This window comes from Sminthopsis crassicaudata, chromosome 3, assembly GCF_048593235.1.
Source record: "Sminthopsis crassicaudata isolate SCR6 chromosome 3, ASM4859323v1, whole genome shotgun sequence".
Lineage (NCBI taxonomy): Eukaryota > Metazoa > Chordata > Mammalia > Dasyuromorphia > Dasyuridae > Sminthopsis > Sminthopsis crassicaudata.
In genome coordinates this window covers 290,618,373-290,690,461 of record NC_133619.1, presented here as the reverse complement: position 1 = coordinate 290,690,461, position 72,089 = coordinate 290,618,373, and positions in this window count along the sequence as shown.

Genomic DNA, 72,089 nt, shown 5'->3' with positions numbered 1-72,089 from the left:
CATCTCAGTAGTCCCAGCTGCATACAATTCTATTCTCCTTAATTGCAATCCCTTTTCCCCATCAGGTTGCTTCTTGGCTGATTGATCATGTTGGAGTGCTGAATTTTTAGACTCTCTGGGGGTAATAGCAATTGACATCATGCCCAAGTGTTTTTTGGCCTGGGGCCTGCTTCCCATTTCCCTCAGGCAATCTACATTCTGATGGCCAATGGAAGCCTTTGTTACATTTTGGAAATGGAGTTTTGGGCAGTATTCTCCCACCTTGTTTTTTCACTTTATTTTTTGCTAACACTGAACTTTCAAATGCCCTACTTTACCACATTGAAAGCACTTCTCTTTGTAAGTCCCTTGCCAAAAGGGACCCTGTCTTCCAATGGTCAGATCTTGAAAAGTCTGCATCGTAGCCTAGGCATAAAACATAATTGTGCCTGCTGTGGCATAACGTCTTATGATCTGCTCTAAAGGAGAATCCTTTTGTAGTCCTAGTATAATTCTTCTAAAATCGTCATTAGCATTTTCTCTAGAAAGTTGTGATATCATAATTTCTGTTACTGCATTTTCTCCAATAGTTTGCATGACAGCTGTCTGCAGACATCCCACAAAATCAGCAAAGGGTTCATGTGGACCTTGCACTATTTTTGTGGAAGGCTCTCCCTCTATCATGTCTTCCTGGGAGAGTGTTTCATGCTTTAAAGCAACACAAGAAATTTTCTCATATACTGCTATAGAGTAAACAATTTGCACTAAAGTGTCTGCATAAGGACCTATACCTGCTAGTTGATCAAAGGTGACTGGTATATTAACTCCACCTTGCCTATTTCATTGTCTTGTATTCTACAGAGTTCACTATACTCAGAAATCCACCACAAATTTTGTCCAGGTTCTGAACTTGTCTTTGCTATAGATTTTGCAATCACTAGGGTTTAAAATTTCATAAGCCAAATTCTCTAATACCATTTTAACATAAGACGATATAGCCCCATAAGAGTGCAAGTCTTTTTCAGATTTTTGATAATTTCCAGATTAAAAGCAATGTATCTTCTCTTGGCTTGACCTCAAGAGTCACACTCTTCAATTACAGAGTATGGTTCTATTCTCAAGTCAGATGTATCCTGTCCTTCCTCTTTAGCTTTAATTAATACATTTTGTAATTATGTCATAGGGGGTGGACACAAATGAGTGGTGCTGATGGTGTCACTGAGTTCCCCACTCCTCCTCTTCCTTCTACCCACAAAGGCAAAATTGAGGGAGGGAAGTCAGGAGATAAAGAATGCCCTAAGGGCACCTGCTTGGGTGAAGTTAGAAGTGAAACTGAGCTGTGAAAGTGAGAAGCATCACATTCAGTAAACTCCTCAGAATAATTGCCTTAAGTATTTAAATCCTTTCTTGTCCAATTCTCCATGTCTTTCAGCTGTTTGCCAACCATCCCCCTTCTGCTCTTTCTTCACTAATTTTTTTCCTTTTTTTAGAATGTATGGGCTTCTTTAAAGCCAATTGTATTATATTGTACATAAGGAATTTTTCCTCAGGAATTGAATCAGGAACCATAGCTTTGGATTATTCAGTTTTCCCACTATTTTCCACATATCTGGCTCTAATTTCTTTACTTAGAAAGCCAAGGAGATGTGCACTTTAATACATTTAAGAGTCCAGTTATCTGCTTCCAAGTTACCAGCAAACATTGCTTCTTTATTAACCTAACTATGCATGCTACACACACCCCTCTTGGTGTGGGAGGCTCTTTTCTTAATATTTGCCCAATTTCAACTGAAAAACGAAAGTGACTAGTTTAGCTCTTACCAAAATTTCCCGATTCTTTATTTTTGTACTTACCCTATTTGTGGGTCACAGGGACTTCTCCACTGAGTTTACAATCACATCAGTTGAACTGCTGAGTGTAGGTCCTTATGTCTAGAGCCTCACATCTAAGGCCCCACATTTAGTTCCCCACATTGGGCACCAGAATGTAATGTCCTCTGGAGGAACCCTGTTCAGGTGCCAAAATGTTATGTTTGGACTAGCTCTCTGGAAGATCTCTGGATGAGCCTTGGTCTTAGGGAGAAGAGTGATAAGAGCAGGAGAGCCACCAGGAGGATCGCTATTTCTATTTCCATCTTCTGTGTCTCCTCTGTGTCTGAGTCTGAGTCTGAGATCTCATCTCTAGTCCTCTCAGCCCTTAACTACCTCAGTATGATTACATCATTACATAACACTAAGTATATGCCAACTAGAGTGATTACATATTACACTTAGTATGTGTGAACTAGAGAACTATTATTTCATCAATCACACTGAGTAGGCACCCTACTGTTAAGTACCCTTGTTTCAAGTAGAACATATGTGGTCACACCCTCCCTGACTTCTGGGGGGGGAGGTAGGTGAGAAATTCCAAAGGGGAACTAGGGAGCCAAATCAGATATTTTTTATCAGGTTTCCTCTGGGCTGAAGGGATGCCTCACTCAGATTTCCTCCATTCTCTTTGGCTCTTTACATCTATGCCTTAATAAAAAGTTAATTTTTGTATTGTTTTGATGTACTACCAAGGAAAAATGCATTCCTTTATGTCTACAATTTTCTCCAAAGATCCATTATATCTAACTTTTCTAGAATTCTAATTACCTCCTTAACTTCTTCCTTCCTTCCTTCCTTCCTTCCTTCCTTCCTTCCTTCCTTCCTTCCTTCCTTCCTTCCTTCCTTTCTTTCTTTCTTTCTTTTTTTTTTTCTTTCTTTCTTTCTTTCTTTCTTTCTTTCTTTCTTTCTTTCTTTCTTTCTTTCTTTCTTTCTTTCTTTCTTTCTTTCTTTCTTTCTTTCTTTCTTTCTTTCTTTTTCTTTTTCTTTCTTTCTTCCTTCTTCTTCTTCTTCTTCTTCTTCTTCTTCTTCTTCTTCTTCTTCTTCTTCTTCTTCTTCTTCTTCTTCTTCTTCTTCTTCTTCTTCTTCTTCTTCTTCTTCTTCTTCTTCTTCTTCTTCTTCTTCTTCTTCTTCTTCTTCTTCTTCTTCTGGTTTCATTTATTTCATTCTGAGAGAGCAAGATTGAGATCTCCCATTATTACAGTTTTGCTGTCTAATTCTTCTTGCAGCTCTCTTAACTTCTCCTTTAGGAATGTAGATACTATATCACTATCACTTAGTACATATATGTTTAGTATTGATATTACTTCATTATCTATGGTCTTTTAAAGTAAGATTTAGTTTCCTTCCTTATCTCTTTTTATTTGATCTGTTTTTGTTTGTTTGTTTGTTTGTTTTGTTTTTTGCTTTTTCTTGATCTGAGATCAGGATTGCTACCCCTGCTTTTTTACTTCATCTGAGGCAGAATAGACTCTGATGCAACCTCTTACCTTAACTCTATATGTATCACACTGCTTTAAATGTGTTTTATATAAACAACATAGTGTAGAATTCTGGCATTAATCCAGTCTCCTATCCACTTACATTTTATGGAGGAGTTTATCCCATTTACATTTAAATAAAAGTGCTAACTCTGTATTTTCTTGTATCTTGTTTATCCCTCCCAGTTATACTTTTTTCTTTCCTTTCACCCTTTCTCTCTTCCCAAGTATTTTATCACTGATCACCCTCTCCCTCAGTTTTCCCCTTTTGCTGTCCCTCCCTCTTTCTTTTTCGTTTTCCCTTCTGCTTTTCCATTCTCCTTTCTATTAACCTCCCTCTTCCTTTCCCTCTTCCCATTCTCCTTCCCTGTAGGGTGAGACAAGCTTCTTTGTGAAACTAAATATCTCTTTGAGCCAAATCTGATCACAGTGACATTCACAAATTGTTCATTCCTCTCTCCTCTTTCCCTCAATTGTAATAGGTCTTCTTTGCCTCCTCATGAGATGTAGTTTACCTCATTTAAACTCCATTTTGCTCTTTTTCAATTAGAATCCCCTTTCCTCCTGTAGTTTCTTTGTCATGTCATCACAATAAAATCAAATCATACCTGCATCTTCAAAGTATATTAAGAGAAGAGATACAAATCTTGAGTTAAACATATAATCTCCCCATATTGTGATATAAACATTTAACTTTCAAGAGAAATTATTTTTTCCCATTTACTTTTTTATGCTTCTTTTAAGGTCTGCATATAAAGATTAAATTTTCTATACAGCTCTGGTCTTTTCATAAAAAAAAAAATGGAATTCATCTGTTTCTTTGAATGTCCAACTTTCTTCCTAATTGATGATGTTCAATTTTGCTGGATAGTTGATTCTTGGCTGAAATCCAAGTTTCTTTACCTTTCAGATTATCAGATCTCATGCCCTTTGATTTTTTAAAGTGGAAGCTTCTAGTCCTGGGTATTCCTGATTATGGCTCCTCCATGCTTGGATTTTTTTTTTCTCCCTGTCTGCTTGCATTATTTTCTACTTGATTTGGTAGCTTTGAAGTTTAGCTACAATGTTCCTTGGAGTTTTCATTTTGGGGTCTTTGTCACGATGTGATTGGTGAATTATTTCAATGGTTATTTTACTCTCTGATTGTACAATATCTGGGCAGTTTTCTTTGATGATTTCCTGAAAGATGTCTAGGCTCTTATTTTCATCATGATTTCAGGAAGGCCAATAATTCTGAGATTGTCTCTCCTTCACAATTTTTCAGGTCAGTTGTTTTTGCAATGAGGTATTTTACATTTTCTTTTTTTTTTCATTTTTTGGGGGGTTGTTTGACTGATTCTTGAAGTTTCATTGAGTCATTACTTACATTAATTAAATTCTAATTTTTAGAATTATTTTCTTCATTTAGCTTTTTGCATTTGACTATTTGAACTTTTAAATGAGATGTTTTGCTCATTACATTTTTTTCCATTTCATAGATTCATTTAAATGAATTGGTTTCTTTTTCATATCTATTTTTAAAAGTTATATGCCTTTTCCATTTCATCAAATCTATTTTTTAAAGAATTATATGCTTTTCCCTTTTCATCAAATCTATTTTTAAGGAGTTTATTTTTAGATAAGTTCTGCTTTTCCTTTTCCAAACTCTCTTGCCCAGTTCTCATTCCTTTTCCCCATTTTTCTTCTAACTCTGTTTTAAGATCATTTTTTGGTTGTTCCAAGATAGCTTTGGGAAATGGAGACCAACTCATATCATCCTTTGGGGTTTCATCAGTTGATGATTTGTCTTCAGGATCCTCAGAGTTTGAGGTTTGTTCTTATCTTTTCCATAAAATGTGTATATGGTCAGTTTTTTTGTTCATTTTCTAAATTTTGAGTTCTGCTCCCAAGGCAATAGGGCAACAGCCACTTTAGTTTGCCCTAAGGCCGGTGCTGCTGGTTAGGCATGGCCAGGTTCTATGTTTTTCAGGGGTTGAGAGGCTCACTATTTGCTTTTTCTATTTGATTTGGGTGTCTCACATCAACTCTTCTGAACCACTGGCTTGTAAATTGGACAGAGTAGGCTAAAATCCTTTCAGTAGATTTCTTGATTCATGGACACTACAACACCCTGGCTTACTACCATGACTTCCTGCCTTGGGTCCTTGTGCTGTGTCTGGGCTCAGCAGCACTGCTCACTGACCATTTGAAACAGACCTTTTCTGAAGTTCTTCCAAAGTATCTTTTGGAAATGTGTTTTACTCCAAATAGTTGGTGGGGTCTGTCATCACTCCAAAACCAATTTAGAAGCTTGATCTGGTGTTGATCTGAAAGATACTAGGAGGATCCTAGATAGATCTTCTGGTTCAGGATATTAGAATAGTTTTCCTTGATGATTTTTTAAAAGGTTGTGCCCTGGTCCTTTCTTTTTTTTTTTTTTTTTTTATCATGGCTTTTCAATACTTCTTACATTGTCTTACATATATATATATATATATATATATATATATATATATATATATATATATATATTCTCCAGATCACTTGTTTTAGTCATTTTACATTCTCTGTTTTTTGGGTGATTCATTCTTGATATCTTATTGAGTCATTTACTTCCACTTTTCCAATTGTAATTTTTAATAAAGCATATTTTTAGTTAGCTTTTTACCTTCTTTTCAATTTGGTCAATTTTACTTTAAAACAGTTTTTTTTAATTGGATTTTTTTCTCATTTCACCATTTCTAGTTTTTAAGAATTTATATTCTTCAGTGGATTTCTCCCCATTTTGCCAAAGCTTTTTTTTTTTTTTTTTTAGCAGTTGTTCTTTTTTTTTCACTCAATTTTTCTGCTTTGCTTTCCAAGCTGTTGACTTCATAATTCCCCTATATAACTCATTTCTTTTCTCAATTTTTCTTCTGTCTCCTACTTAATTTTTAATTTTTAAAATTCTCATCTAAGAGAACCTTTTGAATTTGAGAGCAATTCATATTCCTCTTAGAAGCTTCATATATAGACATTCTGTCATTGCTGTCCTCTTATGAGTTTGTGTTTTGTACTTCCCTGTCACCATAGTAGCTCTCTGTGGTCAGGGCTATATTTGATTTTTTGCTCATTTTCAAAAGTTAAACCTATTCATGGGACACAGGAAATACTGTCTCACCCTTTGTTGTTGTTGTTATTGGGGATAATGATCTCAGCTTTCCCTGTTGAAGCAGGTGCTTCTGGCATCTTTCTCACTGTGATGAATTTCTGTGGTCCACTCCCACATACTGTGTTGCAGAATAAAAATTTGTCTTTTGTACTGGGTCTAGCAATCTCATAGCTATACTCTTGAGTCAGTGAGTCAGCACAAGTTAGCACTTGAGATCACCAGGGTCTCACATGGTAATATATGATGTTTAAAGTGTCTTTCTAGATTGATTGCAATATTCTTGAGCTGTGCTGCTCTTCCCTTTTACCCACACCTTTACAGAAGTCCCTCTAGGTTAACTTAAGGTGGAAAATTGCTTCTCTCCAACTTTTTGTGAGTTTTATCACTTATATTCTTTTAAATGTATTGTTTTAGCATTGTTTAGGAGAAAAACTTGGGAGATCTCAGGCAGCCTCCTTGTTATATTGGCTCTGCCCTCTTAACTTTTCTTTAAGACTATGTTTGCAATATCATTTGGTGGATATATGCTTAATATTGATATTACCTTATTGTCTATGATGCTTTTTAGCAAGATGTAATTTCATTCCTTATCTCTTGTAATGAGAGATATTTTTGCTTTGCTTTGAATGAGATCAAAATTGTTACCCTTGTGGGTTTTTTTTTGGGGGGGGTTACTTTCTTTTTTATTTGGAGGGGTTGTGATATTTTTCTTTGTGTTTGTGTTTTTTAACCTCCACTGAAGCACAATAGATTTTGATCTAACCCCTTACCTTTACTCTATGTGTGTCTCTCTGTTTCAAGTGTCTTTTTTATTTAAAAAAAATAATAATAATAATTAAAACATTATAGGAGTCTAATTTTTGTATACTTTGTTATCTGCTTTCTTTTCATGGGAAAATTAATGTCATTTACATTCACATGATTATATACTTTCACATGTACAATTTTACCTTTGTATTTTCCTCCACCCTATTTTTCATTCTGTTTGTTCTCTTTTCCTCATTCTTTTCCTCCTCAACAATATTTTGTTTCTACCACTATCTCCAATCTACACTTCTTTTTATCAATCTCCACCCCTTTGCTTTATTTTCTCCATTCTTAATTCCCTGTCAGTTAAGAGAGCTTTTTTATATTCAAATTATGTTGCCTGTTTTTTCTTCATTGAAGAAAGTAAGGTTCAGGTGATAGCCATTGCCTATCCTCCCATCTTTAATATGTTTTTCATATAACTTCATATGAAATAATTTACTCGATTTTACCTCTCCCTTCCTTGTTTACCAAGTGAACTCCTAGTTCTCATCCCTTACTTATTTTTTGTTATTTCCTCAGGTTCACCTTATAACCATGTCCTCTGTCTACATATATTCCTTCTAGTTATACCATTAGTAGTAATTTTAAAATAATACCTTTTTATTTTCAAAATATATGCAAAAATAATTTTCAATATTTACCCTTGCAAAGCCTTGTGTTCTAATATTTCTCCCTCCCTTCACCCTGCCTTCTCTTGTCTCCCCACTCCCTTCCCTGGACAGCAAGTAATGCAAAATATGTTAAACATGTGCAATTCTTCTATACATGTTTCCATATTTATCATATTAAAGAAGAAAAATCAGATGAAAAAGGGAAAAGCTGACAAAGAAAATAAAAAGTAAGCAAACAGCAAAAGGTAAAAATACTATGCTTTGATCCTCAGTTTCCACAGTATTCTTTTTGGATGCTACTGGCTCTTTGTATAACAAGTCTGTTGATCATGTTATGAAATAATAATATTCCACGGCATGCATATACCATAGCTTATTTAGTTATTCTCCAATAGATGGGCATCCACTGAGTTTCCACTTCCTTTTAGCTGTAATTTTTTTTTTTTTTTGTTTTATAAATTACAAGTCCATCATATTCCAATGTAGTGATGTAAACAATCCAGCTTCATTGAATCCCTTGTGATTTATTTTCCCTCTTTACCTCTTCATGCTGCTATTATGTCTTAATAGATAATAGAGACAGACATGTTATTGCCCTAGTCTCTTCCTCATTGATGACTGAAACCCTTCTATTTCTTTGAATAATCATGTTCTTCATGGACATTAGCGCATTGCTGGTAGAGTTGTGAGGTGACCCAACCATTCTGAAGAACAATTTGAAACTATTACCAAAAGGTTATACAGCTATTCATACCCATGGATCCAATAGTATTTCTACTGAATCTCTATCCCAAAAAGATCATAAAAGAGGGAAAAGGACTCCCATGTGGAAAAATGTCTGTAGGAGCTGTTTTTGAACTAGCAAAAAACCTATAAATTAAGTAGATGCCTATTTCTAATTTTACCAAACAGAAAAGGAGTTGTTACAAACTAAAATATATATATATATATATATATATATATATATATATATATATATATATATATATATATATGTGTGTGTGTGTGTGTGTGTGTGTGTGTGTGTGTGTATAATATACATATACATATATATATATATGTGTGTGTGTGTATGTGTGTATAAATAAATATAAATAGATAGATATGTAATTACAATAGTCACTGAGTATTGTGTCTTATTAACCAAATATATTACACTAATATTATATTTCTTAGCCAGTACAAATGGTTTTGATTATCACTGCTTTATAATATAACCTTAAGTCTGGCACAGCTAGGCCACCTTGCTTTGTATTTTTTTTTTTCATTAATTCCCTTGAAATTCTTGACCTTTTGTTTGAGATAAATTTTGTTATTTTTTTTTCTACCTCTTTAAAGTAACTTGTTTTTGGCAGATTGATTCTATGGCACTGAACAAGTGGACTACTTTAGATGGCAGCGTTTTTTTTTTTTTTTTTTTTTTTTTTTTTTGTTTGTTTGTTTTTGTTTTTGTTTTTTTTATGTTAGATCTGCCTTCCCATGAATTCTTGATATTTTTCCATTGTTTAGATGAAACTTTATTTGTTTGGAAAGTGTTTTATAATTGTGTTCATGTAGTTCCTGGTTTTGTCTTGGCAGGTAGACACCCAATATTTTTATATTTTCTACTTATTTTAAATGGTATTTCTCTGTATGTTGGTAATACATAGAAATGCCAATGATTTATGTGTATTTATTCTATATTTTGCAACTTTTTGAAAGTTATTCTTTCTAATAGTTATTTTTTTTTAGTTCATGTTCTAGGATGCTTTAAATGCACCATCATATACTCTTCAAGGAATTATATTTTTGTTTCCTCATTACTTACTCTAATTCTTTCAATTTATTTTTCTTCTTTTATTGCTAAAGCTAACATTTCTAGTACAATACTGAATGATAGCAAAGATGATGTGTATTTTTTTTTACCCCTGATCTTATTGGGAATACTTGTTGCTTATTCCCCTTACATAAAATGCTTGCTGATAGTTTTACATATATGCTACCTATAATTTTATGGAGAACTCCATAAAATTTTCATTTAGTAATGAAAAGCAGCCAAGTTCTTTTTAATGCTGACATCATAATTTTTACAAATGGAGATGCATTTTGAGAATATTGCAAAAAAAAGATTAATATTTTCCCATAATACTTTTGGGATAGATTTTCACCAATACTGAATAGATCTAGAGAGATTAAATGGTACTGAGCAACACAAGTTCACATCCAAAAACCAGCATTAGTATTAAATGTTTCTTTGTCTCAGTTACCCCTGCCTCAGTCTCAAGTTACTTTTGAGTCACTCCTATCTCCTCAGTCCTAAATTACCCAGCTTGTTTTTGACATCCACTCTACTGGAAATTAGCTTCCCTGATCTTTGGAGACTAATAAGGATCTTCAGAGACTAGAAAGGAAGGACATTGATTGAAACATGGAAAATGACTGGGAAGAAATAGTAAGTCCTTACAGAGCAGACTTTTTTTTTTTTATCAGAATCAAACCAAGAGTAGAGATCTACAAAGAGAAAGGAGTCAAATATTATGGCTAAGTATTTCTCTCATATGGAGAGTAGCATCAAAGTGTGTGTGTGTGTGTGTATGTGTGTGTGTGTGTGTTACATTTCCTCCCATTTGAAAAAAAAAAACAAAAAGCAAAAACCAAAATGTGCCAACTTCAACATAATCTATGAACCTAGTACAGAAAAGTTATATTAGGATTCATAAATATTTCCCTGTCATTTCCCCCTCTCCCATCTGTGCTATATTAAAAAGAATCTTAGATCATTGTGGCTCAAACATAAGCTATCATGATATCTCTCACATAATTAAAAATAAGAAATGTTTCCAAACATATAGCTATATAATTTTAACCCTTCCCCCCATTAAAGAGAACAATTAAAATGGTTTAAAAAAGAGTATTTTTGTTTAGTGCTCAACAAGGCCTACTTGGTGCTCAACAAGGCCTACTTGGTGCTCAAAATAGGTTTTCTCAGCTCAAGGGTAATAAGGAAAAAGTAAAAAAAAATACACATCATCATCACCAGTTGTGAAGAGTCTCTACTTTCTTTTTAAAGCTATAATTGCTAGAATTAAACTTCATTATTTTTTTCTATGCAAGGAATTTGTGAGGATATGTCAGAGGTAAATTCCCCAGACTACACCTACTTCATTTTTATTAAGAAATTACACTAAGTACTTATAGATTCCCATAAAACCTAAACACATTACATGTATCATATTTTACTTCTGTTTATTTGTATTACTAAAGAATATACCAAGGCTCTACTTTTTAATACAAAAAAAAAAGCTTTCTGGAACTGTTTCCTTCTGATTTGTGAATTTTTCCCCTGCTAGTTACTCTTTTTTGGTCACTTTTTTTTTTCAGCTTTGGTTATTATTACTCTCTCCTTTTTCAGTTCCCTTTGGTTTCCTTTGAGGTTTGCTCTTCAGTTGCTACCATTTACTAAGGTCCACTATTTTAGGAGACAGTCTTATTCTTAGGAGACATTGCTTATTCTTAAGTGGACTGCAATTCAGTCTACAAAGATCTATTTAACTACCAAGTACAGGATCATTTACTTACTAATAATGATGTTGTTCATTTAATATTATTACATTTCATTCTTTTTTCTTCATTAATTGATGTTTTAATAAAATAGAACAAAAAATAATGAAATGTTTCTGAAGTTCTCATAAGATTCTCCTTTAATAGCATATGAAAAAAATCCTTTTTTTCATTATTGTGACTTTAGAACTTAGAGTTTCTTCCATGTTGATGACTGTGATAATGATAGTGATGATGATATATAATTCCTCTTCCTGCAGAAGTGAAACTATAATGAAATTTTAAAACCTGGATGTTTTATACATGTTTAAACTATGTAAGACTCACAGTATTTTTCCATCTTCCTCTTCCCTTCTTTTTTACTGGCATTGGAAAGAGACCATGTAGTAGTAACTAAATGCTGAAATAGCTCAACAATTCTAGCAGAAATGTAGTTAAAAATCATTTAGTCAAAAAAAAGAATCATTTAGTCAGGAAATGTTTCAATGACTGACAGGTAGTAAACTTTATTATTTTTATTTTTTTATTATTTATAATTTTTCCACAGTATATATGCATGAGTAAATTTTTTTATAATAGTATCCCTTGTATTCATTTTTCCAAATTATCCCCTCCCTCCCTCTACTCCCTCCCCTTGATGACAGGAAATCCCATACATTTTACATATGTTACAATAACCTAGATACAATATATGTGTGTAAATACCATTTTCTTGTTGCACATTAAGTATTAGATTCTGAAGGTATAAGTAACCTGGGTAGATAGACAGTAGTGCTAACAATTTACTTCCACTTCTCAGTGTTCCTTCTCTGGGTGTAGTTATTTCTGTCCATCATTGATCAACTGGAAGTGAGTTGGATCTTCTTTATGTTGAAGATATCCACTTCCATCAGAATACATCTTCATACAACATTGAAGTGTACAGCGATCTTCTGGTTCTATTAATTTCACTCAGCATCAGTTGATGTAAGTCTCTCCAAGCCTCTCTGTATTCCTCCTTCTGCTCATTTCTTACAGAGCAATAATATTACATAACCTTCATATACCATAATTTACCCAACCATTCTCCAATTGATGGACATCCATTCATCTTCCAGTTTCTAGCTACTACAAAAAGAGCTGCCACAAACATTTTGGCACATATAGGTCCCTTTCCGCTCTTTAGTATTTCTTTGGGATATAAGCCCAATAGCAGCAATGCTGGATCAAAGGGTATGCACAGTTTGATAACTTTTTGGGCATAGTTCCAGATTGATCTTCAGAATGGCTGGATTATTTCACAATTCCACCAACAATGTATTAGTGTCCCAGTTTTCCCACATCCCCTCCAACATTCATCATTTTTTGTTCCTGTCATCTTAACAAATCTGACAGGTGTGTAGTGGTATCTCAGAGTTGTCTTAATTTGCATTTCTCTGATCAGTAGTGATTTGGAACACTCTTTCATATGAGTGAAAATAGTTTCAATTTCATCATCTGAGAATTGTCTGACAGGTAGTAAACTTTAGCAAAAACATGAACATTTTATTTCTCATTCATTTAGTCATACTTCATTAAATGATATAAAGTGCTTTGTGGAATGAAAAATACATAAAAAAATATCTGTTTTATTTTGTTTTGTTTTATAAAATAACCAACCATCTTCTGAACATCAGAAAGAGGAAAAAAGTACCCATACTAAGGTGTACCTGAAAAAAAGGAGCTTTGAAAGTTAGAAATTGAGGGTGTTGACCAATATAGCAGAGAGAAGACATAACTTTATCTGAGCTCTCCCAGTTGTTCCTCAATTTAACAGCTAATCAAGTCTATGAACTGGTTTTTGAAGTGGCAGAACCCACAAATATTTGGAGTGCAACATATTTCCAACAGAAAACATATTGGAAGAACTTCAGCAATGGTCTGTTTCAATCGAATATGGCAGGAGAGGCTGAGATCAGGAAGTACAGAAATCCCCAGAAGTATAGGCTCCATGTGCTGGAGAATCTACTATGAGGATTCTACATGAGTGTTAGCTACTCTGTCCTGGTTGTAAGCCAGTAGATCAGCACGTTAGCTGTAAGATATCCAACACAAATGCAAACAGCAAATCCCAGAACATCACAAGACCTGGCCACACCCACCCAGCACCAGAAGTTGGTCAGCACCAACCCAGTAACAGCCACTGTTGCCTATAAAGAAATCTTGTGAATCTCCCCTTTTCCCTAAAAGCAGACCTCAACCTTTTAAAAATGAGTGAAAAAGCAAAAAGAACTCTGGCCAAGACAGTTTTTATGGAAAAAGAGAAGAACAGATTTCAAACCCTAAAAACAATAAAAGCAGATTGCTTCCCAATGAAGCCTCAAAGAGTGATATGAATTGATATCTATCTTATAAGGCTCTCTTGGAGAAATTCAAAAAGTATCTTAAAAGAAAAATAGGGAAAGAAAATGAGAATATTGCAATAGGGTTTGGGAAAAAAAAAACCCAGAAATTATCTGAAGAAAACTCCTTACAAAATAGTTTTAGTGAAATGGAAAGTTAGGAACTGAAAGGAGTAAGAAATGATAATGGCTAGCATGGATACTCTTTAAATGGTGGTTTCAGGGAGTAAATCAACAGTTCAAAGTGATGGAAGTGTCTCCCTTAAGAGAACCTACTGAGGCAGAGGTGGTAAAGACTAATGCTGAGCAATAACTATCTCAAATGTAATTAAGACATTTATTTAAAAGGTGATCTATAGAATGGGCCCATTTTTAATGTAAAAATTTTGATGAATGTTCAAGCTATAATCTTTCTATTTTAGTTTGGGCCTCTAATGGCTATTTCATAAAATAATTACCACTTTTCTAAGCACTAGTCTAAGGAATCTGTCAAACACATTTCTACCAGATTTTTTTTTTTTTTTTGGTTTGTTCTTTGATGAGATTAGATGCTTTGAGCAATAGCTAGAAACAATTCAGGAAGCAGGGGAAAAGCAATAAAGAATGTATATCTTGGGAATAGTTTAAATAAGAGTAAAATGATTTGAAACAAAAGAAACATATGAACATCTTAATCTTTCGTCCACATTTTCTAGCATTAGCACTGCTGTTTCCTTGACCAATTAATATATTTGGCATTCTGAGATTGGAAGGTAATTTTGATAGAATTTAAAAATATATAGCTAAAAACAAATGGTGTTTTCAATTTTCTAAATGTTTAGATACCACCAATGTGATATTATTGTTCTTTTTGTCTATCAATGTGTCACACTGACATGGCAGTTGTATTCAGTTGCCTTAACTTAAAAAAAAAAAAAAAAAAGTAAATGCTATTTTCATCATGCACAGTAGAAAAGAAACATCTGTCACAACAACTGTTTGTTTCAAAGTGTATGTTTTTATGCATTTCCCTAGGAGTTTTCATTCTGTTATATCAAAGTTTATAAAAATTGTACACATGTATAAAATTAAAGGGTTGAGAGAAACATTTCCGATCTGAATTCTACTGTAACATTTACAATTCTATATTTTCAAGTCTGCTTTTTCTTCCTTTATCAAAGTATTAGATAAATGTTTTTATTTAAAAATAAAGACTTTAGCGGAATCTTTCTTGTTGCTTTTTTCTAGGTATAATGCACTATTTCACATTAAACTATATTAAAAATAGGGTTAAATTATCTTTATTAAAAATGTTTTATAAGTTTTGTCATATATCCATTAAAAAAAGTAAAACAAAAAAATCAACTGGTAGATAGATGTGGAGGCTTCTCTGTTTTAGATGGAGATTATAAAAGTTCTATTACTCACTTTTTATATCTAGTGCCTTAACCATGATATTTAGAAAATCTTTAATATTGAATAAATGAAACAATACTGAAAACAAAATTTTGATCATCTTAGTTATATTGATCTGGTTTCTGAATTTCCCTCTTTCTAGCAGATAATTTAGTTATTTACATTGACTCTAGCAATTCACTGTTTAATATTATTATATTTTATGAAGAATTAAAATCATCACCAGTACTTGGAACCAAAGCTTGAGGATTTTTGTATTGTGAAAATTTCAACATTTTATCATCAACAGAAGCCCACAGGACAAGTGGATTCAAAAGAATAAAATGAAGAAAATGGAGGAATTCTCTTTTGTAAAAGCTTTTTTATTTTCAAAACATGTTCACAGACAATTTTTTTTTAATACTGACCTTTGCATAGCCTTGTTTCAGATTTCCCCCTCATTCCCCTACCCCTAGATGGCAAGCAATCCAATATATGTTATTCATATTAAAACATATTAAATCTAAGATGTGTAAACATTTATACAATTCTCTTGTTGCACAAGAAAAATCAGATAAAAAATGAAAGTAAATGAATAAGAAAACAATATACAAATGAACAACAACAAAAAGAGTGAGAATGTTATGTTGTGATCCACATTCAGTTCCCACAGTCCTTTCTCTGTATGTAGATGGCTCTCTTCACAAGCTTATGGGAAATGGCAGCAGTTATCTAATTGTTGGAGTCACATTCATCAGAATTGATCATCATGAAATATAATGATCTCCTGGTTCTGCTCATTTCACTTAGCATCGGTTCATGCAAGTCTCTCCTGGCAACTCTAAAATAATCCTCCTGATCATTTCTTATAGGACAATAATATTCCATAACATTTATATACCGTAACTTATTCAGCCATTCTCCAACTGATGGATATCCACTCAGTTTCCAATTTCTTGCCACTATGAAAAGGGCTGCCACAAACATTTTTGCACATATGGCTCCCTTTAATGGAGGAATTCTCTTCAATCCTCTTTTTCCTTTTCCTTTTTTTTTTTCTTTTTACATCCCATCAACTTCCTTCCTTCCTTCCTTCCTTCCTTCCTTCCTTCCTTCCTTCCTTCCTTCCTTCCTTCCTTCCTTCCTTCCTTCCTTCCTTCCTTCCTTCCTTCTTTCCTTCATTCTTTCCTTCTTATCTGTTCTTTCTTCTACCCCTTTTTCTTTATTCTTACAAACATTTTGCAATACTACATCAATACACCATCAATGACAGAATTTTATATGTTTCAGAAGAATCATATTGAATGAAAAAAACATAGTATCTATTTACAGGGATTTATTTACTAATTACTTGTAGAAGAGTAATGAAAAACAATATTAAATATATGTCGCTATGTCAAGCTTTTGTATTTTGAAAATGAATTTCCTTTACATTTTCATTTATTCTGAATTGGTGTAAGAGTCTACATAATCAGTTATAGCATCCCTTACATTACTGAGGTAAACTTGAATACAATCATTCTTTTGTCTTTCAAATGCTCATTACTATAAATATTAATAATTGTAAATTTCTTTTAAAAGATCCGGGAATAATCTTTTATAATAAGTGATTAATTTAAAAAATTAATTTCAATTTAAGTTTAATTTTGAGAGATTGAGTTAATTTTTGGTGAATATATTAATAACATCAACATCTATATGCACAAATAATATAGCCTCTATTTAAGTTTAGCATAAATAGTTATTAAAAATTCATGAATGTAGATATAATGAACTTGATACATAAATGTAGATTTGTACAACCTGATATATTTCTTCAGTAGGTGTGAGAGAATATGATTTACAAGAGTATTAAAAGAAGAAGCAGACACTTCTGCAGTAAATGAATTGTTTTCAATGATTTATAACACTCCCACAGATATTCAATTACTTTGTTTCAAATTAACTTCATTGGTAAACTTTCTTCTTTTGGCTATCACATTAAGAGAATTCATTTTCAAGCACAAGGTATATGATATTTGGAAATTCTACACTACAAAGCATAAAGGTCTTTAAGTAAGGAAAATAATATTACAAATTAAATTTAAGAAGTTTTCAAGAGATATTTCAATCAGTAGGATGCATATGGTAGGTGTAATGATGAAATCCACCACAGCCTCTGTCCACAAAATTAGTATATTGTAATAAATGGGATATTATAACCTATATAATAAGTATGGTAATATAATATTAAGGGCAAAGGAAAGGTGCCAAAAGAAAGTATAAAAATAATTTTCACCACTGAGTGTTATGGAAATGCATTGATGAAGTGATTTCTGACTAGACCTTGAGAAGATTTGGGAGTTTTGCAACCTTTGCAAATATAGGAATGTGAGAATTCTACATATACAAATACATTAGTATATAGTAAATAAGTAATTTATTGACTTTGGATATATAGAATAATGCAGGTATATTTTTTAATAAATCTTTTTTACATATAAATAAGCCTTGAAATTTTCAGATTTTCAAATAAATCAATCTTTACCTCAAATAATTTTCTTGGAGAGGAGAAGGAAGCTAACCATTGGTTTTTCAAATTATATAATTGTATACTAATTGAGTTTTAATATGAAATATAAAAGAGAAAAAAAGTAAGAAACAACATCATATTTTCAGCCTGTTTTTAAATATATTATGATTGTAGTAGACAAGGCTAATTTAATCTGTATGGAGGAAAGCTAATAATTTTGATCTTATCACCTACAAATGGAATAAAATAAAATAAGTTCATGAAGCATTTCACTATTCAGGGCCTAGCTTTGTGACTCAGAATTCAGAATTCCACCTCATTTCTTAGTAAAATTTACATAAAAAGGATTTATAGGTGACCCTTCAATATTTTTTTACTAATAGAGAAGTATTGTATATGTGGTATAGAACAGCAGACAAATAGACACAGAGAAAGTTGTATGTCCAGAAATGAATCTTTTAACTAAGATCATCATCTCTTGATAATCCAGTAGAGACACTGCTTCTTTAATCAGAAATTTTAATGAAAGAAGAAAGGATATAACTCATAAGCTTTCAACAAAAGATAATATTTTTTCTTTCCATTGCTTCAGTTCAATTAAGAAAAAAAAGGTATTACTTTTAACACTTTGATGTGCTCTTGGCAATATATAGTGCCATAATTCTATACTATTGTATGCAAATTATCATACATTCTCAAAGATGATGCAAACTTAATAAATCTTCAAACAAACTTCTTCCAGTCTAAGGATCAGATTAGGCAATTCTGATGACTAGAGGTATGGGTATCCAGTAGATGAATGTCAACAATGACCCATATAATAAGACTAAAATTCCAAGCTGTCCTCAGAATAATAAAGCCTTCTTTGCACAAGTTTTGATGTTTATTGAGACACAAAATGTAATTAATGAGCTGATACAAAAGGAAATTAATCATTTCTATCTTTTGTTGTTATTATTACAAGGAAGAAACATTTTATTGTTACAAGAAAATGGATTTTATACTTGGAAGACATAGATTTGAATTCCAGTTCAGCTAGCCATTATCTGTGTGATATGGATTAGTTGATTTCTCACATATACAATATATACATGTTCTTTAAAGTCTATACTATATATGAAGTGTTGATTCTATTCTCTTCTAACTGGAAGAATACTTATTTTAGATTCATTCTATATGGGTTGAAATTTTGCCTTGATACTGGTTGAACCATGTAACCTCTTAGATCTCAGTTTTCTCATCTATAAAATAAACAATTTGAACTAAATGACCTCTAAGATCTATCTCAATTCTACATCTATTATCTTGGGATCATTTAGCTCAGATATGAAGAAGTGCAAAAAATTGGAAAAGAGCATTCTTCATATTTTCAGAAATGTGAAAGGTAGAATTGACAACTAGTTTCTTCTGGTACCTAAAATACTAAGAAATATAATTTAATGATATACCTAGCTTGCTAAAAATATTAGTAAATATATTACCTTGAAAATATAGCAATATATATTAAACATACAAACAAATGATTATGAGTTTAGATTTTTTTTTATCAATAGGTAGCATTTATCCACAGGAGAGGAAGACTTGTGACTCAGACACATACTCAGAAAAGCATACTTTTACAGTATTTGAAGATCTTTGCTCCTTTAAAAATTCTTTCTGTTTTATAAATATGATCCCAGTGATTCTATAAGGCTTCAAAAAATCATACATGACTCTATTATATTCTTTATTTACCTTATCTTACTTTAACATAACAGGAAGATGATAGTAAGGTATTAATAAAGAGTGCTGTGATATAAAAGTTGTTTATGGCTGTATCTTCATTTATATTCAGAAGATTAGAATTTAAATCCCAGATATGGAATTTAGTGTATTTTAGGGAGGCTACTGAAGTCCTTAGACACTGTCAACAAGTCTGAACATTTTTGTCACCTGTGCATCTGGCAGTCTTTCAGAGGCATTTTTAGAAGATACTTATTTTATTGCTGTTGTTGCTGAAGGTGAAATTCTTTCTGGCCAGGTTTTCATACTTTCTCAATTTGATCTCCTTTTCTCTCTTTCAATAATAAAGAAGCAAAGAGAAGGGATATTAAAAAGGAGGTAAAACATAATTGAGAATTTAATATTAGAAATTTTGAGTATAAATTAGTTCTGAAATATCCTGTCCACCTCTGGAAGCATAGGCTCAGTAATGGACTGAATATAAGGTGCCCTAATAAAGGCTCATTAAAATAGATTTACCCACTAAGTGATTAAATGTTTCCTAGCAAATTGAAACTTGTAGCTGGTTAAAAAATATAAACTTCTAGTACCATTAATTTTATTTGTTGGGATTATTAATCATATTTCTATTGAATTACAAAGAAGTTGATAAATTAAGGATTTGACTAGTTGAATATCAAAATTAATGAAAGAAAAAAAAACTCTAATCTTATAGGTAGTTCTCCTACAGAATAATTATGAGAAAAAAAAATTTTTGCAAAAAAAATAACAGTGCTAAGCAGTTTATAGTGTTGTGATTGAATTTATGGAGGGTGCAGCTAAGTGAAGAAATCATAGATTTTTCTAAATAAGTATTCTTTAATTAGGCAATACTGGGAATTTCCATATCACATTCAATATTTTGTCATTTGAAAAATTAATTCTTAATCAGGCTGAATTATTATCTTGTTGCTAAAATACAAGTCACTAGTGTATGTAAGCACTTAGAGGATAAAAAGGACATATTAACTATTAATGTAATGTGCAGGCAATATTTGACACCCTACTTAGCATGACCATTATGTACTACCGCCTACAAAATTATTCTTCATGCTCCTACTGCATAGCTCCAGTGCCATATGGCCATGCTTGTTTTTCTCCAAATAATTTTTACATAAACAGCTGGTGAACTGTTTTTATTGCAGCACTGCACATATTTTTTGAGACAGTTAGGAAGGATTGATGTAATTCTAGTCATTGCCTGTTTTTCATGTCAGTGTTGAAAAGAAATACACATTTATAATTCAAAGATGTGAAGCTCTTTCCATTCCTTCCAGTTTGGCTGAAGTATAGGATATTCTCAGTAGTTTGTTCAATATTGCAAAGTTAATAGACATTTTCAAAGAAAGAGATCATCATTAAGAATCTTTAGCTAAAATTACACTAGCTTTATTTTTGCTTCTTAAAATGATGCTTTTAATAAGCAAGGCAAGTTTTATTTGAATATTTTACTAGTAGATATATTTGATTGAGAACTGTACTCTTAAATTAAAAATGAAAAAAGGGGTTATTATTATACCAGTTTATAAATTTTTCATTTAATCAGGACTCATTCCTAGAAATAGACTCATATTTCTGTATTCTCTGCAGTTGTGTCTTTGTGTGTGTGTGTGTGTGTGTGTGTGTGTGTGTGTGTGTGTGTAAAATAGACTGTATAAATAGACTATATTAATAGACTGCAAGTGTGAAACCTATGGTAGGATATTTTTTAATGAATTACATGAACTACAATGATTTGAAAGTAAAAACAATTCTATTGAAATAAAATGTATCAAAATATGTTTAATTCAGGGAAATCAGGTTACAAACCAGTGATATAGAAGGCAAGACATTAGATGAGTCTTTAATTTAATCTTGAGAAAGATTTTTTGCTCTCTCTTACTTTGTGATGAATTTTTTTTCACTTTTAGAGTCAGAAATGGACTGGGAAGGTTATGTAAAATAGGATAAAACTCAAAAAATGACCATCACTAAAAGGTGACTATTAAAATGTTGACAACCAAATCTTTGGGAGACTATAAAGGATAATTCTACATTCACTAAATTGGTGTGGGGGAAAGAATAAAATATTTCTGGGAATTTTACAATAGAAGAAACATTTAAACTCTGTGATTGGAGGCAAATAAGTAGAAGAAGAAGAAGGAGGAGGAGGAGAAGAAGAAGAAGAAGAAGAAGAAGAAGAAGAAGAAGAAGAAGAAGAAGAAGAAGAAGAAGAAGAAGAAGAAGAAGAAGAAGAAGAAGAAGAAGAAGAAGAAGAAGAAGAAGGAGAAGAAGAAGGAGAAGAAGAAGGAGAAGAAGAAGGAGAAGAAGAAGAAGAAGAAGAAGAAGAAGAAGAAGAAGAAGAAGAAGAAGAAGAAGAAGAAGAAGAAGAAGAAGAAGGAAAAGGAAGAGGAGGAGGAGGAGGAGGAGGAGGAGGAGGAGGAGGAGGAGGAGGAAAGAAGACAAGTAGGAACAAAAGGAGGAAAAGAGAAAACAATAAAAGGAAGAAAGAATGGAGGAATAGATAGAAGGAGATAGGAGGAAGGCAGCAAAAAAATGAAGAAAGGAAAGAAACAAGAAAATAAACAAAAGCTTCAAATGATAATATATATTTTGGGTTAATAGAATGCCAGACTTGAAGTAATTGAAATTGAGGCATAGGTCAATGTGAAAAACAATTATACTGAGCTATAAGCCTATACTTTAAAGAGATCAAAGCAATTGAAAAACTATATATCCAAGAGGCTAATATGGAACTTCTCCTAACTGTGGAGTTCCTTCTGATGATGGTTTTCAAGATCAATTTCATCCCTTAGAGGAAAAAAGATGTATATTTCTGATTCAGAATTGATGCCTTGGTAATTATGGAAGTGAAAAAAATTGTCTATTTTAATTAGTACTTTTATTTTAATGTTTTTGTACACACATTTCTATTGAATTCAGTAGTTTCTTTGATTATATTCTTTCCTAAAGGCTAAATAACTACCTTTAGCTAAATTATTCCAAGTTGGTGTCAGAACATGCTCTGTTAGCAGCTCTTTTACTATCAGAAATTGTGGAGATGTCTATCATTTCAGAGATGATTTATTTAAATTATAGTAAAAGAATGTTATATAATACTTTGTTCCTATACTACATGATGCAAATATGGATTCAGACAAATCTGGGAAGAACATATTGTATAAGGTAGTGAAAAGGAAAATAAACAGAAGGAAAACAATGTATAAAATGCAAACTATTGTAAAGGCTAATGACCTTGTACCACTTAAGACCACTGATCAATGGTCCATCATGATTCCAGAGAACTGATGAAAAAGCATGTTACCTATCTAACAGAAAAGAGATGAATTCAAGATGTGGAATGAGACACACTTTTTGAAAATGACCAGATTAGGAATTTGTTATAATTCACTATGAATTTTGTTCCAAGATTTTTCTTTTTGAGAGATAGGAAATTCACATAACATTTGGGGGGGGGGTGAAGACTCTATGGCTTATGTATGCTAAAACATGGATAAAAATAGCCAAGTGTTTTCTCACATTTTGCTGTAGCTCAGTACAAGGTAGTAATTTAGACATTGGAAAAGAATGAAATCAAATTGGGTTGAACAACAAAATTATTATATATATGTGTGTGTGTGTGTGTGTGTGTGTGTGTATGTATATATATTTTTGTTCTAATTTTTCTCCTTCTTCCCACCCAGATGGCAGATTGACCAATACATGTTAAATATGTTAATATGATAGAGTATAAATTAAATACAATATATGTATGCATGTCCAAACAGTTGTTTTGCTGTACAGAAAGAATTGAACTTTGAAATAGCGTACACTAAGCCTGTGAAGGAAATGCAAAATGCAGGCAGACAAAATTAGAGGGGTTTGGAATTCTATGTAGTGGTTCATAAGCATCTCCTAGAGTTCTTTTGCTGGGTGTAGCTGGTTCAATTCATTACTGCCCTATTGGAACTGTTTTGGTTCATTTCATTATTGAAAATGGCCACATCCATCAGAATTGATCATCATATGATATTGTTGAAGTATACAAAGATCTCCTGTTCCTGCTCATTTCACTCAGCATCAGTTCATGTAAGTCTCTCCAGGCCTTTCTGAAATCATCCTGCTGGTCATTTCTTACAGAAAAACAATACTCCATAATATTCATATACCACAATTTATTCAGCCAATCTCCAATTGATCAATGTAGTTTCCAGTTTCTGGCCACCACAAAGAGGGTTGCCACAAACATTCTTGCACATACAGGTCCCTTTTCCTTCTTTAAGATCTCTTTGGAATATAAGCCCAGCAGAAACACTGCTGGGTCAAAGGGTATGCACAGTTTGATAACTTTTTGAGAATAGTTCCAAATTGCTCTCCAGAAAGGCTGGATGTATTAACAACTCCACCAACAATGGATCAGTGCATGGTTTTCCCACATCCCTTTAACATTCTGCATTACCTTTCCCTGTCTTTCTAGCCAATCTGACAGGTGTGTAGTGGTATCTCAGAGTTGTCTTAATTTGCATTTCTCTGATCAGTAGTAATTTGGAACACTCTTTCCTATGAGTGGATAGTTTTAATTTCATCTTCTGAAAATTGTCTGTTCATATCCTTTGATGATTTATCAATTCGAAAATGGTTTGATTTCTTTAGAGTCAGTTCTCTATATATTTTGGAAATGAGGCCTTTATCAAGACCTTTAATTGTAAAAATATTTTCCCAATTTGTTAAAAAATTGTTTGCATTAGTTTTGTTTGTACAAAAGCTTTTTAATTTGGTGTAATAAAAATCTTCTATTTTGTGATCAATAATGATCTCTAGTTCTGCTTTGGTCATAAATTCCTTCCTTCTCCACAAGTCTGAGAGGTAAGCTATCCTATGTTCCTCTAATATATTTATGATCTCATTCTTTATGCCTAAATCATGGACCCATCTTGATCGCATCTTGGTATATGGTGTTAAGTGTGGGTCCATTTGATGTCCCTTTTGGTCCCTTCTTTCTCTAATTCCCTGTTTCTTCATTTACATCTATCCTGGAAGGAAAAAGTAAATATTGCCAATGGGTCTACATATTATGATCAAATGATTTTGGTCTTGAAATAAAAACTAAAGACTTGTATGTACTCTTATATTTTAACATCTCTGGACAAATCACTTTCCATCTTATATGGATTTGATAAATAATAATAATAAATATTATCATTTAAATAATAAATTATTATTTAATAATAATAATAAAAAAATTATTATTAAATAATAAAATATTATTATTAATTTGCATTTCTATGATTAATAATGACTTGGAGCATCTTTTCATATGACTAGAAAAAGTTTCCATTTCCTCATCCAAGAATTGTCTATTCATATTCTTTGACCATTTATCAATTGGAGATTGGCTTGATTTCTTATAAATTAGAGTCAATTAATTTAGACTCTTATTGACTTTAATTTTATTAGAGTCAATAAATTAGAGTCAATATATTTTGGAAATGAGGCCTTTATAAAGTGACCTTTTGACTGTAAAAATGTTTTCCCAGTTTTTTGTTTCCCTTCTAATCTTATCTGCATTAGTTTTTTTTTTTTTTTTTTTTTTTTTTTTTTTTTTTTTTTTGGACAAAATTTTTCAATGTGATATAATTAAAGTTTTCTACTTTCAATAATGATTTCTAGTTCTTTTTTGGACATAAATTCATTACTCTTCCTGAGATCTGAGAGGTAAATTATCTTATGTTACTCTAATTTATTTATAATCTCATTCTAGGTCATGAACCCATTTTGACCTGGCCTTGGTGTATTGTGTTAAGTATGGGTCAATGCCTAGTTTCTGCCATATTAATTTTCAATTTTCCCAGCAATTTTTGTCAAACGTTGAGTTATTATCCCAAAGGCTGGGGTCCTTGGGTTTGTCAAACACTAGGTTATTCAAGTTATTGATTATTTTATCCCTTGGACCTAACCTATTATACTGATCAACTAGTCTATTTCCTAGCCAATACCAAATGGTTTTGGTAACCTCTGCTTTATAATATAATTTTAGATCTGGTACAGCTAGGCCACCTTCATTTAATTTTTTTTTTCATTAATTTCCTTGAAATTCTTGACCTTTTTTTTTTCATATGAACTTTGTTGTTATTTTTTCTAGGTCATTAAAATAGTTTTTTGGGAGTCTGATTGGTATAGATTAGTTAGGTAGTATTGTCATATTTATTATATTTGCTCACCCTATCCAAGAGCATTTAATATTTTTTTTCCAATTGGTTAGATCAGACTTAATTTGTATGGAAAGTGTTTTGTAGTTTTCCACAAATAGTTTCTGATTTTCCCTTGGCATATAGATTCCTAAATATTTTATACTATCGGTAGTTACTTTAAATGGAATTTCTTTTTTATAAATAACTGTTGGATTTTGTTAGTGATATATAAGAATGCTGATGATTTATGTGGGTTTATTTTGTATCCTGAAATTTTGTTAAAGGTGTGGATTATTTCTAATAGCTTTTTAGTTGAATCTTTGGGGTTCTGAATGTATACCATCATATCATCAGCAAAGAGTGATAATTTGGTTCCTCATTACATACTCTAAATCATTTAATCTCTTTCTCCACTCTTATTGCCAAAGCTAGCATTTCTAATACAATATTGAATAGTAATGGTGATAGTGGACAACCATGTTTCACCCCTGATCTTAATGGGAATAGTTGCAATCTTTCCCCATTACATATGATGCTTATTGATGCTTCTAAATAGATGTTACTGATTATTTTTAGGAAAAGTCCATTTATTCCTATATTCTCAAGTGTTTTTAATAGAAATGGATGTTGGATGTTATGAAATGCTTTTTCTGCATCTATTGAAATGGTCATATGATCTTTGTTAATTTGGTATTAATATGGCCTATTACACTGATAGTTTTCCTAATATTGAACCAGCACTTCATTCCTGGTATAAATCCTACTTGATCATGATGTATTGTCCTGGGGATGATTTTCTGTACTCTTTTTGCTAATATCTTATTTAAGATTTTAGCATCAATATTCATTAGGGAGATTGTGCTACAGTTTTCTTTCTCCATTTTCAACCTACTTGGTTTGGGTATCAGTACCATGTCTGTGTCATAAAAGGAATTTGGTAGGACTCCTTCATTCCCTATTTTTTCAAATAATTTATATAACATTGGAGCTAATTGTTCTTTGAATGTTTGGTAGAATTCACCTGTGAATCCGTCTGGTCCTGGAGAATTTTTCTTAGAGAGTTGATTAATAGTTTGTTCTATTTCTTGTTCTGAAATGGGGTTATTTAAGCAATTTACTTCCTCCTCTGTTAATCTAGAAAGCCTATATTTTTGGAGGTAGTAATCCATTTCACTTAGGTTATCAAATTTATTGGCATAAACTTGGGAAAAGTAACTCCTTATTATTTCTCTAATTTCCTCCTCTTTTCATTTTTAAGACTAATAATTTGATTTTACCTCTCTCCTTTTTCTAATCAGATTTACCAAAGTTTTATTTATTTTATTGTTTTTTTCATAAAACCAACTCTTAGTTTTATTTATTAGTTCAATAATATTTTTACTTTCAATAGTATTAATTTCTCCTTTTAATTTTAGAATTTCAAGTTTAGTATTTTGTTGGGAGTTTTTAATTTGGTCTTTTTCTAGCTTTTTAAGTTGCAAGCCCAATTCCTTGACCTTCTCTTTCTCTATTTTCTTCAAGTAATCCTCTAAAAACATAACATTTCCCCTTATTACTGCTTTACCTGCATCTCACAAATTTTGGTATGATGTCTAATCATTGTCATTATCTTGAGTGAAATTATTAATTGTGTCTATAATTTGCTGTTTTACCCAATCATTCTTTAACATGAAATTATTTAATTTACAATTACTTTTTGATCTATTTATCCTTAACTTCTTATTGAATGTAGTTTTTATTGCATCATGATCTGAAAAGAAAACCTTTATTATTTCTGCCTATCTGCATTTAATTTTGAAATCTTTATGTCCTAATATATAGTCAATTTTTGTATAGGTTCCATGAACTGCAGAGAAGAAAGTATACTCATTTCTGTCACCATTCAGTTTTCTCCAAAGATTTATCATACCTAATTTTCCTAATAGTTTACTTACCTCTTTAATTTCTTTCTTATTTATTCTGTGGTTTGAGTTATCTAATTCTGAGAGTACAAGGTTGAGATTTCCCACCATTATAGTTTTGCTGTCTATTTCTTCTTGCAACTCTCTTAACTTCTCCTTTAGGAAGGTAGATGCTATACCACTTGGTGCACATATATTTAGTATTGAAATTGCTTCATTGTCTATGTTACACTTTAGCAAGGTATAGTTTACTTCCTTATCTCTTTTGATTAGGTCAATTTTTGCTTTTGTTTGATCTTAGATAAAGATGGCTACCCCAACTTTTTTTTATTTCACTTGAAGCATAATAATTTCTGCTTCAGCCTTTTACCTTTACTCTGTATGTACCTCCCTGCTTTAAATATATTTCCTGTAAACAACATATTTTAGGGTTCTGACTTTTGATCCAGTCTGCTTTCTGTCTGAACAACAGAATACCATAAAAATTAATTTATTTTTATTAAATTTGACACTGTCTCAATTTACCTAATTTTTAACCATGGCATAAATTCTAAATTTGAAATCTCATCTTGGACCCCTAAATGATTTAACTGACACTGCAAAAGTAAACCTTTTGCATACTTCACAATTAGAAGGATCTAGGAGAACTTTCATATTGGATCTTTTGGAGGAGTCATAAGTCATAATATATCATATTATTTATTAGATTGCTTTACTTTTCCAAATTTCCCTATTGGTGAAACCATGCACTCTATCAGCAAATCTCCAGTGGAAGAAATAGCAAAAGAGCAATTATTAATATGTTATTCCTATTTATTTCATAACATGGTCTTTGTCACCACTTTTCATTCTCACCTCCTCTTATTCTTTTTGCATATATTTCTTATGTCAATGGGATTAGATACATGTTTCAGTAACATCTCAGGAGCTAAGATTCTGCTTTCACTTGCATTTTTTTCAGTCATCATTCCTATTAATATTGACCTTTTCATGTATATAGCTACTATTTCATAAATGCTTCCTTTTCCTTCAAGGAATGATGCTTAAAAGCCCACAGCATCTTCACATCTCTGCATCGATCAGCATCCTACCAAAGAAAGAAAGAAAAGAGAATCTGTAGATGGAAACATTAATAAAGAAGGGGAAGATATTAAATATGTTAAGACATAAATGATAATTTAAGACAAATCAGATAGCTTAATTGATAAAAAATATAATAAAACATTAACATAAGGGGGAAAATTATATATCATCAGTGGGAAACATAGAATTTGGCCAAGGTGCCAAAAACAAAAAAGAAACAATATTAAACTTAATCCATGACCATTAACTTTTTTTCCCCAAAAATCTGGTAAAAGGGCTAAAGTTGGGAGTACTCCTTAAAAATGTCTTCTCTTCTTTTCTATTTGGAAATATAATTATAATTCCTTCCACACTACTTCTTAGGAGGTTTTGGGTTTCAAAATTCTTTGGAGAATTAGAATTAATATAGAACAATTCAAAGAAAAATTTTTTGGTTCCATTTGTGATGAAAACAAGGGATAACAACATACAGACAGTTAAGTCGTAAAAAAAAAAGTATCCAGAATAGGAAGAAAACTTATATTAAAAATACTGATTAGATGCAGAGTAGGATGGCAGGAAAAAAAAAAAAATCACCCAAGCTCTCACAAAACATATCAGAAAAGAATACTGTCATAAAATAATACTTTAAGTAATAGTATCCTAAAAAAGAAAAAATGAAACAATTTTCTAGGCAAGGAAAATATAGGTCAGCAGAAAAGGTTTGTTCTATTGGAATGAGAATGGAACATATTCTAGCATAGTCCACACCAGTGCAAACCAGAATCAGACCTTGGAAACTATTGAATCCCCAGCCTTAGCAATTGCTTCCATATCTTTAAACCCACAGAGGGTAAAGGGATTTAATCACTAATCAAAAGAAGATTACACAGCTTTCTTTGCTGCCACTGAGGGTGGGAATGTTGCTTTACCCACACACTTATCTGGGTCATAGTTGTGTGTGGCAGTTTCAGGACCAGAAGAAACATTAGAACACTAGAAATTTCCATTTAGATAAAGTAGGGACTTGAATTAGATTTCCAAGGCAAAAAAGAGAACTTAGTACTTGTGGTAACTCACAGAGCAGAACACAGACCAGGAAAGTACTAAACATACTTTTTTAGATCATTACACCTTGGAAATACAGAAAACTCAAAAGTCCCTAGAAGTATCTATGAAAATAGCAACACATAGCACTAATATCTGTCTGCCCAGGTTGCATGTACCTTCGGATTCTAATGTTTATTGTGCAACAAGAAAATGATATTCACACACATGTATTGTATCTAGACTATGTTGTAACACATGTAAAGTGTATGGTATTGCCTGTCGTCGGGGGGAGGGAATAGAGGGAGGGGGGGTAATTTGGAAAAATGAATACAAGGGATAATATTATAAAATATATATATATATATATATATATATATATAATAAAAAAATTAAAAAAAAAAAAGAAATACTATAAAAAAAAAAAAAAAAAAAAAAAAAAAAGAAAATAGCAACACAAAACTCCTGAAGTTTGGTTTAGTGCACCCTCCACCATGGAAGCAGAATTCTACTTTAATAGAGTGTTAAAAGTCAAAGAATAGGCCTGCAAAATAAGAAAACAAGATAAATTCTGACCATAAAAGTTACCTATAGGGACAAGGAAGATCAAAGCACACTCAGAAGAAGATAAAAAAGCCAAAGCTGGTGAGGAGGGTGTGCAGATACAAGGTGGTGGAGAAGGCATACACTCTTTAAGCTCTTCTCATGCCCTCACTACCAATATTTGAATTTAGCCTCAAAAATAGTGCTTTACTGGTGAAATTCATAAACATTAAAGGTGCCAGAGCAGGTTTGTCCTTAGAGGCGGGAACAGACCAGTGGCAGGCAGGAAGATAGGAAAGTCTGGTATCCTGAGCAGACCAGGGACAGGAGTAGCCTCTGTGGCTAGAAGAGCAGTGTAAATGACCCTGTCAAAGGCTGACTGCTTTGCCTTGATTATAAAGCAGGGGACCAGAACAGAGATTAGAGCCAGGGGTACAAGATACTCTAAAAATGCCAGGACTGTACCCCCTCCCCAAATCATAAGTGACTCAGCATAGACCAGCAACTGTGCAGCTGCACTCTAAAGCATGGTAGGGCAGCTACAAATCTCCATAACAATGGGATACAGCCTGAATCAGCCTTTAATTTGCACAGTGTGGGGCTCAGCCTGGGGCAACAGAACTTCCACAGCACAACAGTACTTCTGGGGCAGAGACACTTCTGGTTTGAGCAGGGCTATTCAGCTTGTCAGCTGCTAATACCCACAGTCAGCTTTTGATTGGGGTAGTGACACTTTCACTGCTTAGACTCTTGCCTCATGGTAGTCATTAATCTGCAAAGCAGGGTTCTTAGCAGGGCATCCCCCTGCAGCCAGGCCATGCAGACCTCAGTCACTTCCATGAGGGAACTATTTCCCAAAGCACTCCTGTACCTGGCCACTCTTTGTAGCCTGTTGGCAGACCATCCTTACACCTACCACTGTTCTTCAGAGGAAGCTGGTAACCTCCTGCCCTGAAGGCAGATCCTACAGGCTTTAAAAAAATTAGTAAAATAATCAAAAGGATGATTGATAGCTTCTATACAGAAAGAGATCAGGTTTTCAACCCTGAGGAGACTACAAGCAGACAGTTTCCAGACAATTGTTGGTCCCCAATAAAAAAGGTTCTCCAAGAAGGGATTATTAAAAATCTTAAAAGAGAGCTAGAAGAAAAATGGGGAAAGGAAAGAGAAGTTATGCAAGAGAGTAACAACTTCCTGAAATGTGAACTGGAAAAGGTAAACACCTTCCTGAAAGGTGAATTGAAAAAGGTAAAAAAAACTCCCCAGGAAGTGCAGGGAAACAGAATTTATGAATTGGAAAAGGTAAAGAACACCCAGGAAAGTAGAATTTGTGAAATAGAAAAACAAAATAACTCACAAAAAAATGAAATGGAAAAAAAATTCCATTGAGCAAAACAACTCATTTAAAAACTCAATTTGGACATATAAAAATAAGTAAAAATAAAAAAAAAAATGAAAAAAATAGAAATATTACATATCTACTTGGGAAAAAAAAACAGACCTGGAAAATACATCTAGGAGAGATTATCTGAGGATTATTGGACTTCACCAAAATTATGATGAAAAAAAAGAGCCTAGATACTATTTTACAGGAAATCATGAAAGAGAACTGCCCAGAGGTAACAGAACCGGAAGGGAAAATAGTCATTGAAAGAATTCATCAAACACCTATTGAAAAAGGCCATAAAAAACCAAAACAAACAAACAAATACAAAAACAAAACAAAAACCAAAACAAACAAATAAAAAAACTCCATGTAATATTGTGGCCAAATTTTAGAACTATCAGACTAAGGAAAAAATAACATTACAAACACCCAGGAAGAAGCAATTCAAGTATCAAAGGGCCACAATGAGTGTCACTCAAGATCTGGCTGCATCCACACTAAAGGACTGAAGGGCCTGAAATCTGATATTTCAAAAGGCAAAATAACATGGAATGCAACCAAGAATGAACTATCCAGCTAAGCTGAGTATTTTCTTCCATAAAAAAGATGGACATTTAATGAAACAGATAAGTTTCACTTATTTCTAAGGAAAAAAAAAAAAAACAGATCTAAAAAAAGTTAACGAGAAGCAGAAAAAGGTAAAAGGAACTATTGAGAACTGTATTTCTGTTGTGCATATATATATACATAAAGTCCACATGTATAATTTGATTTTACTGATATAGCATAAAAAAGGGAAATAGAAATGGAAAGAGGATAGTATCAGAAAAAGGGAAAAGGGGAGATAAAAACAGGCAAACTACATCCTACAAAGAAACAATGAAAATGTATCATATCTGAGGGAAGTAAGAGGGGGGAGGAACATTGTGTGAATCTTAATCTCATCAGAGTTGGCTCAAAGAGAAAATAATTGACATATTTATTTTACAGAGAATTTTCTCTCACTTCATTAAAAAGTGGAAGAGAAAAAGGGAAAAGGGAAAGAGTAATAAGGGAAGGGTACAAAAAAGGGGAAGAGATTTAAAGGGAGGAGGGAGGGATACTAAAGAGGGAGTGCTGAGTGATGCAAGTGGGACTCATAAGTTTAATACTGGGGGAAGGGGTTCGGGGGGGCAAGGAAAAAAAAAGCATAATCCCGTGATATTATGATGATAGGAAATACAGACTTAGTCATTTTAACTGTAAAGATTTTACTGTAAAAGTGAATGGGATGAACTCTCCCATTAAGCAGAAGCAGATAGCAGACTGGATCAAGACTCAGAAGCCTACACTATGTTGCTTACAGGAAACACATTTAAAGCAGGGAGATACATACATTACCAAAAGGTAAAAGGCTGGAACAGAATCTATTATGCTTCAGGTGAAGTCAAAAAAGCAAGGGTAGCCATCCTTATCTCAGATCAAGCAAAAGCAAAAATTGATCTAATTAAAAGAGATAAGGAAGGAAATTATATCCTGCTAAAGGGTAGCATAAACAATGAAACAATATCAATACTAAACATATATGCACATAGTGGTATATCATCTAACTTCCTAAAGGAGAAGTTAAGAGAGTTGCAAGAAGAAATAGACAGCAAAACTATACTGGTGGGAAATCTCAACGTTGAACTCTCAGAATTAGATAAGTCAAACCACAAAACAAAAAAGAAAGAAATTAAAGAGGTAAATAGAACATTAGAAAAATTAGGTATGATAGAAATTTGGAGAAAACTGAATGGTGATAAAAAGGAGTATGCTTTCTTCTCATCAGTTCATGGAAACTTTACAATGATTAACGATGTATTAGAACATAAAGATCTCAAAATTAAATGTAGAAATGCAGAAATAGTAAATGCTTTCTTTTCAGATCATGATGTAATAAAAACTACATTCAACAAAAAGGTAAGGGTAAATAGACCAAAAAGTAATTGTAAACTAAATAATCTCATGTTAAAGAATGAGTAAAGAGTAAATGATTGACATATTTGTTTTTCAGAGAATTCTCTCTCACGTCATTATAAGGGGGGGAGTGGAAAAGAGAAAAGGAAAAGGATAATAAGGGAAGGGTACAAGTAAGGGGAAGGAACTTATAAGGAGGGGGGAGGGATATTAAAAAGGAAGGGATGCGTGTCAGAAATGAGGTCCATAAATTAAATACTAGGGAATTCAGGGGGAACAAAAGAAAAAAAAAAAAGAACATAACCAGGGGATAATATGATGGCAGGAAATACAGAATTAGTAATTTTAATTGTAAATGTGAATGGGATAAACTCTCCCATTAAAAGAAGTCAGATAGCAGACTGGATCAAAAATAAGAACCCTACAACATGTAGTTTACAGGAAACACACTTAAAGCAGGGACATATATACAGAGTAAAGGTAAAAGGTTGGAGCACAATCTATTATGCTTCAGGTTTAGCCAAAAAAAGCAGGGGTAGTCATCCTTATCTCAGAATAAGCAAAAGCAGAAATTGATCTAATTAAAAGAGATAAGGAAGGGAACAATATCCTGCTAAAAGGTAGCATAAACAATGAAGCCATATCAATACTAAACATATATGCACCAAGTGGTATAGCGTCTAACTTCTTAAAGATAAAGTTAAGAGAGTTGCGAGAAGAAATAGACAGCAAAACTATAATAGTGGGTGATATCAACCTTACAGTCTCAAAATTAGATAAATCAAACCACAAAACAAATAAGAAAGAAATGAAAGCAATTAGAACATTACAAATATTAGGTATGATAAATCTTTGGAGAAAACTGAATGGTGATAGAAAGGAGTATGCTTATTTCTCAGCCGTTCATGGAAGCTATACAAAAATTGACCATATTTTGGGGCATAAAGACCTCAACATTAAATGCAGGAAGGGCAAGCGAATATAATAAAGATGACAATACTCCCTAAACTAATCTATTTATTTAGTGCTGTAACAATCAGACTCCCAAAAATTATTTTAATGACCTAGAAAAAATAACAACAAAATTCATATGGAAGAACAAAAGATCGAGAATTTCAAGGGAAGCAATGAAAAAAAAATCAAATGAAGGTGGCCTAGCTAAACCTGATTTAAAACTATATTATAAAGCAGCAGTTTGGTATTAGCTAAGAAATAGAATAGCTGATTAGTGGAATAGGTTAGGTTCACACAGGACCAAATAGTGAACAACTATAGCAATCTAGTGTTTGACAAACCCAAAGATTCCAACTTTTGGGAAAAGAATTCATTATTTGACAAAAAGTGCTGGGAAAACTGGAAATGAGTATAGCAGAAATTAGGTATGGAACCACACTTAACACCACATACCAAGATAAGATCAAAATGGGTTCATGATTTAGATATAAAGAATGAGATCATAAATAAATTGGAGGAACACAAGATAATTTACCTCTCAGACTTGTGGAGGAGGAAGGAATTTGTGACTAAAGAAGAACTAGAGGTCATTATTGCTCAAAAATAGAAAAATTTGATTACATCAAATTAAAAAGCTTTTGTACAAACAAAACTAATACAAAGAAGATTAGAAGGGAAGTAACAAACTGGGAAAATATTTTTACACTTAAGAGTTCTGATGAAGGTCTCATTTCCAAAGTATATGGAGCACTGACTCAAATTTATAAGAAATCAAGCCATTCTCCAATTGATAAATGGTCAAAGGATATGAACAGATAATTTTCAGATGATGAAATTGAAACTATTTCCACTCATATGAAAGAGTGTTCCAAATCACTCTTGATCGAGAAATGCAAAGTAAGACAACTCTGAGATACCACTATACACCTGTCAGATTGGGTGAGATGACAGGAAAAAATAATGATGAATGTTGCAGGGGCTGTGGGAAAACTGGGACACTGATACATTGTTGGTGGAGTTGTGAAAGAATACAACACAACATTCTGGAGAGCAATTCATAATTATACCCAAAAAGTTATCAAACTGTGCATACCCTTTGATCCAGCAATGCTAATTGCTGGGCTTATATCCCAAAGAAATACTAAAGAGCAGAAAGGGACCTGTATGTGTCAAAATATTTGTGGCAGCCCTTTTTGTAGTGGCTAGAGACTGGAAAATGAATGGATGCCCATCAATTGGAGAATGGTTGGGTAAATTATGGTATATGAATGCTATGGAATATTATTGTTCTCTAAGAAATGACCAGCAGGATAAATACAGAGAGATTTGGAGAGACTTACATGAACTGATGCTGAGTGAAATTAGCAGAACCAGAAGATCATTATACACTTCAACAACGATACTGTATGAGGATGTATTCTGATGGAAGTGGATATCTTTAACAAAGAGAAGATCTAATGCATTTCCACTTGATGGACAGAATCAGCTACACCCAGAGAAAGAACACTGGAAAATGAGTGTAAACTGTTTGCGTTTTGTTTTTCTCCCTGGGTTACTTATACCTTGGAATCTAATACTTAACTTGCAACAAGAAAATTGGATTTACACACATATATTGTATCTAGGATATACTATAAGATATTTAACATGTATGTGACTGTCTGTCATTTAGGGGAGGGGGTGGAGGGAAAGAGGGAAAATTAGGAAAGAATTGAATGCAAGGGGTTATACTGTAAAAAATTAACCATGCATATGTACTGTCAAAAAAAAGTTATAATTATAAAATTAATTTTAAAATGTAAAAATAAAAAACAAAAAACAAGTCAAAGCTTCAGAATCCAAATATAATTTGGTTTCAGGCCTTAATTTTAAAATCTTAATCTTCAGGTAAAAAAAAAACGATTTTCAAAATCAAATAAGAGTGGTAGAAGAAAATTCGGCAAGCAAAATGAGTTATGCAATAAAATCATGAAAAAATAGTCAACAGCTTGGAAATGGAAAAACTACTAAAGAAAATAACAGTTCATACAAAAGAATAGGACAACGAGAAAACACTACAAAATGCCAATGAGAAGAGTATCTTTTTTTTTCTTTTTTCTTTTAATTAATTTTTGCAAAATTTTTATGTATAGGTAATCTTTCAGCATTGACAATTGCAAAACCTTTTGTTTCAACTTGTCCTCTCCTTTCCCCCACCCTTTCCTCCAAATGGCAGGTTGACAAATACATGTTAAATATGTTAAAGTATACGTTAAATACAATATACATGTCCACACAGTTATTTTGCTGTATAAAACGAATTGGACTTTGAAACAGTATACAGTTAACCTGTGAAGGAAATCACAAATGTAGGCAGACAAATATACTTGGATTGGGAAATCTATGTAGTGGTTCATAGTCAACTCCCAGTGTTCTTTTGGTGGGTGTAGCTCATTCAGTTCATTACTGCTCTGTTGGAACTGATCTGGTTCATCTCATTGTTGGAGAGGGTCTCGTCCTTCAGAATTGATCATCATATAGTATTGTTGTTGAAGAATATAGTGATCTCCTGGTCCTGCCCATTTCTCTCAACATCAGTTCATGTAAGTCCCTCCAGGCCTTTCTGAAATCATCCTCTTGGTCATTTCTTACAGAACAATAATGTTCCATAATATTAATATACCACAATTTCTTCAGCCATTCCCCAATTAATGGGCATCCCACTCAGTTTCCAGTTTCTGGCCACTACAAAGAGGGCTGCCACAAACATTCTTTCATTTCTTCAAGAACTCTTTGTGATATAAGCCCAGTAGTAAAGCTGCTGGATCAAAGGGTATGCACAGTTTGATAACTCTTTGAGCAAAGCTCCAAATTGCTCTCCAGAATGGCTGGATGTATTCAAAATTCCACCAATAATGTATCAGTGTCCCAATTTTCCCACATCAACTTCAACATTCTGCATAATTTTTTCCCTGTCATTCTAGCCAATCTGACAAGTCTGTAGTGGTATCTCAGAGTTGTCTTAATTTCTATCTCTCTGTTTAATAATGACTTGGAGCATCATTTCATATGACTAGAAATAGTTTGAATTTCTTTGTCTGAGAAATGCCTGTTCATATCCTTTGACGATTATCAATTGGAGAACGGCTTCATTTCTTATAAATTAAAGTCAATTCTCTATATATTTTGGAAATGAGGCCTTTATCAGAACCTTTGACAGTAGAAATATTTCCCCAGTTTATTACTTCCCCTCTAATCTTGTCTGCATTAGTTTTGTTTGTACAAAACCCTTTTTAATTTGATATAATCAATTTTTTTTAATTTTGTGATCAGTAATGACTACTAGTTCTTCTTTGGTCATAAATTCCTACTTTTTCCACACGTCTGAGAGGTTAACTATCCTCTACTATTTTCATTTATTTATAATCTCATTCTTTATGGCTAGGTCATGAAACCAGTTTGACCCAATCTTGTTTATGTTGTTAAGTGTGGGTCAATGACTAGTTTTTGCCATACTAATTTCAAATTTTCCCAGCAATTTTTGTTAAACAGTGAGTTCTTATCCCAAAATCTGGGGTCTTTGGGTTTTTCAAACATTAAATTATTGAAGTTATTGCTGTTTTTTCCTTTGAACCTAACCTATTTCATCAATCAACTAGTTTATTTCTTAGCCAATACAAAATGGTTTTGGTAACCGCTGCTTTATATTATAATTTTAGATCTAGTACAGCTAGGCCAACTTCTTTTTGATTTTTTTTTCATTAATTCCCTTGAAATTCTTCACCTTTTTTTTTCCATATGAACTTTGCTGTTATTTTTTCTAGGTCAATAAAACAGTTTTTGGGGGGAGTCTGGTATAGTGCTAAATAAGTTGATTAGTTTCGGTAGTATTGCCATCTTTGTTATATTTGCTTGCCAAATCCAAGAGTATTTAATATTTTTCCAAATGATAAGATTTGACTTTATTTGTGTGGAAAGTATTTTGTAGTTTTGCTCATATAATTTCTGATTTTCCCTGGGCAGATAGATTCCTAAATATTTTATACTATCAGTAGTTACTTTAAATGGAATTTCTCTTTGTAACCCTAACTGTTGGAATTTGTTTGTGATATATAAGAATGCTGATGATTTGCTAAAGGTGTGGCTTATTTCTTATAACTTTTTAGTAGAATCTCTGGGATTCTCTAAGTAAACCATCATATCATCAGCAAAGAGTGATACTTTGGTTTCCTCATTACCTATTCTAATTCCTTTAATTTCTTTCTCAACTCTTATTGCCAAAGCTAGCATTTCTAATACAATACTGAATAGTAATGGTGACAGTGGGAAACCTTGTTTCACTCATGATCTTATTGGGAATGGTTATAGTTTATGCCCATTACATATGATGCTTACTGATAGTTTTAAATAGATGCCACTGATTATTTTAAGAAAAAGTCCATTTATTTTTATACTCTCATTTAATGTGCAGCTGTCTCCAGAAACTGCCAATCGCTCTCTGGGAGGAGATCTGCTGTCATTAACTGCCGCCAATTCTGAGCTTGTGTAGAGACTCTTTCTCTTCCTCCAGAGAGCCGCCTCAGGTCTGGCCCAGACAAGACTCTCCTCCAGAGAGTCTTCCTCTCCCTCTCTTCCTTTCCCCTTCTCTCCCTCTTTCCCTCTCTCCCTCTCTCCCTCTCTCCCTCTCTCCCTCTCTCCTGGGAAGAAATAGTTCAACCAATGAACTTGCTCTTCCTAAGCATGCAAGCTCCTTCCCAGGAGTTCGAATGGGTTAAACTCTTATGAAAGACCAGAACTAGAGAATTGTTAAGTACCGATTTAGCCCTTAGTAAGAACCTAATATCTCATTATCTCATTAGCACTTAGTAAGAAGCTAACACTCTCAAGTGTTTTTAATAGGAATGGATTTTGGATTTTATCAAATGCTTTTTCTGCAACTATTGAGATAATATGATTTTTGTTAATTTGGTTGTTAATATGGCCAATTATAATGACGATTTTCCTAATATTGAAGCAGTCCTGAATTCCTGGTATAAATCCTACTTGATCATGGTATATTATCCTAGGGATAATTTTCTGTAGACTTTTTGCTAATATCTTATTTAAGATTTTAACATCAATAGTCATTAAGAACATTTGTCTATAGTTTTTTTTTTTTTTTTTTTTTTTGTTTTTTTTTGTTTTGTTTTGTTTTGTTTTGTTTTTTTTTTTTTTTTTTTTTTCTCAGTTTTCAACCTACCTGGTTTAGATGGCAGTACCATGTCTGTATCATAAAAGGGATTTGGTAGGACTCCTTCATTCCCTATATTTTTTCAAATAGTTTATATAACATTGGGGTTAATTGTTCTTTAAATGTTTGGTAGAATTCACATGTAAATCCATCTGGTCCTGGGGATTTTTTCCTGGGGAGTTGATCAATAGCTTGTTCTATTTCTTTTTCTGAAATGGGATTATTTAAGCTGTTTACCTCCTCTATTAATCTAGGAAGCCTATATTTTTGGAGGTAATCATCCATTTCATTTAAATTATCAAATTTATTGGCATAAAGTTTGTCACAGTAACTCCTTATTATGGCTCTAATTGAAAAACTAAATAGAAAATTAGAAAAACTAGGCATGATAGACTTTTGGAGAAAAGTGAATGGCGATAGAAAGGAATATACTTTCTTCTCAGCAGTTCATGGATCCTATACAAAAATTGACCATATATTAGGACATAAAGATCTCAAAATTAAATGTAGGAAGGCAGAAATAATAAATGCCTTCTTCTCAGATCACAATGCAATAAAAGCTACATTCAGTAAGAAATTAGGGGTAAATAGACCAAAACATAATTGGAAACTGAATAATCTCATCTTAAAGAATGACTAGGTGAAACAACAAATTATAGAAACAATTAATAATTTCACCCAAGATAATGACAATGATGAGACATCATACCAAAATCTGTGGGATGCAGCTAAAGCGGTAATAAGGGGAAATTTTATATCTTTATAGGCTTATTTGAACAAAATAGAGAAAGAGAAGATTAACAAATTGGGCCTGCAACTTAAAAAGCTAGAAAAAGACCAAATTAAAAACCCCCAACCAAAAAATTAAACTGGAAATACAAAAATTAAAATGAGAAATCAATAATATTGAAAGTAAAAAAAAAAAACAAAAACTATTGAATTAATAAATAAAACCAAGAGTTGGTTTTATGCAAAAGCCAATAAAATAGATAAACCTTTGGTAAATCTGATCAGAAAAAAGAAAAAGGAAAATGAAATTGTTAGTCTTACTAATGAAAAGGGGGATCTTTCCACCAATGAATAGGAAATTACAGAAATAATAAGGAGTTAATTTGCCCAACTTTATGCCAATAAATTTGATAACTTAAATGAAATGGATGACTTCCTCCAAAAATATAGGCTTCCTAGATTAACAGAGGCAGAGATAAATTGGTTAAATAGTCCCATTTCAGAAAAAGAAATAGAATAAGCTATTAATGAACTCCCCAGTAAAAATTCCCCAGGACCAGATGGATTTACATGTGAATTCTACCAAACATTTAAAGAACAATTAGCCCCAATGCTATATAAACTATTTGAAAAAATAGGGATGAAGGAGTGCTACCAAACTCCTTTTATGACACTGACATGGTACTGATACATAAACCAGGACAATCGAAAACTGAGAAATTCAATTATGGACCAATTTCCTTAATGAATATTGATGCTTAAATCTTAAATAAGATATTAGCAAAAAGACTTCAGAAAATCATCCCCAGGATAATACACTATGATCAAGAAGGATTTATACCAGGAATGCAGGGCTGGTTTAATATTAGGAAAACTATTAGTATAATTGACCATTTTAATAATCAAAATAATAAAAACCATATGATCATCTCAATAGATGCAGAAAAAGCATTTGACAAAATCCAACACCCATTCCTACTAAAAACTCTTGAGAGTATAGGAATGAATGGACTATTCCTTAGAATAATCAGGAGCATATATTTATGACCGTCAGTAAGCATAATATGCAATAGAAATAAACTGCAACCTTTCCCAGTAAGATCAGGAGTTAAACAAGGTTGCCCACTATCACCATTACTATTCACTATAGTACTAGAAATGCTAGCCTCAGCAATAAGAGCCAAGAAAGAGATTCAAGGAATTAGACTAGGAAATGAGGAAATCAAACTATCACTCTTTGCAGATGACATGATTGTATACTTAGAGAATGACAAAGCCTCTGTTAAAAACCTATTAGAAATGATTCAGAATTTTAGCAAAGTTGCAGAATACAAAATAAATCCACATAAATCCTCAGCATTTTTATATATCACCAACAAAATGCAACAGCAAGAGATACAAAGAGAAATTCCATTACAAACAAATGTTGAGAGGATAAAGTATTTGGGAATTCATCTACCAAAGAATAGTCAGGAATTATATGCGAAAAATTACAAAACACTTGCCACAAAAAAGTCAGACTTCAATAATTGGAAAGACATTTAGTGCTCTTTGATAGGCCGAGAGAATATAATCAAGATGACAGTACTCCCCAAACTAATCTATTTATTTAGTGCTATACCAATCAGACTCCCAAGAAATTATTTTAATGACCTAGAAAAAATAACAACAAAATTCATATGGAGGAATAAAAGGTCAAGAATTGCAAGGGAACTAATGAAAAAAAAGTCAGAAGAAGGTGGTCTAAGTGTATCTGATCTAAAGCTATATTGTATAGCAGCAGTCACCAAAACCATTTGGTATTGGCTAAGAAATAGACCGGTCGATCAGTGGAACAGATTATATACAAAGGACAAAAAAGGGTACATCTATATCAATCTAGTTTTTTTGACAAAACCAAATATATCAACATTAGGGATAAAAATTCAATATTTGTAAAAAAACGTTGGGAAAACTGGAAATTAGTATGGCAGAAATTAGATATGGATCCACACTTAACACCATATACCAAGATAAGATCAAAATGGGTCCATGACTTACGCATAAAGAATGAGATAATAAATAGATTAGAGGAAAAGAGAATAGCCTGCCTCTTACACCTGTGGAGTAGGAAGGCATTTATGACCAGAGGAGAACTAGGGATCATTATTGATCACAAAGTAGAAGATTTTGATTACATCAAACTAAAAAGTTTCTGTACAAACAATACTAATGCAAACAAATTTAGAAGGGAAGTAACAAATTGGGAAAATATTTTTAAAGTTAAAGATTCTGACAAAGGTCTCATTTCCAAAATATATAGATAACTGATCCTAATTTATAAGAAATCAAACCATTCTCTAATTGATAAATGGTCAAAGGATATGAACAGACAATTCTCAGATGATGAAATTGAAACTATATCCACTCATATGGAAGAGTGTTCCAAATCACTACTGATCAGAGAAATGCAAATTAAGACAACTCTGAGATACCACTACACACCTGTCAGATTGGCTAAGATGACAGGAACAAATAATGATGAATGTTGGAGGGGATGTGGGAAAACTGGGACACTAATACATTGTTGGTGGAGTTGTGAAAGAATCCAGGCATTCTGGAAAGCAATTTGGAATTATGCCAAAAAATTATCAAACGGTGTATACCCTTTGATCCAGCATTGCTGTTATTGGGATTACATACCAAAGAAATACTGAGAAGGGGAAAGGGACCTGTATGTGCCAAAATGTTTGTGGCAGCTCTTTTTGTAGTAGCTAGAAACTGGAAGATGAATGGATGTCCATCAATTGCAGAATGGTTGGGTAAATTATGGTATATGACTGTTATGGAATATTATTGCTCTGTAAGAAATGATCAGCAGGAGGAATACAGAGAGTCTTGGAGAGACTTACATCAACTGATGCTGAGTGAAATGAGCAGAACCAGAAGATCACTATACACTTCAACAACAATACTGTATGAAGATATATTCTGATGGAAGTGGCTATCTTCAACATAAAGAAGATCCAACTCACTTCCAATTGATGAATGATGGACAGAGGTAGCTACACCCAGAGAAGGAACACTGGGTACACCCAGAGAAGGAACACTGGGAAGTGAATGTAAATTGTTAGCACTGCTGTCTATCTACCCAGGTTACTTATATCTTCGGAATCTAATTCTTAATGTGCAACAAGAAAATGGTATTTATGCACATATATTATATCTAGGTTATATTGTAACATATGTAAAATGTATGGGATTGCCTGTCATCAAGGGGAGGGGAGTAGAAGGAGGGAGGGGATAATTTGGAAAAATGAATACAAGGGATAATATTATAAAATATTACTCCTGCATATATACTGTGAAAAAAATTATAAATTAAAATAAAAGGAAGTAACAGGGAGTTTATAATTATGAACATTTTTATGTTGCTTTCCAACAAATGCATACATTTTGAAGGTCAGTAATTTATATGACAAATCAATATTTATTTTGTGCTAAGTTTCAAGTTTTATTATGAGTGATGAAAATTTCTCTAACACTGGGATGCAATTGTTAAATTTTACCAGGATGCACAAATCCTTTATACTGATATACTGATTCTTTTTCGACCTTGGGCTTATATTTCAGGAATAGAAATACATTTTTTAAACTTTTTGTAGGTTTTTCAATTTATCATATATATATATATATATATATGTAAACAACTTTTAAATATTAGCCTATTCAAAGCTGTCTTTGGGTTAACTCTCAGGAAGGCAACCACTTAGCATAGCTGCTCTGAAAAGAGTATGCAAATCCAAACTAAATGCATCAAAAAATTAGAAGTGGTAAAAAAAAAAAAAAAAAAGTAGGCGGTAATCACCACCTCTTGATCATGTTGAAATTTGGAAGTGAAAAGTGACAACTACAAAATATTTTAAGTGACTTGGAAATAGTACCCATTGTTTTGATTCTAAACAAAATTGCAAAAGAGAAAATTTTTGGATGGGACTTCTCCTTTCTATCCAAATTAGACATTTCTAGAAAATATCACATATAATGAACAAGGGATGACATGAATACAGTTACTCTTAGTTGAGCTAGTCATTTATGTTCAGAGTGCTTGCATATAGATGGAGGGCTATTATGCCAGGCATTTTTCCTCCTCTGATCTATTTACAAGAAGGCAATAATACTATATATGTCAGGTATATTTGTTTCCAAAATGCATCAACGAGATACTATTTTAACTTGCAAATAGGATATTTAATTTCAATGGAGGAAAAAAAAAAGGAAAGAAAGATTTTTTCTGGACTTCCAGAGTACTAAAGGCAGGTCTTCTATTTTTTATAAGTTAATGCTGTAGTCCCCTACAGCCAAATAAGGATAAGGATTAAAAGTCAGAGTTTCTGATTCATTTTTTCAAGAAACATCTTCAACATTATAAGCAGTCCCACATTTTATTTATTGTCAACTGGAGCCTTTATTATGCATTTTTCTTATATCCCAAGGTAAGCACAAATACAAATAAAACATCAGATAAAAAGAATGTAAAACAACATGACAGAGATAATGTGAATTTTTTAATAAGATAAAATATTTTGCAAGTGTGGAAATAAGACACAAATGTCATTTCTATATTTTGAAGAATCTAATTACATATTCTGCTTCTATACTAGAGCTAATGTATTATAAAATTATGACTCTGGCTTATACTCACAAAAGCAATAAAAATCAAAAATTAAAGCTGACACTATTATTGTATTAAGAATTTCTGCCATAGAAATTAGATATGGATCCACACTTAACACCATATACCAAGATAAGATCAAAATGGGTCCATGATTTAGGCATAAAGAGGGAGATAATAAATAGATTAGAGGAACAGAGGATAATCTACCTCTCAGACTTGTGGAGGAGGAAGGAATTTATGACCAGAGGAGAACTAGAGATCATTATTGATCACAAAATAGAAGATTTTGATTACATCAAACTAAAAAGTTTCTGTACAAATAATACTAATGCAAACAAGATTAGAAGGGAAGTAACAAATTGGGAAAATATTTTAAAAACAAAGGTTCTGACAAAGGTCTCATTTCCAAAATATATAGAGAACTGACCATAATTTATAAGAAACCGAACCATTCTCCAATTGATAAATGGTCAAAGGATATGAACAGACAATTCTCAGAGGAAGAAATTGAAACTATATCCACTCACATGAAAGAGTGTTCCAAATCACTACTGATCAGAGAAATGCAAATTAAGACCACTCTGAGATACCACTACACACCTGTCAGATTGGCTAAGATGACAGGAACAAATAATGACAAATGTTGGAGGGGATGTGGGGAAATTGGGACACTAATACATTGCTGTGGAGTTGCGAAAGAATCCAGCCATTCTGGAGAGCAATCTGGAATTATGCCCAAAAAGTTATCAAACTGTGCATACCCTTTGACCCAGCAGCGCTACTACTGGGATTATATCCCAAAGAAATACTAAAGAGCGGAAAGAAACATATATGTGCCAAAATGTTTGTGGCAGCTCTATTTGTTGTAGCTAGAAACTGGAAGATGAATGGATGTCCATCAGTTGGAGAATGGTTGGGTAAATTGTGGTATATGAAGGTTATGGAATATTATTGCTCGGTAAGAAATGACCAGCAGGAGGAATATAGAGAGGCCTGGAGAGACTTAAATCAACTGATGCTGAGTGAAATGAGCAGAACCAGAAGATCACTGTACACTTCAACAACAATACTGTATGAGGATGTATTCTGATGGAAGTGGAAATCTTCAACATAAAGAAGATCCAACTCACTTCCAGTTGATCAATGATGGACAGAGGTAGCTGCACCCAGAGAAGAAACACTGGGAGGGGAATGAAAATTGTTAGCACTAATATCTGTCTGCCAGGTTGCATGTACCTTCGGATTCTAATGTTTATTGTGCAACAAGAAAATGATATTCGCACACATGTATTGTACCTAGACTATATTGTAACACATGTAAAATGTATGGTATTGCCTGTCGTTGGGGGGAGGGAATAGAGGGAGGGGGGTAATTTGGAAAAATGAATACAAGGGATAATATTATAAAATATATATATATATATATATATATATATATATATATAATAAAAAAAAAAAAAAAAAAAAGAATTTCTGCCATTCCTAAGAACACTATAGGGGTAGCCAAAAATGACATCCTCTTATGGTCCACTATAATATCTTCACTCTGGACCATACTTCCTTGAATTCTAACCTTTAGACACTTTTTACGTAGGAAATGTAAGATATTTAGCCTATTAATCAATTTATTATAAAAGGACATAGTCTCACTGTTTCACCTGAGCTCTACAATGCAGTTTTGATTAAACTTCTCACTCCAGTATCCTATATTATCATTTCTAAAAGAGAGTAATAGGAGAAGAAAAAAAAATAGAATTTAACATTGCTGATTTAGTAAGGTCCCTTCCAGCTCCCCAAATCATAATATTATAAAAATTGATATGACAGAATTAGGAGGTGTCCACGATTGTGAACTCAAAAAGTTATGCTATATCAGTTTTCTCTCTGGAGCCAGAATCACAAGTCTCATATCATTCTGAAATCATGTATAATATTCTTGACTCCTGAATAGACTATTTTCACACTGATAAAGATGAAGAAATTTATCAGTTCAAATTTTACAAGAATCCTCTTTTGTATACATAATTCTCTTGAATTTAACTCTTAATTTTTCTCATTTCCACTATTACAATGCTGAATATCATTGACATCTAATATTATGATATTTTTTCCGGTCTGCACATTTTTTTTATCAATTTTATAATTATAAAATTTTTTGACATTACATATGCATAGGTAATTTTTTACATTATTCCTTGTATTCTCTTCTGTTCCGAATTTTTCCCCTACTTCCCTCCACATGGCAGGCATTCCCCTACATATTAAATATGTTATTATCCTATATATATATATATATATATATATATATATATATATATATATATATATATATATATATATATATATATATATATATATTATCCTAGGTACAATATATATGTGCAGAACCGAATTTTGTTGTTGTTGTTACAAAGGAAGAATTGGATTCGAAAGGTAAAAATAATCTGGGGAGAAAAACAAAAAAATGCTAACAGTTTACACTCATTTCCCAGTGTTCCTTTTCTGGGTGTAGCTGATTCTGTCCATCAATGATCAATTGGAATTGGATTAGCTCTTCTCTATGTTGAAAATATCCAATTCCATCAGAATGCATCCTCATACAGTATCATTGTTGAAGTGTATAATGATCTTCTGGTTCTGCTCGTTTCACTTAGCATCAGTTGATGTAAGTCTCTCCAAGGCTCTCTGTATTCCTCCTGTTGGTCATTTCTTACAGAACAATAATATTCCATAACATTCATATACCATAAATTACCCAACCATTCTCCAATTCATGGGCATCTGTTCATTTTCCAGTTTCAAGCCACTATAAAAAGGGCTGCCACAAACAATTTGGCACATACAAGTCCCTTTCCTTTTTTAGTATTTCTTTGGATTTAAACGCAGTAGTAGCATTGCTGGATCAAAGGGTATGTACAGTTTTGGGCATAATTCCAGATTGCTCCCCAGAATAGTTGGATTCTTCCACAACTCCACCAACAATGTAAAAGTGTGCCAATTTTTGCACATCCCCTCCAACATTCATCATTATTTGTTCCTGTCATTTTAGCCAATCTGACAGTAGTGTAGTGGTATCTCAGAGTTGTCTTAATTTGCATTTCTCTGATGAATAGTGATTTGGAATACTTTCATATGAGTGGAAATAGTTTCAATTTCATTATCTGAAAATTGTCTGTTCATATTCTTTGACCATTTATCAATTGGAGAAGGGCATTAGAACCTTTAACTGTAAAAATGTTTTCCCAATTTGTTATTTTCCTTCTAATCTTGCTTGCATTAGTTTTGTTTGTACAAAAGTTTTTTAATTTGATGTAATCAAAATTTTCTATTTTGTGATCAATAATGATCTCTAGTTCTCCTTTGGTCACAAATTCCTTCCTCCTCTACAAGTCTGAGAGGTAAACTATCCTATGTTACTATAATTTATTTATGATCTCGTTCTTTATGCCTAAATCATGGACCCATTTTGATCTTATCTTAGTATGTGGTGATTAATGTGGGTCCATGCCTAGTTTCTGCCATATTAATTCCCAGTTTTCCCAGCAGTTTTTATCAAATAAAGAATTCTTATCCCAAAATTTGGGATCTTTGGGTTTCTCAAACACTAGATTGCTATATTTATTCACTATGTTGCCCTGTGAACCTAACCTATTCCACTGATCGACTAGTTTATTTCTTAGCCAATACCAAATGGTTTTGGGGCTGCTGCTTTGTAATATAGTTCTAGATCAGGTACAGCTTGGTCACCTTCATTTGATTTTTTTTTTCATTACTTCCCTTGAAATTCTCAATCTCTTGTTCTTCCATATGAATTTTGTTGTTATTTTTTCTAGGTCATTAAAATAGTTTCTTGGGAGTCTGGTATAAAACTAAATAAATAGATTAGTTTAGGGAGTATTGTCATCTTGATTAATATATTCACTCGACCTATCCAAGAGCACTTAATGGCTTTCCAGTTATTTAAGTCTGACTTTATTTTGGTGGGAAGTGTTTCATAATTTTGCTCATATAATTCCTGACTCTCCTTTGGTACATATATTCCCAAATATTTTATACTATCGACCGTTAATTTGAATGGAATTTCTCTTTTTATGTTTTGCTGTGGGGATTGTGTTGGTAATGTATAAAAATGCTGAGGATTTTTGTCGATTTATTTTGTAACCTGCAACTTTGCTGAAGTTATGAATTATTTCTAATAGTTTTTAGCAGAGTCTTTGGGCTTCTCTAAGTATACCATCATTTCATCTGCAAAGAGTGATAGTTTGATTTCTTCATTTCCTACTCTAATTCCTTGAATCTCTTTCTCAGCTCTTATTGCTGAGGACAGCATTTCTAATAAAATATTGAATAGTAAAGGTAATAGTGGGCAACCTTTTTTCACTCCAGGAAATATTCCAGTTAATCGCCATTATATATAATGTTACTGACGGTTTTAAATATATGCTCCTTGTTATTTTAAGGAATAATCCATTTGTTCCTATATTCTGAAATAGGAATGGATGTTGGATTTTATCAAATGCTTTTTCTGCATCTATTGAGATGATCATATGATTTTTGGTAAATTGGTTATTGATATAGTCGATTATGCTAATAGTTTTCCTAATATTGAAGCAGCCCTGCATTCTTGGTATAATTCCCACTTGGTCATAGTGTATTATACTGGGGATGATTTTCTGTAGTCTTTTTGCTAATATTTTATTTAAGATTTTAGCATCAATATTCATTAGGGAGATTGGTCTATAATTTTTTTCCTCAGGTTTCAGCCTACCTGGTTTAGGTATCAGTAACATGTCTGTGTCATAAAAGGAATTTGGTAGAACGCCTTCAATCCCTATTTTTTTCAAATAGTTTATATAATATCAGAGTTAGTTGTTCTTTAAATGTTTGGTAGAATTCACATGTAAATGCATCTGGACATGGGGATTTTTTCTTAGGGAGTTGGTTAATAGCTTGTTCTATTTCTTTTTCTGAAATGGGACTATTTAGACTATTTACTTCTTCCTCTGTTAATCTAGGCAAGCTACATTTTTGAAGGTATTCTTCCATTTCATTTTAAGTTATCGAATTTATTGGCATAAAGTTGAGCAAAGTAGCTCCTAACTATTGTTCTAATTTCCTCTTCATTAGAAGTGAGTTCTCCCTTTTCATTTTTAAGACTAACAATTTGCTTTTCCTCTTTCCTTTTTATAATCAGATTTACTAAGAGTTTGTCTATTTTCTTGGTTTTTCATAGAACCAACTTTTAGTTTTATTAATTCAATAGTTTTTTTTTTTGTTTTTTTTTTTTTTTTTACTTTCAATTTTATTAATCTCACCTTTTATTTTTAGAATTTCAAGTTTCATGTTTGTCTGGGGTTTTTTAATTTGTTCCTTTTGTAGCATTTTTAGTTGCAAGTCCAATTCATTGATCTTCTCTTTCTCTATTTTATGCAAGTAGGCCTCTAGAGATATAAAACTTCCCCTTATTACTGCTTTGGCTGCATTCCACACATTTTGGTATGATGTCTCATTATTGTCATTTTCTTGGGTGAAGTTATTAATTATGTCTATGATTTGCTATTTTACCCAATCATTCTTTAGTATAAAATTATTTAGTTTCCAATATTTTTTGTTCTATTTTCCCCCGAGTTTTTATTAAATGTAATTTTCATTGCATTGTGGTCTGAAAAGGACGCATTTACTATTTCTGCCTTATTGCATTTAATTATGAGGTTTTTATATCCTAGTATATGATTAATTTTTGTATAGATTCCATTAATTGCTGAGAAGAAAGTGTACTCCTTTCTGTCCCTATTTAGCTTTTTCCAAAGATCTATCATATTAAACTTTTCTAGTATTCTATTTACCTCTTTGACTTCTTTCTTTTCTATTTTTTGGTTTGATTTATCTAATTCTGAGAGTGCAAGGTTGAGATATCCCACTATTATAGTTTTGCTGTCTATTTCTTTATGCAACTCTCTTAATTTCACTTTCAAAAATTTTGATGCTGCACCACTTGCTGTGTGTATGTTTAATATTGATACTGCTTCATTATCTATGCTATCCTTTAGTAGGATATAATGCCCTTCCTTATCTCTTTTAATTAGGGCAATTTTTGTTTTTTGCTTGATCTGAAATGAGGATGGCTACCCCTGCTTTTTTGGCTTCACCTGAAGCATAGTAGACTCTTCTCCACCCTTTTACTTTTATTTTGAATGTATCACCCTCTTTCAGGTGTGTTTACTGTAAACAACATATAGTAGGATTCTGGCTTTTAATCCACTCTGCTAACTGCTTCCTCTTTATGAGGAAGTTTACCCCATTCACATTCATGGTTAAAATGACTAATTCTATATTGCTTGCCATACTGTTAACCCCTGCTTATGCTTTTTTTTTTCCTTTCTTCCCTCTTACCCCCCCACCCAGTATTAAACTTGTGAATACCTCTTGCTTTTCACATCCTTTCCTTTTTAGTATCCCTCTCCCACCTTAAAGTTCCTCTTCCTATTTTACCCCATTTTCTCACAATTTCTGTATTTCCTTCCCCTTACCTTACTCATTCCCTCTCACTTTTCAATGAAGTGGAAGAAGTTTCACCATAAATCGAATATGTCTATTGATACACACTATGTTCATCTCCCTCCTTTCTTTCTCTCAGATATAATAGGTTACCTTTGCCTCTTCATTAGATGTAGTACCACTACTTTACACTTTTTTATAATTTCCTTTCCATCTCTACTTTCTAGGACAAATTATACATGTGTTCTTTACATATTTTTTTGGCAGAAATATAGTTCTCAAGATTTCTTTTTACCTTTTTAGAAATCTCTTGTGTTCTGTATTTGAAGAGCAAAGATTTTGTGTAGATCTGGTTTCATTAATTTTGTTAAATGTCCATCTTCTTCCCTGGAAAATGATACCCATTTTTGCTGGGTAAATTATTCTTGCTGCACACCAAGTTCCTTAGCCTTTTGTAATATCATATTTCAAGCCCTTTGTTCTTTTAATGTGGACGCTTCTAGATCCTGGGTTATCCTTTTTTGTGGCTCCTCCATATCTGAATTGTTTTTTTCTAGCAACTTCCAATATTTTTTTTTCTTTAGTCTGATGGTTCTTGAACTTGGCCACTATATTTCTTGGCATTTTGACTTTAGGGTCCCTTTCAGTAGGTGATCGATGAATTTTTTCAATGTCCATTTTACCCTATGTTTCCAAAGTGTCTGTGCAGTTAGTTCTCTTTGATAATTTCCTGGAAAATATTGTCCAGGTGCTTTTTTCCTTACATTTTTTCAAGGAGTCTGATTATTCTCAAATTGTCTCTCCTGGATCTGTTTTCCAGGTCTGTTGTCTTTCCAATAAAGTACTTAACATTCTTTTCAATTGTTTCGTTTTTGTCATTTTGCTTGACTACTTCTTGGTTTCTCTTTGAGTCATTCATTTCTACTAGTTCAAGTCTATTTTTAAGTGATGTATTTTCTTCACTCACTTTTTTTATATCTTTTTGTAATTGTCCAATTGAATTTTTAAGTGAATTTTTTTCTTCTATGGAATTTTTTTTTCCATTCCATCCATTTTACTTTTTAGAGAGCTGTTTTGTTTTCTTTATCCACTCTGTCTTTAAATGCCTGGGATGACTTCTCCAGACTCTCTTGCCAAGCCTCCCTTTCCTTTTACCATTTCTCTTTTGGCTCTCTTCTGAGAACGTTTTTGATTTTCTCTATGAGAGTCTTATGTATTGAGGAGCAGATCATATCCCCGTTAGGGGATTCCTCTGGAGACAATCTGCTTTTAGTTTCCTCAGTGTTTGAAATCTGCTCTCTCTTCATACAGAAGCTTTCAATGGTTTGAGCCCTTTTAAATTTTTTGTTCATTTTGTCAGAGCAGGACTCAAAGAAAACTAATTGACAAGAGAAACAATTGTTCTGTTTTGGGGGAGGGGGGATGGGGCTGGATGGTGTTACTAGACTTCCTCTATAGACTTCAGGAGATAGCAGTGAGGTACTAACAGGACAGTGATGGCTGTGCTGTGTCTGTGCTCTGAGGCTCTAAGAACATGATAGTTCACTCTTGGTGGGGGTGGGGTGGCCAGGTCCTGAGAGACACTAGCTTTCTGTGGTTTTATTCTTCACTTCCAGTGTTTATACCCTGTCTGCTACTCCTGGCTTGCTGCCAAGATGGAACATCCACATTGGGTTAAAAGTCTTTTCACAGAAACAGAAGAGATCACACCCCCTCCAGTCTGAGCTGTGTGAGCTGCCTGCCTTGCCCTTGCTGCCTGCTATCAGTCTGAGCCCAGTCTGTTCGTCCCCTCCCACGTGCAAACACAGACCTTTTGTGGCGAATTTCAAAGATGTCTTCTGTTGGTGATTATTTGTGGGTTTCTTTTCTCGTCAAACATTAATTCTGAGGCTTGTCATTAAGTAAATCCTGAGAGAAAACACGGAGCTCAAGCAGCTGTCTGCCTCCACTCTGCCATCTTGGCCAGAAGTCAAGCTATGATATTTTTAATTAATCTTCGAATCCTCATATTTCCACCATTCTATTCTTAATGATAATTCAAAATAAAACATTGTTTTTCACATTTATGAATTACCAGAAACATTCAATATTCTCCATTACCTGTTTAATATCTTCTCAGCATAGTATTCATCCTCAACACAGAACCATTGCATACTTTAAGCTTTATTTCATAGAACTAAATGGTGATAAACTTGAAGCTAAAAGTGATATAAACATAATGTTCTAATTCACCTGTTTTAAGATTAAGGAAATGGAAGGGAAAATAAGCTGTGACTTGTCTGTAGCTATGAAAAGCAGGATTATTATATAGTTATTATTAAATTAAATTCTTTAAGATATATTAATTTTCCCAGATAAGCTTTTATTTTATTCTATCTTTCCTTGATTTCAGGAGTTATACTGATATTTAAGAATAAAACAGGATTATATTTAATGACTTAAAACTACTCATAGAACAACAACATTAAGATAATAGCATTAAAAAAAAGAAAGGATAGCAAAATCTCATATGATCTGTAATTTTTCATTATGGAGTAATTCTATTAATGACTGGGCTATAAAATTGTCTAGAATTTTCTAATTGTTAATTAAAATCAATATTCTCAAATTATGTAAGAAAAAATAAAATTGAAGTGACTGATTAGAAAGATTGAAAATGCAATTAAAATATCATTACTAAATAACTTTAAAATACTTTTAATATATGTGAAAATCTGGAAATTAATACATGAAGATTGTTGACTTTTTCCAAACTATTTAAAAATGTTGTCAAATTGAACAATAAGCATAAGGAAAAGGAAAACTGTTCAACTTTGTATGATAATTATTTGTTTTTGGTTTTAGTAGACCATCATTAATTCTTAAGGATAACTACAATTCCTTTAAATAACATTTCCTGTTTTTTGTTTGTTTGTTTGTTTGTTTTTTGGTTGATGTTTTTATTTGTTTGTTTGTTTTTTCTCTAGATTATCACTTGTATTCATACTCCTCATTGGTGCCAGAAGGTTTTTAAAGAAAGCAAATTCTCACCAGGATGTGAGTATGCTGTTGCTGCTTTATATCTAGTCTATATCTTGGCATCTGAGTTTCTTGTAAATAGGCCAAACTTCAGGATTTTTTCAATGTTATGAATGTTACCCCAGAGAACTGTATTTTTTTAATATTTCAACCTAATACTGATTATAATCATCTAAGGTGATAACTCAAGTTCTAGCTCTATTTGAGTAAGTTTTTTCTCTTGTTTCTATTACTCTGATCAGAGCAAGGTTGTAGGAAAAAAGATTCTATTATTGCTCATTAAAAATATGTATAATCCCTTAGTCCTTTTAATCATATCTTGCAATTTATAACATGAAATAGTAACAACATTACTGTGGCATAAATATATGCATACATAATTCAGATATATAGATTTTATATACATACACACACATATATATGTAAATATATATATATATATACATATATATATATATACACACACACACACACACACACACACACACACACACATTTTATGTACATGTATATAATTCTTATAACATAAATTTGTGTTGTGCATTCTTTACTAAAACCAAAAATCAGTCATATAAGTATAGGGAATCCTAGTGAGGAATCATAGTGAGTCTTGAGCATACCTTTGTATAAATTTGTTTGCTGAGAACTTTGAAATACATTCCTAGCTACCTGATAAATCTCAGAAGGCATTAGGAGGATTGGTCATCCTCCGGGTGACTTAATTAATGAATATCCTTTATGGCAAGATTATATTAACTCCAGAAACCTAGCCAATTCCTGGAATAAACATAATTCTAATAGGATAAACAAATGTTCTCTTTAGTGGACTTGCAATAGAACATCCTTGTACCTGAAGGGGGGCTGTTCTGTCTCAAGAATCATGTATCAAATGAGAATATTTAATATAGTGCCTTCTTTGGCCTCAGCCTATAAAAATAGCTTAGTTGAAAGAGACTTTGAGAACTCAGTTAGGAAGTTTGGTGTCACTTGCCTAACTGTCTCCCATTTGAGATATTGAATAGCTGTGACCCTGGTTAATCTAGCTAAAGAAAATCAGATCTTGGTGCTCCCTCATAATGGTAATGATGTATGTTATATGTTGTCTGTTTCTTATATTGTCTTGGTGATCATGGTGTTTGTTAATTGTGCATTACTTTCATACTACAAATTTCCTCTTTTCCTATATCTTCTTTAAATCAAAATTGTAAGCAATAATAAACTTGTACCTACCCATTTTAAGACTAGAATTGTTGAATGTGAATTACAAACCTAGGTTAAAACTACAATAAGTAAGCATATGATGTGATTTTCAAAATATTTTTCCATTGGATTAATGGTACATGGATATGGATATGTACATACAAATATATGTATATGTATATAAATAATATAAATACTATATTAATTAAAATTGTAAGTTAACTAATAGTAAATATAAATATAGATATGCATTTATATATGTTCACTGTGAGGATTATATTGTATTTTCTCCAGTGTTCCCTTAGAACTATTAAAAGTTATTTAATACTTTGATGTTTGTTTCATATAAAAATCTCCTTTTTTGTCTTACCTATAAACAAGAATATATTTAGTATATCTCATTTTACATGAGTATTACTAATTAAATTGAATTATTTGGAAAAATATATAATACTGTGGAAATCTCTAATTTTTATAGATATATCCTAATATGAAGGATCATGAAAGATAAATCATGAAATTAAATATATATTGGTTCACATAATAGGGCAAAGGCATTATGAATTTGTTCTTCACTGCTTGAAAGATAAAAGACTAGTCTGTCTTTGGTCTTTCCACAATTATCTGCTCTCTTAATACTGAAAGTAAGGGTAAAACCTTGGAACTATTTGCATGTTTGGGGCTTTTAAGGTCCTATAAAGATGTCAGACAACATTGTGGAAATGGTCCACTCCTTTTATTTTGAATTATAGTATTTGCCCCTTTCTATTACCACTTTGAATATCACTTGACAATTTAGCTTAGATTCAGCTTAGCTTTGCACTTCATCCATGTAATCATCATATAACAGGTGAGCAATAGTGGCTCAATGTTGAAATGTTTGGAAATGTTCAAGCAATTTTTAGTAACGAATAAAAGCATTTACCTGCCAAACATGGAGCCACAAGGGAGAGGCACGTTTTTTTTTTTTTTTTTTTTTTTTTTTTCTGCCTTCTGAACTAAACCTTTTTTTTTTTTTTTTAAGCAATTAGTTAATAAGTGTTTCTTAAATACTTACCATACCTTACACTGAGTACTAAATACTTGTAATTTAAAGAATCAAAATACATGTTTTTTGCCTCTTATAAACTCAAAAGAAGAAAGTATGAATAAGTGAAGAAAATTATACATGGCTATATGAATATGAGTTTTATTTCTTAGTAGTGTTAAATTGAACAGATATCTGCATAGTCTGACCACAACATAGGGAATTCTGGAATTGAAGGTAACTACTAGTTTTTCTAAAAAGAGGTAAAATGATCCATGTTGGAGACAAAATAAGTCAAAGTTTTGATGCCAGTCATTAGTGGAAATCGTTCTGTGAGAGGAATATTTCTGAGAAGTCATTGTACATTTAGTGTGGTTAAATTAGGTAGCTCCTGGTTTCGGAAAAAAAATTGAATAGAGACTAATGTAAGCCTCAAATACACTAGCAATTATTTACTCTCATTCTCTTCTCTTAACTGTCCCATCACTCACATTATATTATTTTCATGTTTATTTGACTTTCCAAATTAAACAAAATACATTGAGATTTGTTCATACCATTGACTAACTATAAAGTATATAAACTTTGGCAATCTCTTCTCTTAAAATATTGGTAATATATTTTGTGGAGGGAGATATTGAAAATTTAATGTAAAATGCTGGGGGCAGCTAGGTGTTGTAGTGGATAGAGCACCAACCCTGAATTCAGGAGGACTCAGGTTCAAGTCTGGTCTCAGACACTTAACACTTTCTAGCTGTGTAACCCTGGGCAAATCACTTAACCCCAGTGTCAGGGGAAAAAATAATATAAAATGCTGATTTCGAATTGGGATGGTAATATTTTCATATCCTCAGAAGATATAAATTATTTGCAAGTCAATAATAAAATTCTTGTTGAAACATTTGTTTTTCTCATACTATTTTTGAATCTACAAGGGTTATAATTGCTCAATATATAACACTATATATACAGCATAAACAAGTGGAAAAACAAAATAATCTTTGGCTTTAGCACAGATATTGAGGGATAAAACATTGATATAAATAAATAAAAGTTAATGTTTCATAAATGAGGGGATTATATAGCAACTGAATATTCAGTCCATAAAGCATGCTCATATTAATCTTTCCAGAAGATTGTATAGAACATATATAGTTATTTATCAGCCTATTTCCAATGTAAAAATGTTTGCATATTTGATAAGGTTGCTTATTGCCAGAATTGACTAAAACTAGCCCCATACAATGATGAGTTTTGTCTTTATTTGCAGATCTGAAGGAAGTTATGATGTAAGTGGTACTGAGCGAGAAAACAGTACATACATAAAATGATATGCCATTCCCCTGGACCTTTCCCAATTTTTCTCCATAGAAACTGTTGACCCAAGAGAGTGACTACCATATTTATTTCTCATTTATCTCAGATCATATATTTGAGCTGCTATTTTGGGATTTTAAAGAAATACATATTTCAAGACTGGTATGTCCAATGACTATTGAGCTTAAAAGATCCATTAGCATCTAGAGTTCCCAGATCTATCAGGAGCAGATCAGGAACTAAAATAGTAATCAATCCTTATATAGCTGTGCAAATTACTTAGTTCAGCCCATAAAGATGTTGACCCATCAGCAAACACTATAAGAGGTTAGTAAAAATGAAAAAGTAAAAATTGTTCATTGCTTATGCCTAAAACTAAAGTTAAAAGAACTCTCAAGAATGAGAATTTAAAATTAAAACCTTGGCAATGTAGCTCTCCCAACTAACACATCATATAAGCCATGATTTCTTCCAAAACATAGAGAAAGAGAAAGAAAGCTAACAGAGCTTAACAGAAATCAAACAACTTCTCAAGGAACTTTGACACCATATGCCATATTTCACATTTCAAGTCCTGCAAATCAGTAAAAGAGGAAGGACTATACTATCTTAAGTATTTTCCAGAAACAAAATATTTGGTCTTTATAATGGTGCAGAATTAAGTATGTTTTTGTTGTCATTGGTATTATTTCTTTTTTATTACTTTAATAATTATATGTATATATATATTATCCTAAGTTAAGAAAATAAGTTAAACTTTTTTTTTGACATGGCATATCATGTTATTCCTTTGACTGTGATACTGACTGCACTTTGCTCATATGATGCAGCTACCCTCTGTGGGATTCCAATAATATATTTGGCATACTTGGAAAGTATAGCCTGATATCTTCTCAGATTAGCTTATCTCTTTGCCAAGTGGGAAAGTCTTCACTCATTGGAAAGTTCCTTTCAGACACTTCAAGTTATATATTTCTCTTACTTGCCAACCAGAGAGAGATGACATGAAATCAATTAACAAATATTTATTAAGCACATAGTACAAAATTATTTACTAGTTACTGTTAAGTGCTATGGATCTAAAGAAAGCCAAAACACACAGACATGCACCCACCCAATAAAGCAAACAAAACAAGATCATAATTTATTATTGAGCTCACAAACTTTGGGAATCATATACAACCAATTATATATTCATAAGATAAACTAGAGATAAACAACAAAGGGAACTAAAGGGATCAAAAAAGGATTCTCGTAGAAGAAGATGGAATTTCAATTTTGAAACTTAGGAAGTCATTAAAAGCAGGAGATGGACAAAAGAAGACAAAATTCTACGTATAATGGACAGTCTGTGAAAATGCATGGAGTTAGACAACATATGATTTTATGTTAAATTCTGGAAGTGAAGGAAGAATTTGTTAAATAGAGATCAAAAAGTTGGGGTAAAAAGCTGCAATGGGCAGATCTATGGTTTTTGACTTTTAAGTAAGCTTGACCTGGAGCAAGGAAAATTGAGGCAAGGAAATCCATCAGCATAATGTTGCAAAAGTACAGGTGTAAGGTGATTTATTACCTGAAGACAAGGTGGTATATGTGAAAGAAAACCTGAATGTAAAATTAGCAGATTTGGAAGTAGATTGAATTATGAGTTAAGGTTACTGGGAGACTGAGGTTGCCTGCCCTCAGACGTAAGTGGTTTAAACCCATTAATAAAATTTTATGGCATTGTGGTAGATACTGAAGATAAAGATAATGTATAATGTGGGAAAAATGACAGAAAAAATTTAGAAGAACTTTCACAAAAAGTAGAGAAAAAAGAGAGGGAAGTTAAACTGTAAAGTTTAGCAAGAAATCCAACTAAGTAAAGTCATCCAAAAATCATTTGATGATTTTAAAAATGAAAAATGATGACTAGAAGAAAAGAAGGCAAAACAATCTGTAAAAGTTTATACAATAAACTGTATAGTGTCAAGAATTGTGACTCTTCACTGCCTGAACCCCAACATTACTAACAAAAAATTCTTATTAAAGAAATATAAATTATATTAAAGAGAATGAAGATAGAATTGTTATTTCTTTGGGGAAGGTATAAGCAAGTGATAACCTTACTTGGAGAAAAAAACACTTTTCAGAGCACCAATGAGGCTATACAAGGAAGTTTAAAGAACATGAGATACCAAAGAGACATAAGGGTAAAATCATGTTTTATGAAGACTAAAAAAAGTAACTGAAAAAATTAGTAACTGACAAAGTATTTACCCTCACATTTATATAAGAGTTTAATTTGATTCACATGAACACAAAATAATAACATGAACAGAAAATAAAAATATGTTCATTATTCGTGTTAGTAAATAATTCAGTATCATATATCAATAAACATTAATGGATAGCATTGCTATAATTGCATTGAGTCCTAGAATATTGCACAAAAGGATTAAAATATGTTGCTGTGGAGAGGTAAATAGATGAAAATTTTGTATTGCACAGATTATGACATGCATTTGAATGTATAGCTTAAATATGTCTTCGAGCATAGATAGATAGATAGATAGATAGATAGATAGATAGATAGATAATTTGGGAAGAAGTACAGATAAGCTGTACCAACATTTCAAAATGTAGAATAATGTGCCATATTGTTTCTGGAAGGTTAAAAACCTGTTTTCATAATCTCAATATTCCAACAAAAACAAAGACCTGCCTTGTTAGTACTAATATTCTACAGTTTTTCTGTATTAAAACATGATATAGGACACAACAATCTTTGAAGAATTAAAATAAATGAACCTCGCATGAGGGAAATTAAGACAATCATGATGAAGATAAGTTTCAATAGAGGAAAAAAAATTAAAATTTCCACAGAAGAACAGAAATAGAACTGTAATTAAGAAACTATATAGAATTTCAATGGTGAAATTAAGATAGCAAAGTAGAGAAAACAATCAGCCAAATGAAGATTTCCCTTTATAAAGTTTAAAATAAGACTTCAAGCAAGACTTTGTAATAGCAGAGACAGCAAAGTTCTGGTGAGAAATTTATGAGTCCTGAAACTATGAGGTTAAATGAGAGTTATGTGGCAGAATATATAGGATGTAACACCTTGATAAAACAGAAGTGATTATAAACAAGCAGCAACTTCAACATCTCTAGCCAGAACTGGTGAAGAGAATTCACAATTGGTCAGGATGAAATTACAAGAGACCTCTAGTGCTAATAGTTGATACTAGCAGTGGATGCAAATCTGTTTGGCATATCCATTGATTATGTCCACTTATGGATTAATGTTCAAAGATGGTTAGGAACATTTTTAAGAAATATGAAGCAAGGTCCCTGAGGGAAAAATATTGTTTTAAGCTATCCATGATTAGGGATTCTTTGGGATAATATTGATTGCAAGCCCAAAGATCAGCAGCCTTTCCTAGGTAACTGCTAAAGACCAGGTCAGCAAAGCAATGAACACACATATCCCCAGATCATACTATCTTAAAAGGACCAAAAACTTTCAAAGCCTCAGAATGAACTCTGAAAACAGCAATGTGAAAAAGCCTGAAACTTGGACCAATGCCTCTTCCTTCACTCTCTATCAGAAACAGAACACAGCTTTAACATAAATTCAAAATGTAGAAATACTCTGGGAAGTGAAAACAAACAATTTTAAATACTACAAAAAACTTACTATGATGACAGGGAAGATCAAGACATGACCCACAAGACAATATTGCAGTCAAAACAATATAAAGAAAGCCTCAAAAGAAAAAAAAAATGAATTGGATACAAACCTAATAAGAATTGCTGGAAGAGCAAAAGAAACCAAAATTGAATAAAAATGACAAGAAAAAAAGTATCAAAATAAGAGTAAGGAAAGAACATTACGAATAGATATTTGGAAGCTTGGCAAAAGAAGCATAAAAATTACTGAAGAAAAAAATATCTTAAAAACCAGAATTGGTCAAGTAGAATTAGAGATACAAATGTTCATAGAAAATATTAATTCCTTCAAAATTAGAATTTGGCAAGAGGAAGGTAATGATTCTATGGGACATCAAGAAACAATAAAACAAACTCAAACGAATGAAAAAATATAAGAAAATGAAAACTGTTTTTGCCTGACACAATATATTGAGGAGAGATAATTTAAAAATTCTGAGACTACTTGAAAGCTATGATCAAAGAAAGAGCTTAGATACCATTTTTCAAAAATTACATATATATATATATATAATATATATATATATATGTATATATATATATCCATATATACCCATATATAATATAATCAGAGGGTTAAATAGAATTCACCAATGACCATCTGAGAGAGAACTGAAAAAACAAACTTGCAGAAATACTGCAACCAAAACTCTGAGCTCACACTTCAAAGAGAAAATATATCAGGAAGTGAGACAGAAATCATTCAAATATCAGAGAGCCAGAGTCAGGATCATACAACATTTACCAGATACTGCATTAAAGAAAAAAAAAAATCTTAGAATATGATATTCTAAAACAGATATTTTCAAACTTTTTCCACTTGTGAACCCTTTTCACCTGAGAAATTTTTTATGCGACACCAGATATATGGGTATATAAAATAGGTATATAGATCCAACATTTGCTCATAATAGATTGTAACTTCATGACCCTCCCAATATGGGATCATGCTGTCCATTTTAAGAAGTTCTGTTTTAGAAAACAAAAAAGATAGGATTATAACCAATAATAAACTGCCCAGGAAATCTGAGTGTAATCACTCTTAAGGGAAATGGAATTTAATACATTAATAAAATTTCAAGCATTCCTGATGAAATGAGCAGGATTCAATAGAATATTTGACCTTCAAATAGAACAAAAACATGAAAAAGAAATCATAAGTGACGCCAAAAAGATTAAATTATTTACATCCTAATATGGAAAGATGATACATAAAATTTCTAAGAATTTTATCATTACTAAGGCAGTGAGGAAGATTCCATATAAACAGAGGATTTGTGGGTCAATTTCAATTGTTAGGATGGCATAAAAATAGATGGGCAAGAAAATTGAACGTTTTAGAGAAGAGGAAATGTAGAGAAAAGTGGGGGAAATTATGTCAGATAAAAGAAGTGCACAGAACAGAATTTTTACTGTGAAGAGAAAACTGGAGAGCAGCACTTGAACTGAGGTTCTCTCATCTAAATATGTTCAAAGGGGAAAAGCACACACACATATACACATAATTAAGTATAAAAATCTATCTTACTCAACATGCAAGTAGAAAAAAATAAATAAGACAAAGGAAAGTAGTGATAAAAGGGAGGGCACATAAAGAAAGGCAGTAGTCAGAAATAAAACAGACATTAGAAGAGGAAGAGCATAAAAAGAGTGAATAATAAATAGGAGAAAATAGATTGGATGAAAATATACATATTTTTAAAATTTAATTCTTTAGGTTATACATGTACATTCCTTTTTTATTTTTTTTTTATTTTTTAGAAATTTCCATGGGTCATGTTGGAAGAAAAAAAAAAGAATGAAAAGGAAAAAAAAAAACTATAAAAAAGAAAAAAAATAAGGTGAAAAATATGTTTTAATTGCATTCAGTTCCATATAGAGTTATTGGAACTAACTTGAATCACTAAAATGCAGGGAATAGCTATGTTTATAACAATTGATCATCACACAATATTGCTATTGTTGTATAATGTATGCTGTTTTCCTGGTTTTCCATGCTTCACTCATTTTCTGGACAGATATTATATGAAATCTTCCTATTTATTATTTCTTATACAACAATAAAATTCCATTATTTTATTGTCACAACTGATTCATCCATTGTCTAATTAATGGTCATCTAGTAATTTTCTAATTATTTGCCACCTCAAATAGAGCTGCTACAAACATTTTTGCACATGCAGTATCTTTTCCCTCATTAATTGTATCATTGGGATATAGACCAAGTGTTGAATCAAAGGGTGTACAAGTTTAATAGACCTTGGGAATAGTTCCAAATTGCTTGGCAGAATGTTTAGATAAGTTCACAACTCCACCTACAAGACATTAATGTCTCAGTTTTCCTACATGCCCTCCAAAATTTAGTTTTCATTTTAGTCAAAATCTGATAAATGTGAGGTGATGCTTCAGAGTTGTTCTAATTTACATTTCTCTAATCAATTCCAATTAAAACCATTTTAATTGGAAAATCATTTTTTCACATGACTAAATATGGATCTAATTTCTTCATCTGAAAACTATCTATTCATATCTTTGACTATGTAGCAATTTGGGAATGACTTGTATTCTTATAAATTTGACTCTGTTCTCTATTTTAGAAGTGAGGTTTTTTTTTTTTTTTTTTATCAGAAACATTTGTTTAAAAAATTGTTTCCTGAATTTCTGCTTCCCTTCAAATCTTGTTTGCATTGGTTTGGTTTGCATAAAAACTTTTTTTAATTTAATTTAATCAAAATTATCCATTTTGCATTTTATAAGGTTCTCCATTTCTTTTTTGGTCATAAATTATTTCCTTCTCCAATGATCTGACAGAAAAACTATCCCTTGTTTTACTAATTTGCTTATAGTATCACCTTTTCTGCCTAAATCATGTACAGGCTTTGCCCTCATGTTGTTATAGAATATAAAATGTTGGCTTATATCAAATTTCTGACATATTACTTTCCAATGTTCCTAACAATTTTTATCCTATTTATTCTCCCAGAAACTGAAGTCTCTGGGTTTTTCAAACAGTATGTTACTATAGTCATAGATTATTGTGCTAATGTATGCCACTGATCCACCATTTGAGTGCTTAGCCAGGAACAAATAGTGTTGATGACAACTTTTTTATAATAGAGTTTTAGGTATGATATAGATAGGCCACCTTCCTTTATGGTTTTTCATTTAAATTCCCTTGATATCCTTCTATTTTTTTCCAGATGAATTTTGGTATTATCTTTTCTACTCCTAAAAATATTTTTTGGTACTTTTATTGGCATGACATTGAATAAGTAAATTAATTTAGGTAAAATTTCAAATTGTATTATGTTAACTTGGCCTAACTCTGAGCAACTAAGATTTTTTCAATTATTTTCATCTGACTTTTTTGTGTGAAAAATGTTTAGTAATTATTTTAATATAGTCCCTAGGTTTGTCTTGGCATGTAGACACTCAAATATATTATATTGACTACAGTTATTTTAAATTTTATTTCTTGCTGCTGGACTTTGTTGGTAAGATATAGAAATGCTAATGATTTAATTTGGGTTTATTTTATATTCTGCAACTTTGCTAAAGTTAATTGTTTCATCTGTTTTTAATTGATTTTATAAGATTCTCTAAGTTTGTCATCATACCACTTACAAAGAGTTATAGTTTTGTTTCCTCCTCACCTACTCTAAATCAATTTATTTTTCTTCTCTTATTGCTAAAGTAAACATTTCTAAGTGAGATATTGTATAAGATTGGTCATAATAGGCAACCTTGTTTCACCTATTGCATAACTGGGAATGCTTCTAGCTTCTTGCCAATGCTTTTTGATGTTTTTAGATAGATGCTGTTTATTATTTTAAGGAAAACTCAGTATATTTCTAAGCTCTTCATTTTTTAAAATAGGAATGGGTACTGTATTTTGTCAAAAGCTTCTTCTCATCCATTAAGATAATTATATGTTTTCTGTTAATTTGGTTATTGACATGGTTAATTATGCCAATACTTTCCCTAACATTGAACAAACCCTATATTCTTGTTATAAATCCTACTGTATCATATTGTATAATCTTGAATTTATCTTCTTGTTGCAGTATTTTTGTTTTATTTTCTGTAAAAGCAACTCTTAATTTTATTTATTAGTTAAACAGTTTTTTCTTTCAATTTTATTGAAATCTTCCTTATTTAAAAAGTTCTACTTCTTATTTAATATGAGAGAGCTTTAATTTATTCTTTTTCAAGTTATTTTGGTTGCATGCTCAATTCACTGATATTGTTTTTCTTCATTTCCTTTAAGAACTATTTTGGTGGAACAGCTAGGTGGTGCAGTGGATAGAGCACCACCCTTGAAATCAGAGAACCTGAGTTCAAATCTGGCCTCAGATACTAAATAATTTCTAGTTGTGTGACCTTGGGCAAGTCATTTAACCCCAGTTGCCTCAGCAAAAACAAAAAAAAAATTAAGTTGTAACATTATTGCCATTATCTTGGGTTAAATGATTGATTTTTCCTATGATTTGTTGTTCAACGCACTAATTTCTTAGATTTAGAATATTTCAATTTCAAATAGTTTTGATGTATCTTTCCCTAGCCCTTTATTTCATGTAATTTTTTGCATCATAATTTGAACATGATGAATTTACTATTTCTGTCTGGCTGCTTTTGATGTTAAGGATTTTATGCTCTAATGCACAATTTTTGCATAGGTACCATATTGAGTTTTCTTTAGAGGTCTATCATATATAAGTTTTTAAAGACTCTATTAATCTTCCCAACATCTCTCTTGTATTAATTTTGTGGGTTGATTTAACTAATTCTGATCAGAACCAGAATCTCTGCTCCAGCCTTTTACTCTTATTCTGTGAGTATCTGTATGTTTAAAATTAGTTTCTTGTAAACAACATTTTGCAGGATTCTGGTTATTAATCCAATCTGTTATTGCTTCTGATATGAGAGAGTTCATCCCATTCACATTCACAGTTTGATTATCTGCTGTCTATTCCCCTTCTCATTTACTCTTGGTGCTTGCTTCTCTTCCATTTTGTCCATCCTCACCAGTGTTTTGCTGATAGGCACCCTTTCCTCTATTGGCCCTCCCATCTAATATGGATCATACCTTCTCTTAACCCTTTCTCCTTCTGTTTCTTCCCTCACTTCTATCTTTTCCTCAACTTTCCTCTTTCCTTTCTTCTCCCACTTCCTCACAAAGTAAAATAAATTTCAAAATCCAAAAGACTGTTCTTCCTTTGTTGAACCAAATCTGATAAGATCTTAATCTTATTTCTTCAGACAATGCTTGCCCCCTCCCTTTCCCACATATAATACACCCATATATATTATAATATGTTTTTTAGGCCTTTCATTTGATTACCTCTCCTTTCCTCTTCCAGTATAATTCATGTTCTACCCCTTAATGACTTTTGTTTTTAAATATCATCACATCAAAGTTATATCATAACCTCTGTGTATGCATATTTCTTCTAACTGTCCTAATAAAAAAGATACAATTCTCAAGAGTTATAAATATCATCTTTCCATGTAGGAGTGTAAACAAATTAACCTTTTAATAATTTTTTCTTTCCTGTTTACCTTTTTATGCTTCTCTTGAGTCTTGTATGTGAAAATAAAATTATCTATTTAGTTCTAGTCTTTTCATTATAAATAATTTAAAATCCCTATATTATTGATGGTCCGTCACTTGCCCTGAAAAATTATGCTTAATAGCACTGGTAGTTTATTATTTATTGCAATCTAAGATTTTTTGCCTTCTGGAATATGTTATTCTCATCCCTCCAATTCTTTTTGGTAGAACTTGCCAAATCCTGGGTAACCCTGACATTTTTATGACATTTTCTAGTATTTTCTTCTTGAACTTCTGGTTTTGATATTTTGCTAAATAAAATGTCTTGGAATTGTGTTTATGAGATCTGTTTCAAGAGTTGGTGAATGGAGAGACTTCCAGGGAGGAGCCAGAGTTAAGTCAAGAAGCTTCTCAAGCTCTCCCAATTTTCCATTAAAAAAAAAGATGAAAAAAGCCTCAGAATGATGTGGTGGAAGGAAACCACTCTCTAGCTCAAGATAGATTGGAAAAACTTTAAGACAGTTAAGTCTCATTGGGATAAGTCAGTCAAGCTCAGATAGATTTGTGAAAAAGCAAGTAAGAGGGTCTTAATCACCAAAAATAAGCAACTGACACCCTAAGCTATAGCCCAGTAGAGGAACAAATCAGTGAGGAAGCTTCCAGTCCCAGTTCAGAAGTCAAACTCAGGGAAACCAGACTGTTTCCTAAAAACAGTGAGCAAAGCCAAACACAAAGGACCTCTGAGAGTTGCACAGAAAGTTTGACACAGAGCCCACTTGACTCCAGGAGCCTGTAAAAAAGAGGAAATGCCAAAAGAAAAGAAAAAGGAAAGAAAATGAGAAAGTAACAAAAAAGAACCTTGAGCATAGAAAGTTATTGGTAACAGGGAAGAAGACATCTACTCAAATGAAGATGGACAGAATGTTCACAAAGGAAATCTCACAGAGTGATAAGAATTTGTCTCATGACCAAGGATGCTTTTTGAAAGTGCTCATAAAAGACTAATAGTCAAATAAGAGAGGAAAAAGAAAGATATGAGAAAAGAAATGAGAGCTATGCAAGAGAGAGTCAACATCTTAGAAAAAAAGGAAAAAGGACTAAAGAAAATAGCTAAAAATACAATTAGTGAATCAAAGAATTCACTGAAGAAAAAAGTACCTTCAATGGTAGAATTAAACAAAAGATTAATTCAAAAGCTAACTAAAGAAAATCACACAATAAAAATTGGAATGGGGCAAATAGACACTAATGACTTTATGATAGAACAAGAGTCAAAGAAACAAACTAAAAAGAATGAAACAATGGGAGAAAATGTGAAATACCTAATTAGAAAATTAGCCAACCTGGAAAATATATCCAGAAGAAAAATAAAAATAAAAATTATTGACCTTATTGAATGAATCCATAGATGACCTTCATAAAGAGACAACACAAGAAAAACCCCAGGGAACATTTTTGTGAAAATACAGAACTAAAATCTCTAGGAAAAAAAATACTGCAAGCTGTGAGACAAAAACAATTCAAATATCAAGGAGCAACAATCAGAATTAATCAGGATCTGGCAGATTCTACAATAAAGAACAAGAGGGCTTGGAATACCATATTCCTAAAAACAAAGACCTAGGGTTACAACCAAGAATTAACTACTCAGCAAGACTCTGCACCATCTTACAAAAGAGGTGATGGATCTTCAATGAAGTAAGACACTGACAATCCTTTCTGTTGAAATAAAAACAGAACTAAACAGAAAATTTAATTTACGAACACAGGATCAAGAGATGCATGGAAAAGTTAAACCAGGGGGAAATATTAGGCGGGAAAAAGGTAAAAGAAGAGGGATAGGTGTGATAGAAGATAAGATAGTAAATGAGGTAGGTCATAAAAGACTACTTAAAGACAGGAAGGAAAAACAAAAATATATACAGGGACAAAATAGGATAGAGAAAAATACAGAGCTGATGATCATATCTGAATATGAGTGGTATGAACTCCCCCATATAATGGAGGCAATAGCAGAAATGATTAAAAATGTATCACTTACAAAAAAACACATTTGACATAGAGAGACATAGGGTAAAAGGAAAAAAAACTGAAAATTGTATTTATTTTGCTTCAGCTGAAGTAAAAAGAAGCAGCTGTACAAATTGTGATCTCAGATAAAACAAAAGTAAAAATAGATCTAATTAAAAGAGATGAGGTAGGAAAGTAACTCTTGGTAAAGGGTACTGTAAATGATGCAGTAATAATGACACCAAATGTATATGCAGCAAATTGAAGAACAGCCAAATTACAAGACAAGATTTTAAGCAAGTTAAAGGAAGAAATATCAAAAGTATACTAGTGAAGGACTTCAAACTTCCTTTCTTAGAATCAGACAAACATCAAATACAAGATAGACAAGAATGAAACTAGGGGAGTTATTTAAACCTAGAACACTAGATATGATATAATTTTGGAGAAAATTGCATAGAGACAGAAAGGAATATACCTTTTTCTTAAAAGTGCATGACACGATCAGATTTACCAAAGGTTTATCTATTTTATTGGCTTTTTCATAAAACCAACTCTTGGTTTTATTTATTAATTCAATAGCTTTTTTACTTTCAATATTATTGATTTCTCCTTTTAATTTTTGTATTTCAAGTTTAATTTTTGGTTGGGGGTTTTTAATTTGGTCTTTTTCTAGCTTTTTAAGTTGCAAGCCCAATTCGTTAATCTTCTCTTTCTCTATCTTCTTCAAATAAGCCTCTAAAGATATAAAATTTCCCCTTATTACTGCTTTACTGCATCCCACAGATTTTGGTATGATGTCTCATCATTGTCATCATCTTTAGTGGAATTATTAATTGTTTCTATAATTTTCTGTTTCACCCAGTCATTCTTTAAGATGAGATTGTTCATTTTCCAATTACTTTTTGGTCTATTTACCCCTAACTTTTTACTGAACGTAGCTTTTATTGCATTGTAATCTGAGAAGAAGGCATTTATTATTTCTGCCTTCCTACATTTAATTTTGAGATCTTTATGTCCTAATATATGGTTAATTTTTGTATAGGATCCATGAACTGATGATCAGAAAAAAGAAAGAGGAACAAAGATGAACTGGAGAACTTTATTAAAAGCAAAATGGAAAACTTTGATTACATTAAATTTGTTTTTTGTCATTATAGCTTTTGATTTACAAGATATATGCATGGGTAATTTTACAGCACTGTCAATTGTCAAGCCTTTTTGAAAATTTTTCCCCCCTTTCCCCCACCCTCCTCCCCTAGATGGCGGGTTGACCAATACATGTTAAATATGTTAAAGTATAAGTTAAATACAATATATGATACATGTCCAAACAGTTATTTTGCTGTGCAAAAAGAATCAAACTTTGAAATAGTGTACAATTAGCCTGTGAAGGAAATCAAAACTGCAGGTGGACAAAAAGAGGGTTATTGGAAATTCTGTGTAGTGGTTCATAGTCTTCTCCCAGAATTCTTTCGCTGGGCATATATGGTTCTTTTCATTACTGCTCTATTGGAACTGATATGGTTCACCTCATTGTTGAAGATGGCCACGTCCATCAGAATTGATTATCATATAGAATTGTTGTTGAAGTATACAATGATCTCTTGGTTCTGCTCATTTCACTCAGCAGCAGTTCATGTAAGTGTCTTCAGGGCTTTCTGAAATTGTCTTGTTGGTCATTTCTTACAAAACAATTATATTCTAAAATATTCATATACAACAATTTATTCACCCATTCTCCAATTGATGGGCATCCACAAAGTTTCCAGTTTCTGGCCACTACAAAGAGGGCTACAACAAACATTCTTGCACATACTGGTCTCTTTCCCTTCTTTAAGATCTCTTTGGAATATAAGCCCAGTAGTAACACTGCTGGATCAAAGGGTATGCACAGTTTGATAACCTTTTTGCGTATACTTTCAAATCATTCTCTATAATGGCTAGATGTAGTCACTATTCCATCAACAATGTATCAGTGTCCCACATCCCCTTGAACATTGCACATTATCTTTCTCTGTCATTCTAGTCAATCTGACAGGTGTGTAGTGGTATCTCAGAGTTGCCTTATTTTGCATTTCTCTGATTAATACTGACTTAGAGCATCTTTCTATATGGCTACAAATAGTTTCAATTTCTTTGTCTGAGAATTGTCTGTTCATGTCCTTTGACCATTTATCAATTGGAGAATTGCTTGACTTCTTATAAATTAGAGTCAATTCTCTATATATTTTGGAAATGAGCAGTTTAACAGAACCTTTGACCATAAAAATGATTACATTAAATTAAAAAAAAAATTGAGAAGTCTGGCTAAATTAGCAGAGAGGACACAGACACACCTACTTAATCTCTGTCTTTGCTCTCAGAATTTATTTCATGACCAGAATTAGTGCTTGATTGGGGAAAAAAATAATTACCAATGGAAGACATTTTTAAAATTCACCAGAAAATATCTGTTTTTGCTCAGGGGCAGGAATGGCCAGATCTGGCCCAGGCTGAGGGCAGGCAGCAAGAGTGTGGCAGGCAGCTCACACTGAGCAGATGGAAATACCACAGCATGGATAATTTTGTCCTGGCAGCAAGCCAGGATCAGCAGAGAAGCTGTAAATACAGGAGGTAAAGACCATAACCTGGAAAAGCTAGGGTGTTTCTCAAGAACTGGCCATCCCCAGTGTCTCAGCATGCTCTTAGAGCCTCAGAGTCCCAGAGCACGCATGCACTGCAGCCATTGCT